This window comes from Rutidosis leptorrhynchoides, chromosome 4 (assembly GCF_046630445.1).
Source record: "Rutidosis leptorrhynchoides isolate AG116_Rl617_1_P2 chromosome 4, CSIRO_AGI_Rlap_v1, whole genome shotgun sequence".
NCBI classification, from domain to species: domain Eukaryota; kingdom Viridiplantae; phylum Streptophyta; class Magnoliopsida; order Asterales; family Asteraceae; genus Rutidosis; species Rutidosis leptorrhynchoides.
Window position 1 is genome coordinate 520,223,461 of NC_092336.1, and position 72,089 is coordinate 520,295,549.

General features: G+C 35.2%; 4 protein-coding genes across 6 annotated transcripts; 3 read left to right on the forward strand and 1 right to left on the reverse strand.

Annotated features, from left to right (window-relative positions):
• Window positions 1-1,459: 1,459 nt before the first annotated feature.
• On the forward strand, window positions 1,460-5,126 carry LOC139844892 (probable UDP-arabinopyranose mutase 5). Its single transcript, XM_071835114.1, has 2 exons — window positions 1,460-1,564; window positions 3,708-5,126. Exon 2 carries the CDS (start codon window positions 3,797-3,799, stop codon window positions 4,844-4,846), a length of 1,050 nt encoding a protein of 349 aa, XP_071691215.1. The 5' UTR covers window positions 1,460-1,564; window positions 3,708-3,796; the 3' UTR covers window positions 4,847-5,126.
• A 984-nt stretch (window positions 5,127-6,110) lies between these two features.
• LOC139844890 (pentatricopeptide repeat-containing protein At3g21470-like) lies at window positions 6,111-8,414 on the forward strand. 2 transcript variants are annotated; one of them, XM_071835112.1, is made up of 3 exons: window positions 6,111-7,583; window positions 7,706-7,819; window positions 7,927-8,414. In XM_071835112.1, exons 1-3 carry the CDS (start codon window positions 6,120-6,122, stop codon window positions 7,936-7,938), a joined length of 1,590 nt encoding a protein of 529 aa, XP_071691213.1. In that variant the 5' UTR covers window positions 6,111-6,119; the 3' UTR covers window positions 7,939-8,414. The 2 variants fall into 2 exon arrangements, with proteins under 2 accessions (XP_071691213.1, XP_071691214.1); XM_071835113.1 differs by having other exon boundaries at window positions 7,706-7,812.
• A 2,347-nt stretch (window positions 8,415-10,761) lies between these two features.
• On the forward strand, window positions 10,762-15,629 carry LOC139844894 (uncharacterized). Of its 2 annotated transcripts, none has more exons than XM_071835117.1 (8): window positions 10,762-11,061; window positions 11,462-11,563; window positions 11,673-11,915; window positions 12,225-12,286; window positions 12,608-12,687; window positions 12,772-12,966; window positions 13,755-14,032; window positions 14,404-15,629. In XM_071835117.1, the coding sequence occupies exons 1-8, from the start codon at window positions 10,882-10,884 to the stop codon at window positions 15,394-15,396; spliced, it is 2,133 nt and encodes a 710-aa protein (XP_071691218.1). In that variant the 5' UTR covers window positions 10,762-10,881; the 3' UTR covers window positions 15,397-15,629. The 2 variants fall into 2 exon arrangements, with proteins under 2 accessions (XP_071691218.1, XP_071691219.1); XM_071835118.1 differs by having other exon boundaries at window positions 12,784-12,966.
• Window positions 15,630-17,004: 1,375 nt separating this feature from the next.
• On the reverse strand, window positions 17,005-18,696 carry LOC139844895 (putative F-box protein PP2-B12). Its single transcript, XM_071835119.1, has 3 exons — window positions 18,256-18,696; window positions 17,781-17,899; window positions 17,005-17,605 (listed from the first exon to the last, which is right to left on the reverse strand). The coding sequence occupies exons 1-3, from the start codon at window positions 18,547-18,549 to the stop codon at window positions 17,101-17,103; spliced, it is 918 nt and encodes a 305-aa protein (XP_071691220.1). The 5' UTR covers window positions 18,550-18,696; the 3' UTR covers window positions 17,005-17,100.
• Window positions 18,697-72,089: the final 53,393 nt, after the last annotated feature.

Here is a 72,089-nt window from a genome sequence, read left to right on the forward strand (position 1 = left end):
TTGTTGTATTTAAATGCATAAAAACTGCGAAATAAAAAAGTTCTCGCAGTTCACGCTATTCTTGTGGTTCTCATTTGAACCTGTCCATATTTATATATACATATACATATAGTGACATATATTTATAATTAATATATTTTATAATAAATATTTAAAATTAATATATTAATATATTTATATTTATATAATTATATACATATACATATATTTATATATATATATATATATATATATATATATATATATATATATATATATATTTATTTTATATTTATATTACTACGTATTATATATCCTATCCTACCTAAAAATGTAAATAGAAAACAATCTCCTCTAATTTGCCCATCTGTTTTTGTAACAATGCATGAAACAATTTGGGGAAAAACCAGAGTAACAGGGGCGGAGCTTATTAGGGCAGTAGTGGATCCTAGCCTCTCCAAAAGTTTCAGTAAGTAATGATATTTTGTAGCCATTTTGGGTTACGGACGCTGTAACTTTTGAATAAACTAAATCGGAGTCCGTATGAAGAAGATACGACGAATGGTGAAGGAGTGCGGATTTTGTTTTCATAAACATTCTACTTCATTCTTTCATACCTTTTGGGCATTTTTACCTTGAAATCATTTTTAAAACCAAAGTTTAAGAAGTTAACTTAGATGATGTACAATTAGGATCGATATTGTAACCTAAAATGTGTATAAAATATGAATTTTGTCCATTAAAGTTAGCGTTTTTTGTTACTAAAAACATATCACACATTAGACCAAAAAATTTGACCCCTCCAACCGCAACGTTCAAGCTCTGCCGCCAGTGACTAGATACCTATTGTGATTGTTTGACTTTCAACTTACGTGTATAAAAATTTACTAGAACATGTATAATAATAATAATAATAATAATAATATAATAATAATAATAATAATAACGATGTCCGGTCCGGCCGCGCGTTGCGGCAAGGATAGTCGATTTTGCACCATTTGAACATAAGTGGGTACGATATTTAACCTAGCGTTCGATATTTACATACACAAAATAGCTACAATTGTTGTGTTGTTTACATAGACATAGCTGGTGAGTTTTCTAGATATTTTCTCCTATTCAATAAACCACATCACATATAGCTAGAATGTCAAAATAGCTTGATTTCTTTGTCTGGGGAGGTTTTTAGTATTTTAGGGTTAATAATTTATGGATACATGGGTAAGTTATCTTAAATTTAAAATTTTTGAAAAGCAAGAATGAATAAATAAATAACCAAATTCAAATACGCTAACTAATAAGGAGTATAAACGTGAAACGTTGAGTAACAAATGGAAAAGAATAAAATTTTGGGATTCCAAAAACTTATACTATAAAATTTAATTTAATTATTTTTAAATTTTTAATATTTATTTTAATTATAAATAAATTATAAATTATAAATTATAAATTATTATAATAAAAATAATATTATAGATCTCGAGAGAAAAAGCTAAATAGTACCTCTTCTTTGTTCCCTGCTTTCACTCGCAACACTTATCAACTTCTCCTGCGATCTTTCGTTTCTCATCGATCATTCTTATCTGTAAGTATATTTTCTTTCTATATTTATATCTCTAAATCTAATTATTTCATCTAATTTTTGTTTTGTATTATATAATTTTCATTTACGAAGCTGAACATTATTATGTGTATGTAAATCTGTTATCGATTAAGGTTTTTTTTGCTGATAATAATACATTCGATGAATTTCTAATATCTGTTTAATTCAATGTTTAGTTATAGTGATATAGTGATACTGATAGATAGTTTTAGGCTAGTGTTACTATTAATTTAATTACTTCATTAATAAATATAGAGAAATATCTAGTTGATAATTGTTTTGATCCATTGATATTAATGATTGATCAATGATCAACTAGCATTATGAGACTAATAACATTCTTTCGTATTCATTTAATGCTAATTTTCTTGTCCAATGCTGTGATGTAGTTGGCAATTTTTTTTCTGCAAATTAGGAGAAGGTAATTTTTTCATCGAAAGATACTTTTATATTTTGAGGTATCAGAGTAGTGTAGTCTAAAAGCAGTAAGAATTGTATTATGCTTTACGATATTAGATCATAAGGAAACTATAAATCATGTTAATTTGAACTTTGCACATCTTTAGTGTTGGATTGGAGCAACACTTTACTTGCTATTTAGATCTGTCTTTTTGGAACAAATTTACCGAAGTTTTATTCAATTATTTGAGGTGTTTTTCTCTAAACGAACTTTAAGTTACTGTTATTACTAGGGTTAAAGCTATACATACGCTATATACTTTCACTTTTGTTCCAATGTAGACTATATACCCAATAAAATACCAGTGTAGGCTATATACTTTCAAAAAGTGTGCTTTTATGAACGCACTGTAACTTGTTAACCGGATAAAACAAAAATGAGCTGACGTGGCATCTTTGTGGAGAATGTAGTTAGTGATACATTGGAACCAATCATTTTTGTATATAGCCTACATCGGAACACAAATCAAAGTATATAACCTATTTGTAGGCATATAAAATCATAAAAAATGTTAAAAAATTGATTTTACCAGTCACCAATAGCCTACATGATCTGGTACGAAAAGAGATGGACACGACGCTCTTCGTAAGGATATGAATAATTGTTTTTGGTGTTTGTGTTTAATGACAATAATGAAACCAACAAACTAATAGGGGGAATGTTTCTTTTATTACTCTCTCTAGGTTACAAAATACAGAATTGCAAACTAGACGTTGATCCCCTCTTACTACTTACAATCTATGAAAGTAAATAGGAGTCACTCTCTTTAATTTACTTATAATTGAAAATAGTAAATTAAAGGCAATTTTTCTCTCTACGTTATATGCAAGGTAACATATATAACTAGAGGCTAACTTGTGTTTTTTTTTTTTTTTTTTCTCTCTGATATTGCATGTATCGAGAATGCCTAATCAGAGGCTTCTCCTCCTTTTTCTCTTTGCTTACCTATTTATATCTAAACATAACGAAAGCCACTATCCCATAATCCTCAAGGCGCTTGCTTCTTTTTAAGATCATGGGTTTATTTGTGGATTTGACCACTAGCCATTTAACCCACTATTATAGTTGAGGAAATCATGGACATATTTTGACTTAACTGAAATACTTCCAAAACACTTCTCAACTTTCTTGTTTCTCGGAGTCGGTTAAGATCCAACCGGATCACTACATTATTAGAACACTTTTTGAAAGTATATACTGGTATTTTATTGGTTATATAGCCTACATTAGAACAAAATTGAAAGTATATAGTGTATTTATAGTTGTTACCCTTATTACTATTATATTATCATTATTAAATTATTATTAATATAATATATAATATTATTAGACATTCATTAACTGATACTAGTAGTACTTTTGTGTTAAGGTTTGTTGTAACATAAGTTTCCATTTTTTTTAACAAATAAACGTTGATTTAAGGCTTCCCTATGCTGTTTTTTTATTACGGTCTAATTCATATTGCTGTCTTGTTATTTGCATTCTCATGCTGACTTTATTGTGGTTTTTTTATGTCTGAATTGATGCATTTTGATCTGCTATGTGTATTATGTATCATGTTTGAACTTTACGCTGGAAATTTTACTGTTATGCTGTTCTTCGATTTCCCATTTTGGCCATGGTGCTTTCTAAATTATAAGTGGTGTTGAATATCTTATTTCACAGAGAACCTTAAAAGCTAGGAAAATAACCGCAAGGATCTTATTTGCTGTAACCGGACGTTGGTTCTAAAGCTGTCCACTGTTTTACTGAAAATGTCTCGAGCAATTGTAAATGACAATGAAGTGGATATTGTGATTGGTGCTTTTCGTTCCGATCTAACGTCTTTTTTGGAAGAATGGAGGCCTGTATTTTCCAGATTCCATTTGATTATTGTGAAAGATCCCGACCTTAAAGAAGTAAAAATCCCTGAAGGATTCGATGCTCGTGTCTACACTGAGTCAGATATAGTTAAAGTGGTCGGGTCATCTAATGCTGCTCTTTTTTCTGGATATTCATCTCGTTATTTTGGCTATCTTGTATCCAACAAAAAGTACGTCATATCAATTGATGATGACTGCAGCCCTGCTAAAACCAAAAACGGTGATTTAGTGGACATAGTCTCCGAACACGTTAACAACCTTAAAACACCTGCAACACCATTCTTTTTCAACACCCTTTACGACCCGTATCAAAAGGGATCCGATTTCGTTCGTGGGTATCCATTTAGTTTACGTAGTGGGGTCCCGTGTGCTGTTTCATGTGGTCTTTGGCTTAATCTAGCAGACTATGATGCACCCACACAAGCACTTAAACCTGATATGAGAAACTCCAGGTATGTTGATGCTGTTTTAACCGTACCCTTGAAGTCAATGCTTCCTGTGAGTGGAGTCAACATAGCGTTTGACCGAGAGCTTGTGGGACCCGCTATGTTACCTGCTTTGAAGTTGTTAAAGGAGGGTAAAGTGAGGTGGGAAACAATGGAGGATATATGGTGTGGACTTGTGGTGAAAACAGTGTGTGACCATTTGAAATTCGGTGTGAAAAGTGGGATTCCGTATGTTTGGAGGAACGAAAAAGGAAGTGCTATTGACAGTTTGAAGAAAGAATGGGAAGGAGTGAAACTAATGGAGAATGTGGTACCGTTTTTCGAGTCGTTAACGTTGTCTCCTTCAGCAGTGACAGCAGAGGATTGTGTGGTGGAGATTGCAGCTGCTGTTAAAGAACGGCTGGGATCATCTCATTCGGTTTTTGTTACTGCTGCTGATAGTATGGTGGGATGGGTGAAGCTCTGGAAGTCGGTTCGCTCGCAGGTTTCTTCTTGATTTCTGGACATGGATGGCTACTTCTCATGGAAAAAGCGATATGAACTGCTAATACGTAACTGCCTTAACTATATAATGAACTTTATTAATTTATACTTGATGTTTCAGCAACTATATAATTTGTTTACCTCGGTTCAGATGTTTGACTGTGGGAAGTTGTTACATGCTTTTATTACTTTAGTGTAATAGAAGATCTTTTATGTACTACACATATATCACCAACTGAACTTTTATGAGCAGTTCTCTTTATTATTTTATTATAATTGAAACATGTCGGTAAGCGTATATCTTATCAAACCAAGTGGTTATGGATTAATATGGTGAAGGGGACAAATGTGAAATGTGAAATGTGAAATGCGAATAAAATGTTTATGGAAGGCATCCACTGCACCTTTAACACCGTCTTCATTGGCCTAATTCTGGTTTTAACATGAACTATTGAACTGTATTTTTTTTTTTTTTTGAACGCCTGGTTAGTTGGTTAGACTCACGCACTCGTTGACCAGAAATCCAGGATCGAATCTCCCTCACACCCATCGTTAGGAATAATACCTAATACCCGAGTGCTTTGAACAGTGTAGGGCCCACTGCAGGACAGATGGCGCCACTATACAGCCCTGGGAAACCTCCTCTGGGAAAACTGGCCCTTCTTAGATTCGAACTCGCACCACATAGTGGGATACGGGCCCGCCCTCAAAGAGCTTGGTACCACTAGCCAAAGGCTCGGTGGTAACTATTGAACTGTATTGCATAAACCAATTAGAGATTATTATCCTTTCTTTTCTTTTAGTTTCTATTCAACTCGAAAATGTCCATAAACTATTTTATATTATAATCCTTTCCATCTCTATTCTCTCTTCTCTTCTTCACCCCTCTCCTTTCAACTAAAAAAAAAAAAAAAAAAAAAAAAAAAAACTCAGAGAACACAGCGTTAAAGTGAGAACTCTTCAGTTATACATGTGATTGTGCAACATGTATGTTAATTCGATTATTGGGCGTATAAATCTGCTCTCAATCTTCGGCCCAAACGATATAAAAATATTCAACCCAATAGTTAATTTGGAAATAAAAAATATTTCTAGCAAGTGAGTTTACCACACATCCCCTACACATTATTAGTATGATTCGACTCATTTCGGTTGGTTACTTAGTTATATCATTTAATTCTGTTACGTGTCAATTCTTCGATTCTGTTGCTCACTTGTTGTTACAAAAGTTGGTTTTCTTTAGCACCATCAAGCGAACAAATGAAAAGAACATTATGAGATGAAAAATGTGTACTGACTGGTATTCATGTATAAGGAATCACATAACTAACGGCACACCAAAAAAAGCCCTTTTTATTTACACCCGAAATCGTCAGTACCCACAAAATTTGCTCAATGCACTCCCTTTGGTTTTCAAAGCTTGTGCATCACTTTCGATGATTAATTACGGAAAGACGTTGCATTCTGAATCAATCAAATCTGGAGTGCAATCTGATGTAGTGGTGGCGACATCAATAGTGTCTATGTATGGTAAATGTTGTGATGTAATAGGCGCCCGCAAAGTGTTCGATGAAATGCCTGTGAGGAATGTAATTACGTGGAATGCGATGATTAGTGCTTATATGAGGATCGGATCAACTGAAGCATCGTTATGCTTGTTTAATAAGATGCCTGATAGGACAGCGGTTTCGTGGATTGAGATGATTGCAGGGTACGCTAAAACAGGAGATATGAAGCTGGCTAGGTGTATATTTGACCAGGTTCCTTTGAGACTGAAAAATGTGGTTACTTGGACTGTTTTGGTTGATGGGTATGCTAGTAATGGGCAGATGGTGGATGCTAAGGATGTTTTTGAGGCCATGCCTGAGCGGAATTTTTTCGTTTGGTCATCGATGATTACAGGTTATTTCAAAATAGGTGATGTGGAGGGGGCAAAAGCTGTTTTTGATAGGATTGAGGTTCGGAATTTGGTGAACTGGAATGCATTGATTTCTGGGTATTGTCAGAATGGTCTTTGTGATGAAGCCCTAGATGGATTTGTGAAAATGCAAGCGTATGGGATTGAACCAGACGAGGTCTCGTTTGCGAGTGCTTTATCTGCTTGTGCTCAGTTGGGTTCGTTAGAAAGGGGTAAAGAACTTCACTATATGATCATTCAAAGACGAATCAAACTTAATCAGTTCATTATAAATGGTTTAGTTGACATGTATGCAAAATGTGGCGATTTAACCAATGCCAGAATCATATTTGACAGCATGATGGATACCGAAAAGAATGAGTCATGTTGGAATGCTATGATCTCTGGTTTTTCGATCCACGGTCTTTGCAGGGAAGCTCTTGATTTCTTTAAAAAAATGGAGAAATCGAGTGTGATTCCAAATGACATCACGTTTCTCTCAGTCCTATCGGCTTGTTCACATGCAGGGTTTGTTGAAGATGGATTAGAAATTTTCTCGAAGATGGAGAAATATGGACTATCGGCTAATGTGAAACATTACAGTTGTTTAGTTGACCTTTTAGGAAGGGCAGGAAGACTGAAAGATGCATTTCGGTTAGTAACTGAGATGCCAATGAGACCAAATGACTTGGTTTGGGGGGCTCTTCTTGGTGCATGTCGAGTTCACTCTGACATAGATATGGCGAAACAGGTGCTTGAAAGAATCCAAATGCATGATTCTGATGATAGTTCTCGTTATGTGCTTATGTCCAACATATATGCTGCTTCTGAAAGATGGGACAAGGCTGAAAGGGTAAGGAGCGTTATGTCTTGCAAAAGGGTTTTAAAAACAGTTGGGCGTAGTTCAGTTGCGCTCGACTACACCTAATTACTCTCATTATGTGTTTATGTCCAATATGTATGCTGCTTCTGAAGACGGGAGAAGGCTGTAGGTGTAACGATTGTTATGTCTCACATAAGGGTTCTGATAAAAATAAACTGGCATGGTTCACTCACCCTTTAACAACACCTAAGTTCAGCTGGTTAGTGGTTAGTTCCAAATCATGACAATTCAGTTAATATCACATTGGTGTTAGTTTTAAAGATATATAAATAAACTCAATATAGTTTTTTGATCTTTCTTTGTGCTTGTGCAGATCAAGAAGTGATATTAGGCTATATAAACTAGGAACCTGGTGTTATTGTACAAAAAGTAGTATGAGGATTACAACATCATTGGAGATGGAATAAGAAGATGACACCAAACAGCACAGTGTATAGCAAACTCTGAATGGAATTATGTGTATATCATATCATTGGAGATGGAATAAGAAGATGAAAGCAAAACAGCAAAGTGATTTATGAAAGCTTTTTATTTGGTGCTATCAGTTGCTAACACTGTTTCCCCCCAAATCTAGTATATTAACATAAATCAATATAACGTCTTTGATATGCCCGGGCGATAATGTTTCTTGAAGGTCTCAGACTCTCAGAAGAGACCCGACTTCAAACCTCTATGGGTAAACATAATTTTGATAGTCTCGTACAGTACATCTTAATCAAAAAGAGATCTCTATACCACTATTTATATCGACCATCAACATTTGTTTAATGTACCTAGCTAGTAATGTCTTGTGCAACTGGAAAAATATGTTACGAGTATTACTCCAATAGAGTAAAAACCCATGTTTTTCTCATTTTGAAAACACAAAATTGTGCGGATAGTCTCTGTAATCCACGGTTAATCAAAGTATCGGTTTTTGATGTGGATAGGAGCAATGATAATCCAATTTAGTAACACTGTTAACTATTTTCGTAAAAGTTAGTCATGTGACAAACATGTGAGGGTATTCCCCACTCTATATTGACAACTAAATGAAGCCCTCCCATTGGTTGAGACCCATTTTCGACAACTGTTCATAACCCAAAATCGAAGTCCACTATAGCATAGTAGAAATCCCAAATAGTAGTGTTTGGCGCACACAAAAAAAAAAAAAAAAAAAAAAAAAAAAAAACCGGAATGACACGTTTTTATGTTTTTAATTACAACTCAAACTGTTGATATGTGTGTAACCGTTAAACACTTTACTATGTAGATTATGTTTGTAATGAATCGCCGGCAAAGTAATCGTTGGCAATTTTCAGCTGCGAAGCGCGCACCCTTTATCTTGTTTTGACCAACCACAAGGACTATCCACATTAAAAATTGTTATTTTGACAGGGTGTGTTTGTCACAGAACTTATGGGAGCTTATTGGAGCTTGAGCCTAAATTTTTTAATAAGCTCCAAGTCAGAAGCTTTGTTTGGTAGACATAAAAAGTGGAGTAAAGTGGAGCTTATGAAAATCATAAGTTCTTAAAAAATAAGCTACTTCTAGTAGCTTATGAAAAAAAGTAAAGCTTATGAATTAGAAAATAAGTTCCAGCTAGTTTACCAAACACTTATAAAAAATTATAAGCTTCAGCTACTAATTTTAAAAATAAGCTCTGGCTCTAGCTCATAAATTTCAGCTTCAGCTCCAGTTAGTTTCATCCATACATAATTTTATATGGTAATATGGTATAATACTGTAACCTGTTTGATTTGATAAATCACTTCACCAAAAGGTTTGACAAAATGATATTGTCATAGATTGAGGATATCTAACCACAGTTATTGTTTACATACACATAACATAGATGAATTGCTGTTACCATTTGCTTTTGACCATAAAAGAAAGACATTTCAGTCTGCAGCTTCCACTAGTCATTGTCACTCTCCCACGCGCTGCCACTCTCACGCGCTTCGCACACTCCATCTTTACACGCGTACACTGTCACGTGCCACCACCACCCACAACAACACAATGGAATTGAATTCGTTAGTGGGCCCTACTTTCATCCCATCTCCTACAACACACACACAAAAGTGAAACTGTGAGAGAGAATACACACACACACACACACTTGAAGTTTTTCAATTTTATCTTCTACCTTCACTTGCTTTCCGTACGTTACTTTCATTCACAATTTGGCAAATATTTGGTGAGTTTTTAGTTCTTAGCTTTTTAATTTGTCTTATCTCGTTTGTTCTTTTTAGCTTGTACTATGCTAATATGTATGATTATGTCACTCTATCTTGTGAATTATGTTGAATATTGTTAGCAGTAGACATTTGCATATGCTCTGTGGCTGTGCTTGCAGTTTTAAGGAAAAGAAAAGAAAATTTAAAATAATAGAAGCGGTATTATGATGAGGGTACTTACATATTCTTATTATGGACTTTGATATGGATTTAGTTAAGTTTTTTGTGAAAGAAATGAAGATAGTATGGATTTAAATTGAGATTTGATGTTGAAATTAAACAAAGTTAATATCTTTATTTGATGAATGAAATAGTATGGTTAGCTTTAGCCATGTAGGAGATTATAGATATAAACGGAAAAATTAGGCCTTTGCTCATGTTTGTTGTGTTCATAAGTTAGTCTTTTAATGTAGTGTTTAGTTCATTAGGGCATTTCTTTATTGTTGTTGTTAATTTTTTTTTGAACAATACGTACTAGTCTTTATTGTTGTTGTTTATCCTTAAAGAAATGTTATTAATTGACGGTAGGTTGTGTTTGTTAATTTTTCTACATGGTGAAAAGTCGTTACAAGAGGTTTTACCTCCCGGAAAAAGAATCCCGTGTTCCGGGTTCGGGCTGACGGGTTTCTTTGGCAGGTGTTGTGGATATGAACGGATGGGTGGTCTAAAAAAATATTGAAAGACTTCAGTAAATGTGCACATAAATATATTTAGACAAGCTTCATATCTTATGGGTGTAGCCTTCAATAAATCTAACCATTTGGATATGTATTTATGCAACTCATAATCCACAAAACATCAAAATTGCCGCTCTTTTAAATTTATCCGAATTTAATCCTAACTTAATTTTGCAGGGAATTACTGGCACTGAACTGCTATTCTATCAGATTCCTGAACGGTATTTTGGTTTTTTGTTATTTTAGAAAAATATTTTTTCCGGTCGTGTCCTGAACCCTTCACGAGATCATCATATTCATGCTTCATTAACACATTTCTAGCGTAACAGTCTTGGAAATATCCTTCTAACGTATCAAGTCCTGAAAGCTTCAATGATTGGTAGTAAAGTTTTCATAACATACAAGAGAAAGCGGCTGTCTTCAAGACCAGGTATAGGGTTTGAAAATGATCAATCTTCTAGTTGTCAAAATTTAAAGGCGTTGAAAACATCAGTCAAGGAAGAAGAAGAAGAAGAAGATGTAACACATGAATCTGAGAGACGAGATCCTGAGGTAATCTCAATATTAAGTTTTTACAGATTGTATTGTCAAGCTATCCTGATTATATATTTTAGAGGCAATGAGTTACAACTCTATTATATATCTGACCAGGAAAAACTTGTTTTTTTATTTCGTCATCATTGCTATGAAGTTACTTGATCATCGTATTTTTATCTACAATTCTGCGGGCCTTGCCGAGTTGCCGTTGGTTTATGTGACGTGTGTGTACATGCTGTTTCTAGGATACCATGTTATGCTTAATCATGTCTTTTTGAAAAACTTGAACTTTTCAAACTAATATTTTGTAGGTTCCGTTATTTGAAAAACTTGAAATTAAATTACCTATGCATTCCTTCTGACCATATTTTCGTTACGCAGCTTTTTCTGAACTAATCCTTTAACTTTTATGCAGATACTGGACGAGTGTGCTGCATATAGTAGTGACAGCAATGTAGTGCAGTGTGAATGCTGCCATTGTTTTTATGATATACGAAGTCCGCTTTCTTCCAATGAAGTAAGTTTTATAATCATAGGTTCATAGATAATAGATATTCTTAAAATCATGTATTCCTAATGATATCGTATGTAATCTTAATTAATGTGGTTTTATTTCTCCAATAAAGCATCTTGAGGGAGAAAAGTTATGTTCTAGTTGTGTCAAACGGCAAGTTAACTTATCTGCATCAAAAGCAGTTGTCAAATCAGAGTTCCCGTTGATAACATTCAGTCGCAGATCCAGGCACAAAAGAACGGCGGCCGTCAATCGATGTAATACCAACATGGAAAACGGTTGTTTATTTGACCTTTCAAAAGATATAATAGGAGATGACCCCAATTGTAGAAATCACGACACAAATCAAGAAAAGGTTTGCACATATTTAACCTAGAGTTGCAATGCATTTTTTTTCTTCTTTTTTTGAGTTTATTATTTTTACCTTGTTTATCCGTTGTAGTTATATGCATATATGATTTCATGTTGAAAGTAGAATTTTTTTCAAATGTTAAAAAATAGTACAAGTTACTTTTTTGGTGAGTTTGGGTTCATGTTTCCATTTTTAATTAAAAACAATTACTTTGTAGTTATGTTGCTGAGATTTTCGGCCCAACTTTATTTCTTCGTATGAACTGTTTAAAGAGGATACTAATTATATATTGTATTCATTTCTTTGTGACAGGATACCGGTGTGGATGTTGATCACGTTGATATTCATTCGCTTTCTGTTCCTAAAATAGAAATGTATGTATACGTTAACTTCAATTTCGGTTTTTTTCCTGTACCTATATGTAAGATGTGGCCATTTTGGCCTATTTATGACTGGGTCACTGGGTTATCTTTATCTTTTAAACAATTTTAATTAAATGGTTAAGATGTTATTAAAATATAATGATTGCATCAACTGTTAACTAAAATTTGTAGGACAGAGTGTTTCAGGTCAGCCTGACTTGACCCGACTCATATGAAAATATATTTGATTGGTTTCGACTCGTTACCAAACCAGCCGACTTTTGTCACTTTTACGCCATGTTCTCATTTTCCCTTTTTAGCTGATTTTTGCAGAGAGGGACCAAGTGGTGAAGAGTTGATTACTGAAAGATGCATTTTAAAGGACACCGTATCCTTAACTGAACCCGAATCTGGTAAGAAGTGTTAATAAAATAGTGTGTTCTTGTTTACCGAAAGATGCAGAGGGCTTTATCGAGATTTTGTCACTACTTATATAGGGATTACATCAGGTGTGCCTGCAAAATGTGGTGTTGACTTTTTCAAATGTAGTGAGCAACTAGAAGATTCAGAATGCCATGTTTCGGCAGTAGATGAATTACATATCGTATCGAGTGATGATGATTTAGAAAGTTCCAACAAGAAAATATATGAAGGGTCACTAGCTTCTTTTGATTTATCAAAGACTCTACCTGGTTAGTAGTTTTTTGTGCCTAATGTACCTGATTAGCAACGGGTAAAGTAAAATTACATTACTACCCTTTCTTAAACTTAATTTGAGAGATTCATCTCTATTTCATGGGGTGTTTTTCTTGTAACCAGAACATACTTTTGGTTTATTTATTTGTGTTTTGCTAGCTTATTACTCCAACATAATTACGTATTGGTACTTCTCAAGGCTGGAAAAGTCGTGTGACGGAGACTAGTCGGTCGGAACTTTGAAACGACTATTATGTCGAGTTGGGGATCAAGTCGGATGTTGACTACGTGAATGTTTTCAAACTTAAGTATAGGGCACGAAATCTGAGTATAGAAACATTATAAGTTTGACCTAACTTTGACCAACCTTGACTTTAACTGACTCAGACCCGACTTTGAGCGACTTTTACATGACGTTGACCGACTTTTGGTTTATTTAGGTATATTTTACTATAGTTTTGAGAGTGTTTTCACCCGGAGAAATGACTTGTTTTTATTCTCGGATAGGGGAAAGATTGTCTACATCTCACCTCCCCATACACCACTCGTGGTATTGGGTTTTGTTGTTGTTGTATTTTACTATAGGTTTTTCTAACTTCTGTAAGCGCACATTGCTTTTGTTTAGGGGTATTTGTGACCATTTAATGCACTTTTCAAAGGAATATGGAGGGTATCAAATGCACTCTTATATTGTGACATTAAAACACAAGTTAAGAAAGTTGGTTCATAACTAATCATCATTTCAACAGTTTCATTTATACTATTTAAATTTATGATTTGTCAGAATTGACGTCGGTGGACTGCAATTTAACACTGGACTCGAGCTCTAAAGTACAGCCCGAGAATAATGTAGCAGAAGCTCATAGAGCTTCAACCGAGTCTAGTAGCCGAAGCCATTCAACAGTTTTGCACGAGTTTCCTTCTCGAGGTACGGTACTGGATTTGCTCGACGACAAAATAGGGGAGACTTCATTAGCACAGCTACAGTCTGCTCCTTCAAAACTGTCCGATAACACTCGTTTCGGGGGCACCGACCTTTCATCAAAACACGATTTTCTTGAGGTGCGTAGAATCTCAACACGACCACTTGTGTTCGACCGATGTCCCTGAAAACGCATTTTTTTGTTATAATACTTCAATGATTGATATTGACTTATAATCAGATTCCTATATAAAGAGATAACGGAAAGGGCAGGTCGGGTTGATATGAAACAAATTTAGGAGGTTTGATGCTTTAAATAAAAAATTACATGTTAGGTTACTTTGAAAGTATCATAGACATTTGACCTATTATATGTTTGTTTCTTATTTATTAATCATTTTTCGCATAAAAAAAATAAAGCATAATTTTTATGCAACTCGAACAACAAGACGCTACCTCTTAAATACCTATATATTACCACTGATGAATATTGTATTTCGGTTGGTTGCAGCTTTTTCCCGAAGACAGAGCAAACGACGTGTTCCCATTAAAACCCTTCTTACAAGATTCATCTTTCATGGACCCTGTAGATAGGCCGTCAATGCTGATGTCATCAAACGGAAAACATCCCGATTTCCGTCCGTCAACAAGTTCTACACCCACTTTCAGTTTATTTCCTTGGAGCAACTTTGACACCAAAACTCGAGAATCATTTCAAGAAATGACATCATCACATTACCCAATTGACTCTGCATCCCTAATGAGACACAAGATTATGCTTGACAACATCATAAGTAAAGCACGAGCTGTAAATGGTCGAAAAACTAGTTATCCGGACCCTACAAGCACATGGTGCGAGGAGGAACTTGACTTTCTTTGGATAGGTGTAAGAAGGCACGGAGTCGGCAATTGGGATGCCGTTTTAATGGATCCTCGGTTGCACTTCACATCCTGGCGGTCCCCACGAGAGTTGGCTGAACGTTGGGACGAAGAACAGTCCAAACTTTTAAGGCCCGAACCAACTTTTCACACAAAAAGATTCATGCCAACCAGCAACTCGAATCTTGTTGTTGAACCCGAACTCTCCCTTGGATCATCCAATATTCAGAAACATGCTACTGTTAATTTCAACTCTTATGAAAGTCAAGGAAGGTCAAACTTTGACCCGTTGATGGTCAATGGTCCGATAGGGACTAACTTACCACATTGGCTTAGAGAAGTAGTTAATATCCCTCCGGTTGTTTCTTACACGGGTCGTTCTTCTGGATTAATGGAGTGGATTAACAAACCCTTTTCTGGATTCAATAGAAGTATGGGAGTGAATAATAGAATAGGACCCGAGTTACAACTGTCCGGTGCAGGTGTAACTTGTTCGCCCAACCCGTTGTTGCAACCTAGTGCAACCCAAATAAGAAGTAAACCGAATAATGATGATGTTATTGTTATCAACAGTGATGCATCTTCGGAGGAGACTGTATCGGATGATCAGAGTGTTAGGAATTAATTAGCAGGTGCATGGGTATATGAGGAATTTGTAGGTATGTTCTGAAGTTGTGTATAGCTGTAATCTTGTGTAATGTTTATTGTTATGGATATGGATTTGGGACTGCTAATTTCTCAAGTTTTTGAAACTGAACTAGTAATTGGCAATGGGAATTCAAATATTTATCATATATTTGTCTTGTTATTATTGATGTTTTAAGGTGTAGATATCCATATAAAGATCACAAACTCAATGCAATGGCTAATTCCTGAAAGCTTATTTATTTACATGATGTCATGATCATTGTATTTTGAATTTGTATGTCTTGTTGTATTGATGTATATATAGCTATTTTTTTGGTAATACACAATTATTCATTTACATAAATTTTTGCTTATAAGAAACACTATAAGCATAAGGTACAAACTACTCTGTAGTTCATCCCTTTTGAAAAGCAGTGCTTTCTGATTCAAATGAGCAGTTCATCCCTTTACAGGTTGACATTTATCACACTTTAGAATTATATCTGGTAAGGTCTTGCTCCTGATTTTGCGGAAAAGACATCAAATTAGGGTTTGTAAAAAATTTATGGTTTTTGGATTTTGTTAGGATGACTGAAGATGATGAAGTTCAAGAACGGAATTGATAAAAGGACAAAAATGTTCATCATGTGAGGCGCAAATGGGGCAATTAGTGGAATTTGATTAACGTCCGTTAGTGTTAGGAACCAAGAACGCAACATGTGCAAGCTTCAAGGGCATCCGCGTTAAAATTTTAGAGCTCATACGTGCCATTCTAGACAAATTTTGTAGAGACTAACCACATAAATTTGTCTATATAAAAATAATAATATTATATTTTTATACAATTTTAGAACACTCTTTGAAGTTTGAAGTGATGAAGCAAAGAAACACACATCAAACACTGGACAACCTCTATATTTCTAGGTATTTTTTTTTTACAAATTCATATAAATAATGTAATAAGATTTTTTACATATTTGTAAGGTTTAGCCTCAAGCCAACATGGCAACATATTGACTTAGACAGGAGTCCAGGACAATAGTCTGACGTTGGCCACATGAATGTACCTCAACATGGTACCAGGTTGTTGGGATTTGGTTTTGGGAACCATTATAAATAAATTATTCTGATCTTATAATAAGAACTTGATACAAACTACACTATACAGAACAAACAACATACTACTCAGTCCAAGTACATACCAACACAACTGGCCAGCAACAGACCTACTTGCAACTTTGCAAGGTCCAAAATTCTCCAGCACACATGTCATTACATCAACATTTTATTTACAGATCCACTTATCGATCGATGATGCCAATCTCGACATACCTACAATTGAGGCGAACTAGTCACAAATGTGTCGGTCTTTCATGAAGCATGCCAAAACTAGAATTGAGGCAAACTAGTCACGAATGTATCGATCTTCATGAAGCATGCCGAAACTATGTCGACTAGATCCTTTACATTCCCAAAAATTAAGACCAAATAGTTATTTGTGTACACTATTTACTATGTAACAGTAATCACCAGAAGCATTCAACCTGAGAGTGTCTTAGGCAATCTTTTTGAAACAATTGGTAATAGAATAGAATGAAATACTAATAAATTCAATTACAAAATCAATTTTAAATAAAGAACATGAGAAGTACTTGTTGGTAACTAAGATACAATTCAAAAAAATAAAATAAAATGAGCAGTTTTAGCTTTTACAAGGCTTAGGCCTAATCTCAATCCCTTGAATTACAAGCCCACCCTTCCAATTTCCACCTTTAACTTCTGTCATACTCATTTCAAGTTCACCTTCTTCACCTTTCTTGATGTAATATTCACCAAGCTCAATCTCCATCCATCCATCTTCTCTTTGTTTAGGCCCATTTCCATTTGAACTCGGGTTAACCGGCATTATCAGGTTCGGGTTCAGCACCCGACCTCTATGAAACATGCCCATTCGTCTTCTGGGCACAACAGGATATACCCTTCTTGTTTCACCTTCTGGCTCAAGAAAAACGGTCTGGGTCTGGCTTTCGAGCCCACTGATCCCAATTGAAACCTCGGCTGGTTGGGACTCAAACCCATAAATTTCTGATGTCGATTTGAACACGATGAATGCTGTGTAAACTGTGTCTGGTGATAACATTGAAGTCTTGATCCTGCCATGGACTTCTAGCCAACACACACTTATGAGCTCAGCCACCTCTGAAAACCTACATCTCACAACCAAAGATGTTAGCTTTATTGTTCTTTCTGACTTTTAATACCATTTTTGGATATAAACGCTTACAATTCGATCAATAAACTTAAAACGCATCAAAATAGTACTCGTAATAGAAACACAATGACAAACAACCTGATTAACAAGATATTTAAAAGATTATTTACCGTGATTCGGGTAGTGAAATCCATCTCCAATACCGTGGAGTATCGCCCCAAACGATAGATAAATCTCTTGCAGCCAACATGTAGCATTTCTTACCGGTTCGTTTATCCAGTGAAAAGCTCTGTAAATAATGGATTACGTACACAATTATTCAATAGCAGAATCAAAATCTCAACTTTCAAACTTTCGAACGTCAAATTGATCCACAACTAAAACGAAATATACCAATTTGATTCATTACAATAAAAAAGGTCAAGAATTTGAACTTTGTCAGCCACCAAAAACAGACATTAATGTAAACACAATAAAAAAGCAAGAAACTTCATACTCTACAAGCAAAATCACTTATAATCACTAAATTAACACGGCCAATTTGATGAATCAACATAAAAATTCAAAATTTACAACCAAAATTACTTTTAATCACTAAATTAACAGAACCCATTTGATAAATTAACATAAAAATTCAAACTTTACCTTATTTCCACCATCAATTATAATGGGTTGATCACATAAACGAAGATACAACTGTTTCTTGGTAGAATAACTCAACGAAGAGCCACCGTCAGCCGCCGCCAAGACAAATTTCCGGTAATCCACCGGCAAGAAACTTTCCCAAACGGCGTCCCATTCAGCTGCCGACCTAAAAACCGAACAAACTAACGACAATCTACAAGCATCTTTTGGGCTAGTTAAAGATAAAGCTTTAGCTACAAACCCTTCAGGTAATGACCCAAAAAAGTCTTCGACAAACCCACCTTCATCTTCCATTTTCAAGAATTGATTTTTTTAGTTTATGTAATAAAAATTTGCGAGCTTTTAAGCTTGTATCTATGGGTGTGTCAGTATTGAAAGATAGCTTAGGAGGTTTTTGAGCGTGTATTTATAGGTGTTAGTGAAAGATAGCTTAGGGGTTAAGGTTTTTTCTAGTTAGAGAAAGGGGTAAAATAAGTGGACTTTAAAACATTCATTATTTAATTTAATAATTTATTATTATTTTTTATATTATTATATAGAGAAGAGATACAATGTATAGGTAGAATAAAAACGAGAGTCGTAGGATGCTACGTGGATGTGATGTCGAAGGTTTCACAGCCACACAAAATAGAGTTCGAGACACAAAGTGTTTAAGATTCTATTTTATGTATGTATGTTGAATCAATGTATGTTTATTCAAATTTAAAGTCAAATAACGGCATGGTGTGTTAGTATTGTAAATTTTTATGTTTGTCTCCCTAACTAAGATATCGTAAAGCAAAGTAATTAGCTTTAATAAATATTTCTTACTTTAATTATCCTTAAAAGAAACTTACTTTAGATCTTTTTATGAAAACATGTAAAGTTTGTTTTAAGAAATGTTATCTTATGAAATGGACGAGTTGGAACATTGATGAATACTAACATTAAATAATACTGCTCTCTTTTAGATAATTTTCCTAGAGTCATCTCTCATCTCTAATGTTTACAATAAAACATCGTATATAAACCTCTTAGGCTGCTTCTAATGGTAACATACTTCCTCTCTATGGCTAACTGCCACATCAACGCCACATCATCACTCTCTTCTCATGACTAACTCAGGACTAAACACTACCAACAATGACATACTTACGCAAAAAAATTAGAACCCACTATATTAATTAATTAAAATGTACAAGTATACAAGCAAAAAATACAAGTCAAATATACATATACTCCGTCCAGCAACATGCTTCAAAAAGACAAATAGGAGGGCGACTAACCGGACGGTAGCCTTGGCGGATGGCTGGGCGAATTGCTGCCATCGGCGCCCAAGTGGGTGGCGGTTTAGACGGGCTTCAAGGAGTCACCATTGGGAGCACTCTTAGAGTCTTAGTGTAAATCATCAGTTTTGAACCAGCTCACTACAGGTTTACCGAACTTCATCAATTTGGTTTGAAATTAAACATTGAATTAGAGTTTCATTGTTTTCTTTCCCATATATGACTTACTTTAATTTATTTAAAGAGGTAAAACTACAAATAGATTATGTACTTTCACTTTTGTCCCATTGTAAGTTATATAACCCAAATAATCTTACTGTAGGTTATAAAGTTTCAAAAAGTGTATTCATGTGGTGGTTCGATAGTCCATTAGTGGTTTGTTGGTCCGGTAATGGCCCGTTTGTGATTCGGTGGTGGTCCGTTGATCCGAAGATAGTTCAGTGGTGGTTTGGTTGTGTATTGGTGCTCCGGTGGGGGGTCCATGGTGGTTTGGTTGTTCGATGGTCAGCTGATGGTTCAATTGTCCGGTGGTGTTTCAGTTGTCCACTGGTATACAAGTGGTGGTCCGATGCTTGGTCCATTGGGGGTTCGGTGGTCTAGTGGTAGTTCGGTAGTCTGGTGGTGGTCTGTTGGTTTGGTGGTGGTCTATTGCTCCGCTGGTGGTCTGGTGGTCTATTGCTCCACCGAACAGCCGAACCATCACTTGATCATCACCGGACAACCGAACCGCCACCGAATAACCCAATTACTACTTCACAACCACCATGCATCAGCACTTACCAACATCACCACTCACCACCACTACCGCCACCGACCACCAGCATCGCCCACCACCACCGAACCACCACCAGACAACCGAACCACCACAGAACAACCATCGGACCACCACCGAACCACCGGACCACCACAAGACCACCACCACCTTATCAATTAGGTTTTATTAATTAATATTAATATCAATAATAAATATAAATATTGATAAATACAATTCCTCAAATTCGAGGTACAGTAGGATTAATTAAATGAATTAGATGTTAATACGAGAAAAGCTAATAATAAGGATGATTGAATATGAGATCGACTATTAAGGGTGATGTTTGACTTCTAGAAGTCAAACTGCCCATTTGATCACTGATATGTTTTAAAAGTTATGAAACGTGTTAAAATGCTGCTTATATTGATTGATAGGTACTTGGAACGCGAGAAGAATTATAGACGAGTCTGATGCAAAGACTGGTAGGTACATGTCAACCTTGTTTATGAATATCCCATCTTTATAAACGATTAAGGTGAGTTTGATGGGATTAAACAAGTGATATGGTTATATGAATTTGGATTGCATACGTGCAAAAGGATTCATGTAATCATGGATTGGTTGTGTTAAATGATGATAATATGTTATTTACTTGAACGTTTTGTGAAGAGTTGAAATGCTAATTGTTTCAAGCACTCATGTGATTGGTTATGTGACTAACATTAATCTAGTCGAGGCTAGTTACTTATTAGTATGTATAAACGTTTCGTGATAGTTTGAATGTGGACATTGGGAACTCGTGTAATTTAAAGTTACTATGTCGAAATTTTGGGTGTTATAATATCAAAATCCTTTTTATGTCCATTTGGGTGATTTTGACCCGTATGACCAATTTGGTGTCATTCCAGGTGATAGTCAAACTAGATATGCCCGATATATTGTATTAAGTAATTTGACAGGTTTGTGTGTATTTTGGTTAAAGGGCAAGTTTTGACCTGTTGGTGCATAAATCCCGAGTTCTATTACGTTTATTGTTCTATTTGTTATGTACTTGATATTTCAGTCATATATGTACGTGGACATTTATACTTTGTGTTTATGATGCTTAGTATAATGTCGTGAATAGGTCAAGCAGTCGGTTGGCTGCTCAAGACCATCGACCGATGGTAGGGACCATCGGTCGAGGGACTGTCACCATCGGCCGAAGGTCCCCGACCACCGGCCGATGGTCACTGTATTTAGTATAAATACGGGTTTCGTGGTTTTGTGTTAGGTTACACACCATAAACCCTTAGGCCGTCGTATTACTTGCTGCTAATCGTCCCAAAACCCTTACCAACCGAATACACAGTCTTAGGCATCAATTCTATCAATTATTCATTGGTTAATTTGATCCCGTTAGTCTAATACGTATTCGACTCATTCTAATTAGTGTTTCCGCCATTAATCTAGATACAACGTATGATCTAAGGTCCGAATTACATCTTCAAAGTGGTATCAGAGCGTTGTGTTGCTGATCCTTACGTTATTTGAGTCGAATTTTTGATTTTTGTGATTAGGGTTTGTGTCAAAACGGGTTTCAATTAAAAGGTTGGAACTTTTACGTTTAAATCCAGTGTTTTCGAGTGTTTTTGTGTTCAAAGGTGTTTTTGTGAAGTTTTCATCGGTTTTGTTTGAGTCCAGAACGTTAGAATCAATCAAAATTTGAGTTTTGGCCAAAAACCCTAGTTTTTTTCTGCCCAGATACGTAAGAACTACCCTCGGCCGGTCGTCATTGACCATCGACCGAGTGTCTTGACCTTCGACCGATAGTCACTCACACTCGACCGACCGTCTTAAGTTGAACCGGAGGACAGTTTGTGATAACCTTGAACCGTTTGTCTAGACCATCGACCGTTCGTCCTTAGACCATCGACCGATTGTCTCAGTCCTCCGACCGATCGTCTCAGTCCATCGGCCGATCCTCTTTTAATCCAGAATAATTTAATTAATCCATAATTAATCACTTAATCAGTTAATGATGTCTGATACAAACGAGAAATTAACAAACGAATACAGTGCACTTGTTATTGCACCCGGAATTCAAAGACTATTATTAAGCGAAAGTGAATCAGGATCTAACAATAAAGTTCCGAGGCTTGAAAACTTAAAAGACTTTTTAGAATGGAAAGTTAGGTTTGTGATTTACCTTAATGGACAAGATTCTCGACTTTGGGAGTGTATTGAGACTCCTTTTGTTTGGCCATCAGGGGCTGACGGTGAACCTAAAGAAACTCATGATTTTGATCCCGCAGAACGCGAAGGGTATAATCTTGAGTGTCGGTGTTATGCTCAGTTAACGCAAGCCTTGTCTAAGGAAATCTTCGGTCAGTTTAAGAACCGTTATAAGACGTGCTATACTCTTTGGCAGGCTATTGTGTCCGCAACTGAGGGTACTGCTACTTATAAAGCAACTAAAGGTAAAGTGTTGAAGGATGAGTGGAAGGTGTTTGCAGCCCTTCCAACAGAAACTTTGAGCCAGACCTTAGAAAGGTACAGGTTATTGGTTGCCGAGATGACGGATTATGGGATTGAGGTAAAAGATGATAAGGCAATAAAAGTGTTGGCACTTGGTCTTCCTGAGAAGTGGGATTATGAAGTAGAGAAGATCCAAAACCTATATGTTGCTTCTGCACGTCCTTTGACATTGACTGCATTTACTTCAAAGTTAATGGAGAAGGATATTCAGGTTGAGGCCAAAAGGAAAAGGCTTGGTACTGTAGCAGCCAATGTCACATCTAGTGCTTCTTCTTCTGGTCATGCTCCATTGCAGACAGCGTACATCACAGCAAATGCAAATCAGATATCTGTACCAAAGTCACAATCTGGTTACTTTAATGCCAAAATACAGAACTCTACAATTAAGATGATTGAGGACGTTCCGACTCAGCAGACTCAGATTCCACCTCAGACTCAGACTCAGAGTCCTATGTTTCAAACTGACAATATCAGGAAAAGATCTATTGAGTCCATTCAGGAGGACATGGCTTTAGCTGCTATCGTTGTTAACTCTTACAAAGATATGATTAGTGGACAGGTTCTTAACAATCATCTCGAGAATGAAGATTATGATCAGATCGATGAAGATGAGCTAGAGAGGATGGACATTCTGTACTGTATGGGTAGCATTGTTAGGCGTGCAAGGAAGTATTTAAAGAGAACTGGTCAACGATCTTTGAGTTTAAACAGGGATTCTAAGTTTGGTTTTGACATGGCGAAGGTTAGATGTTATAACTGTGATGAACTTGGTCACTTCAAGAAGACTTGTACTAGACCACCAAAGGCTGGTTATCATGATCCTTTTCTTAGTACAACCATCTCAGTGACTCCCCAACACGTCATTGTTGAGAAGGAATCATCTGGTTCTGCTCAACCTAAAGCCTTAACTGGTTCCACAATATATCCTGATGAAGTTTGTGACTGGTCTATTCCAGTTGATGCTCAGAAAGCTAATGTTGTATTTGTGGGAAAGAGTCCGGCTGAAATTGAGGAAGAAAGAGTAGTTCGAAGAAGAGCAGGTTGTAAGGGTAAAGATAATCCAAACTGCACATGCTACGTGTGCAAGTGTGATGCAAGGTTAAAGAGAGCTGAGGAGCTTATGAAATGGTGTTTCAGAAAGAGGGTTAAGGAACAGCTGTATGATAAGTTCTGGAAAGCCAAGGATTTGTCAGACATTGAGTTTACTACTGATCCATCCGATGAAGAAGAAGGTAAAAGTTGTCATGAGGGTACTTGGTTCAGAGAAGAGTTGGGTCATTTGCTCAACCGTGATTTTGTGAGTGGTGATAAGAAAGTTGTGACGGTTCAAAGTCAAGTTAGTTCAGATAATAGTGAGGGTAAGGAAGGTTATGAAGCTGATTATTCGGACAGCACAAGTTCGGAGTACGAATCAGAGTCAGATGCAGAATCACAGGATGGAAGGAATAACTATGCTTTTATGGCTAATACTTCCAGTAACGATAAGGTATGTACTGATTCAATTTCTAAATGTGCTTATTGTTTTGGTTATGAACAGGAAATTGAAAGACTTGAATGCGTTATTTCTAAGCTAAGTGAAATACCTGTTACTTGTGAGACCTGCCCTAAACTTAGGACTGACCTTAAGAACCTAAGCTTAGAAAATCAGATCAACAAGAAGAACTATGAAGATGCCCTTTTCTACCTTAACAAACAGAAAGAATATGTTGAGGTGATTAAGTCTCTAGAAAACCAAATAGGTCACATGAAATCAACGATTAGAGATGATGAAAAGGTGATCACAATGTATTTGGGGCAAATAGAGACTCTTAAGGCTGAAAAGGATTCTTTTAAGTTAAAATATGAGTCTGAGAAAGCTAGAATAGATAACTGGCAGAGGATGTCGTATGTGACTCAGACTTTTAATCATTCTAATCGGGAGGGTCTGGGATATTCTGAGGTTGCACCACCTCTTATGGGTGAGTATGTTAATAAGCCAGTAGAGAAGTTTAAGGAACCAGTGGTGGAACCACCATATGGTAAACCTAAGGAGACCCCAGTGGTTAGTGCTAGTAAGGTTGTTGATTCTAATAACCCTACAGAGGTTGTTTATGAGACTGAGTCTGATACTGACATAGACACTGAGAAAGATAGCAAACCATTTGTACCAGTGACTAAGCCAATTACGATTCTTAAGAATCCAAAACACAGTGAGAATAGGAGTGAGAGTCTTAAGACGCCGACAAAGAGTGTAGAAAGGCCCAAACAGAGTAAGAAAAAGACCACTTTGTCTACTCCTATTAAGTTTGTTAAAGAAAATAATTCAGGAAAACAGCAGGTTAGTGTTCCTATGGTAGAACAACCACCTAAAGGTGGGAGTTCTAATTCTGAGATAGTGTCCAAGTATGTTCCGCCTAGTCGGCGTCAGACTGTTGAAAAACAGGTTTTGACACCCCCTACGATTAGACAACGTACTGAACAGCCTAGGAGACAGTTTTCACCGATTAGACGCAGGTTGTTTAACGTTAATGATTTTGATAATGTTAACTGTTTCAAATGTGGGAGGCTAGTGAAATGTCCCGTTCTTATTGATTAAAAACGTTCCATATTAATTGATTTCGTTGCGAGGTTTTGACCTCTATATGAGACGTTTTTCAAAGACTGCATTCATTTTTAAAACAAACCATAACCTTTATTTTATAAATGAAGGTTTAAAAAGCTTTACGTAGATTATCAAATAATGATAATCTAAAATATCATGTTTACACACGACCATTACATAATGGTTTACAATACAAATATGTTACATCGAAATCAGTTTCTTGAATGCAGTTTTTACACAATATCATACAAACATGGACTCCAAATCTTGTCCTTATTTTAGTATGCAACAGCGGAAGCTCTTAATATTCACCTGAGAATAAACATGCTTTAAACGTCAACAAAAATGTTGGTGAGTTATAGGTTTAACCTATATATATCAAATCGTAACAATAGACCACAAGATTTCATATTTCAATACACATCCCATACATAGAGATAAAAATCATTCATATGGTGAACACCTGGTAACCGACATTAACAAGATGCATATATATAAGAATATCCCCATCATTCCGGGACACCCTTCGGATATGATATAAATTTCGAAGTACTAAAGCATCCGGTACTTTGGATGGGGTTTGTTAGGCCCAATAGATCTATCTTTAGGATTCGCGTCAATTAGGGTGTCTGTTCCCTAATTCTTAGATTACCAGACTTAATAAAAAGGGGCATATTCAATTTCGATAATTCAACCATAGAATGTAGTTTCACGTACTTGTGTCTATTTTGTAAATCATTTATAAAACCTGCATGTATTCTCATCCCAAAAATATTAGATTTTAAAAGTGGGACTATAACTCACTTTCACAGATTTTTACTTCGTCGGGAAGTAAGACTTGGCCACTGGTTGATTCACGAACCTATAACAATATATACATATATATCAAAGTATGTTCAAAATATATTTACAACACTTTTAATATATTTTGATGTTTTAAGTTTATTAAGTCAGCTGTCCTCGTTAGTAACCTACAACTAGTTGTCCACAGTTAGATGTACAGAAATAAATCGATAAATATTATCTTGAATCAATCCACGACCCAGTGTATACATATCTCAGTATTGATCACAACTCAAACTATATATATTATTTTGGAATCAACCTCAACCCTGTATAGCTAACTCCCACATTACTGTATATAGAGTGTCTATGGTTGTTCCGAAATATATTATATAGATGGGTCGACATGATAGGTCGAAACATTGTATACGTGTCTATGGTATCTCAAGATTACATAATATACAATACAAGTTGATTAAGTTATGGTTGGAATAGATTTGTTACCAATTTTCACGTAGCTAAAATGAGAAAAATTATCCAATCTTGTTTTACCCATAACTTCTTCATTTTAAATCCGTTTTGAGTGAATCAAATTGCTATGGTTTCATATTGAACTCTATTTTATGAATCTAAACAGAAAAAGTATAGGTTTATAGTCGGAAAAATAAGTTACAAGTCGTTTTTGTAAAGGTAGTCATTTCAGTCGAAAGAACGACGTCTAGATGACCATTTTAGAAAACATACTTCAACTTTGAGTTTAACCATAATTTTTGGATATAGTTTCATGTTCATAATAAAAATCATTTTCTCAGAATAACAACATTTAAATCAAAGTTTATCATAGTTTTTAATTAACTAACCCAAAACAGCCCGCGGTGTTACTACGACGGCGTAAATCCGGTTTTACGGTGTTTTTCGTGTTTCCAGGTTTTAAATTATTAAGTTAGCATATCATATAGATATGGAACATGTGTTTAGTTGATTTTAAAAGTCAAGTTAGAAGGATTAACTTTTGTTTGCGAACAAGTTTAGAATTAACTAAACTATGTTCTAGTGATTACGAGTTTAAACCTTCGAATGAGATAGTTTTATATATATGAATCGAATGATGTTATGAACATCATTACTACCTCAAGTTTAGTAGGTAAATCTACTGGAAGTGACAAGAAATGGTCTAGCTTCAAAGGATCTTGGATGGCTTGAAAGTTCTTGAAGTAGGATCATGACACAAAAACAAGTTCAAGTAAGATTTTTACTCGAATTAAGATAGTTTATAGTTATAGAAATTTAATCAAAGTTTGAATATGAATATTACCTTGAATAAGAAAGATAACCTACTGTATATAACAAAGGTTTCTTGATCTTAGATGATTACTTGGAATGGATTAGAAAGCTTGGAAGTAAATTAGTAAACTTGAAGGGATTTTTGAAGTGTTCTTGAAGTGTTCTTCCTATGATGATTATAGCTTGATTCTTGAAGTGATTTTTGATGAAGATGATGATTAACTACTGGAAAAATACGTTCATAATAGTGTGGGTGTGTTGAGAGAGAATTAGAAAGAGAATTGGAAGTGAAATGGAGTGAATGATGAGTGGTAATTGGTGAGTGGTGAGTGGGGTTAAAAGGAGTTCTAGTTAGTTGACTAGCTCATGGTAGAAGTTAAAATTGATTAGTCATACATGACATAATCAAGAATGGAATCCCATGCTAGTTCCTATTGGTATATACCCATAGTAAGTACGTTTTGAAGCTGTGTATAATACGGGTAAGAATACGACTAGAATTCTTGATGAAAGAAAAGAATGGGAAAGTAACTGTAACCATTTTTGTTAAGTATGAGTGTTTTGATATATGTCTTGAAGTCTTCCAAAAGTATTTTAATACATCTAAATACACTACATGTATATACATTTTAACTGAGTCGTTAAGTCATCGTTAGGCGTTACATGTAAGTGTTGTTTTGAAACCTTTAAGTTAACGATCTCAATTAATGTTGTTAACCCATTGTTTATTATATCTAATGAGATGTTAAATTATTATATTATCATGATATTATGATATATTAATATATCTTAATATGATATATATGCATTTAAATGTCGTTACAACGATAATCGTTACATATATGTCTCGTTTCGAAATCCTTAAGTTAGTAGTCTTGTTTATATGTATATAACTCATTGTTAATATACTTATGGAGATGCTTACTTATCATAATCTCATGTTAACCATATGTATATCCATATATATATCGTCATGTCATTTTTACAAGTTTTAACGTTCGTGAATCGCCGGTCAACTTGGGTGGTCAATTGTCTATATGAAACATATTTCAATTAATCAAGTCTTAACAAGTTTGATTGCTTAACATGTTGGAAACATTTAATCATGTAAATATAAATCTCAATTAATATATATAAACATGGAAAAGTTCGGGTCACTACAGTACCTACCCGTTAAATAAATTTCGTCCCGAAATTTTAAGCTGTTGAAGGTGTTGACGAATCTTCTGGAAATAGATGCGGGTATTTCTTCTTCATCTGATCTTCACGCTCCCAGGTGAACTCGGGTCCTCTACGAGCATTCCATCGAACCTTAACAATTGGTATCTTGTTTTGCTTAAGTCTTTTAACCTCACGATCCATTATTTCGACGGGTTCTTCGATGAATTGGAGTTTTTCATTGATTTGGATTTCATCTAACGGAATAGTGAGATCTTCTTTAGCAAAACATTTCTTCAAATTCGAGACGTGGAAAGTGTTATGTACAGCCGCGAGTTGTTGAGGTAACTCAAGTCGGTAAGCTACTGGTCCGACACGATCAATAATCTTGAATGGTCCAATATACCTTGGATTTAATTTCCCTCGTTTACCAAATCGAACAACGCCTTTCCAAGGTGCAACTTTAAGCATGACCATCTCTCCAATTTCAAATTCTATATCTTTTCTTTTAATGTCAGCGTAGCTCTTTTGTCGACTTTGGGCGGTTTTCAACCGTTGTTGAATTTGGATGATCTTCTCGGTAGTTTCTTGTATAATCTCTGGACCCGTAATCTGTCTATCCCCCACTTCACTCCAACAAATCGGAGACCTGCACTTTCTACCATAAAGTGCTTCAAACGGCGCCATCTCAATGCTTGAATGGTAGCTGTTGTTGTAGGAAAATTCTGCTAACGGTAGATGTCGATCCCAACTGTTTCCGAAATCAATAACACATGCTCGTAGCATGTCTTCAAGCGTTTGTATCGTCCTTTCGCTCTGCCCATCAGTTTGTGGATGATAGGCAGTACTCATGTCTAGACGAGTTCCTAATGCTTGCTGTAATGTCTGCCAGAATCTTGAAATAAATCTACCATCCCTATCAGAGATAATAGAGATTGGTATTCCATGTCTGGAGACGACTTCCTTCAAATACAGTCGTGCTAACTTCTCCATCTTGTCATCTTCTCTTATTGGCAGGAAGTGTGCTGATTTGGTGAGACGATCAACTATTACCCAAATAGTATCAAAACCACTTGCAGTCCTTGGCAATTTAGTGATGAAATCCATGGTAATGTTTTCCCATTTCCATTCCGGGATTTCGGGTTGTTGAAGTAGACCTGATGGTTTCTGATGCTCAGCTTTGACCTTAGAACACGTCAAACATTCTCCTACATATTTAGCAACATCGGCTTTCATACCCGGCCACCAAAAATGTTTCTTGAGATCCTTGTACATCTTCCCCGTTCCAGGATGTATTGAGTATCTGGTTTTATGAGCTTCTCTAAGTACCATTTCTCTCATATCTCCAAATTTTGGTACCCAAATCCTTTCAGCCCTATACCGGGTTCCGTCTTCCCGAATATTAAGATGCTGCTCCGATCCTTTGGGTATTTCATCCTTTAAATTTCCTTCTTTTAAAACTCCTTGTTGCGCCTCCTTTATTTGAGTAGTAAGGTTATTATGAATCATTATATTCATAGATTTTACTCGAATGGGTTCTCTGTCCTTCCTGCTCAAGGCATCGGCTACCACATTTGCCTTCCCCGGGTGGTAACGAATCTCAAAGTCGTAATCATTCAACAATTCAATCCACCTACGCTGCCTCATATTCAGTTGTTTCTGATTAAATATGTGTTGAAGACTTTTGTGGTCGGTATATATAATACTTTTGACCCCATATAAGTAGTGCCTCCACGTCTTTAATGCAAAAACAACCGCGCCTAATTCCAAATCATGCGTCGTATAATTTTGCTCGTGAATCTTCAATTGTCTAGACACATAAGCAATCACCTTCGTTCGTTGCATTAATACACAACCGAGACCTTGCTTTGATGCGTCACAATAAATCACAAAATCATCATTCCCTTCAGGCAATGACAATATAGGTGCCGTAGTTAGCTTTTTCTTCAATAACTGAAACGCTTTCTCTTGTTCATCCTTCCATTCAAATTTCTTCCCTTTATGCGTTAATGCAGTCAAGGGTTTTGCTATTCTGGAAAAGTCTTGGATGAACCTTCTGTAGTAACCAGCTAGTCCTAAAAACTGGCGTATGTGTTTCGGAGTTTTCGGGGTTTCCCACTTTTCAACAGTTTCTATCTTTGCCGGATCCACCTTAATACCTTCTGTGATGACCCGGAAAATTTTGACTTATTTAAACCAATTCTCTATATGATTTAATATTTTCGACATGATAAGCAATGAATTTTGACAAGTTTTAAAACTTTTAAAAATGATTTTTTTATATATAACGGTTGACCACCCTGTTTGTCCAACGATTCACGAATGTCATAACATGTATTATATACATATTTTAATAAATATAAGAGTTTTCGATATATACGGAATCATGCGAATAATATTTATATACGAAATGATTAAAAATTTACTATTAAATGATGCTATTTCAAATTAAAATTTTTACGTATTAAGTCATTTTATTTTTATGATATAATTTTTGTAATTTTTTTTAAGAAACGAAGTTAAATTAATAATGTACAATTTGTAAAGCACAACGTACAATGTGTAGCTTAAATAGTTGAATTTAAATTAATTCATTTACTATTCATATGAAAACGACATGATAGAAATTATTAATTATAAGTTACATAGAATACCCCTGAAGTATTTAATAAATACGACTTTTTAAAATTTTAATATTCGATTTACGTAATATTTAATATGTCGACGAGGTAACAAACAAATGCATGTGGGCTGGAAAAAGGAGCCATGCGATCGCATGGCCTCCCCTCACAATAACCATGCGATCGCATGGGATAAAAATCCTGGCCACATCTATATATTTCGACAGTCTTGGCTCGAGGGAAACACACACATAAAATTTATATTACTCCCTCTGTTATTTTATTATCATATATTATTATTATTATTATTATTATTATTATTATTATTATTATTATTATTATTATTATTATTATTATTATTAGTATTAAAGATTAATATTATTGTTAATCTTATTATCATTATTAGTATTATTACCATTTATACATAAAATACTACGACGAGGTTATGAGCATGTCACTTTCAAAATGGTTTTCAAGCGGGATAGAGCTAAGGAAATTATGGGTTATTGCCAAGGAGGTTATGGGTAATGTTCGGGGGTATATTTGTAAATCAAACCTAGTGTTTATCATCTCCGTTACATCTACGTACTTTCCTACAATATTGAATCTCAATACTGATACGTTGAGATCTACGATTATTTGGTAATCCGAGTTTTGGTCACATTTTGGTGAACAACTTTATATGCTGCTAAGGTGAGTTTCATTGGCTCCCTTTTTAATTGCTTTTGCAATCTATATTTTTGGGCTGAGAATACATGCACTTTATTTTAAACGCAATGGATACAAGTACATACTAAATTCTACACTGAGTTTGAACCGAAAATCCCTTAGCTTTGGTAACTGTTAACTGCCAGTTATAAGAACTGGTGGGCGCGAGTAGTAGCATATGGATCCATAGGGCTTGATATCCCCGTCCGAGCTAGAGCACTAGCCTTTTAACGGACGTATGCTATTTGAGAAGCGTACACGTTGGTTTGCGTGTATTATTAAGATGATTATACAAAGGGTACAAATTATATATACGTTAAATTTAGTTACCAGGGTGCTCAATTTCGTAGAATATTTTGATAAACGTTTCTGGATTGAACAACTGAAATCTTGTGATCCACCTTTATATACAGATTATGCGTAACATTAAAACTATGAACTCACCAACCTTTGTGTTGACACTTGTTAGCATGTTTATTCTCAGGTTTCCTAGAAGTCTTCCGCTGTTTGCTTAGATGTTAAACAAGCTATGTGCATGGAGTCTTACATGACATATTTTTCAAGGAGACGTTGCATTCACCAAATCATCATCATGTATCTTATTTTGACTGCATTGTCAACGGAAATACTGTTGTAAACTATTATTTATGATGATTGTCTATATGTAGAAATCATCAGATGTCGAAAACCTTTGATTTAAATATTCATTTAAGGTGTGCCTTTTCAAAAGAATGCAATGTTTACAAAACGTATCATATAGAGGTCAAATACCTCGCAATGAAATCAATGAATGACGTGTTCGTCCATATGGATTTGGAGCGATCGTCACAGTTGGTATCAGAGCGTTGGTCCTAGTGAACCAGGTCTTGCATGAGTGTGTCTAACTGATAGTTGTTAGGATGCATCAGTATGTCTGGACTTCGACCGTGTCTGCATGTTAAAAGTTTTGCTTATCATTTCTTGTCGGAAATTACATGCTTATCATTCTTAAGTCTAGACACGTTTTACTGCATTGATTGCATGAATAGTGTATAGACAAAATTCATATCTTAGCGTATCTGTTACTATAAACTTTGACTGCCATCTTTCAAAAATTTCTCCGTAATTTACGGAATTTTGGTATTATATATACATATGTAAATTATGTATTCAAGAGTACCAAACTAAAATCTATAATCTAATTCATATCAAAAATTATCTCCCTAATTATACAAGATGGATCCCGTATCTTGTTCAAATTCCTTAAACTCTGACAGCTATTCCGATATGGATATTTACCTGAATTCCGAAGACAGTGTAACCGGAATGGATCAACCAATTAGCCATCATCTATTCTGGATGAATTGGGGATGGGTTCGTAGCCTACTTAATTATTGGAGACAAGAAGAAGGCGATCCCTTCCATCCACCACATTGCCCTCTTGGCGAAGAACCTGAAGCACTTACCGGCGAACCTGTTCGTAATACCATTTTCTCTCTCATCTCCAGAATATCTCGTCATGATCATATACTCTCTCAAATTCTGGATCTTATTCATCCGCTCGTTCGAACCGCCAATCATCCAGGTGTAGTAGAAGAAGTCAACGAGCTTCGCGCTCGGGTAGTGGCTTTGGATAATATGGTGCAAAGGTTACAAGCACCAGCAGAATCTCCGGTATCACAGTACCACCGACAACAACACCAACAGTACCATTACCACCACCAACAACATCCGCACCGCAAGCCTCAACATCACAATATGTACCTTGAACATCAACGTCATACGCATCGTAGTTACCAAGAAATACTAGCAACAATAACCGATGAAGTATTAACTTATTTTCCCTGAAGAAATTTTATGTATATTTAATATATATGAATTTTGAAATCAAAATAAATCTTTTCGTACCAAGCTATTACGTGTGAATCTTAACTGGTAGGTACTACTCGGTTAATTCATATTACTAATATGCTATGATGTACATCCTTCGTTAATGACTTAACCATCATTAACTACAATATCTGTTTCCAACTCAATGAATTCCATTTCATAATAAACTAAGTATATTATTCAATTATATGGTTGATTTTATACTTTCATCTTCGATGTATTCGAAACTTTCTAGAAAACATCATTCGTACCTTGCGAAGTTAGCAAGAGTTCCATGAGCACCAACATGATTCACTGAGAAAATATCAATAAAACTGAGTATTGATTACATTAGTGAAATACTCCGTAAAGATTATTAAATCTTTAATGTTTTAGAGATTATTCATTTCTAATTCAAGTCAAAAATCAAATGAGCTTAATATGATATTAGCTCATCAAATTTGTATTACACCTGAAGAAAATATACATACATATATTTTCATAAAGACGGTAATAAAAATTCTTTTGTACAAAATATTACTTGTGAAATCTTTAACGGGTAGGTAATTCCCGGGAAATATATAAGTTCACAATTTATATGTTATATTGTACATTCTTCAACTTTGATTCAAAAATTATTAACTATGCTCACAGCAATATACACTCGTTTCCATACAAATTCAATTACATATTCTAATATTGACGGATCAGAATCCAAGTCAAGATTTAACGGGTGACATCATTCTTAGATCTCTACATCTTTCAAAGCTATACTTTGACTTCAAAACTATGCAAGATCCTTTAGCATTGTTTTTACCGAAAATAACCTTGCAATTCCTTTTCAAAGTATCCAGTATTATCAACCATTCAACCAGTCAACGACGACCTTTCAGACTTGTAATTTTGGCATATACGTTTTTGTTATCGGGGAATCTTTCATGTTCCACCACATTAGCAGTAAATTTACCAACAACTTCATTGATCTTTGACCTTCCGAAAAATCCTTATACTCATTGAAACCGTATCATGTACTCATCCACATCTTGCAACGGCAATTGCCATACCAACTATCAGGAATTAGCAATCAGTATTTTGAAATCTTGTAGCACGTCTACGCCAACAGTTATATGTGTACATATAACGTCTACCTCCTGGACTTACATACTTCGAATGTGAAGTTTCCGAAAAACACCCCAAACTACGAAACTAGTTCTCCGAATTTTGGAAAAATGTTGATGAAGCAGCAAAAACTGTAAACGACCTTAACAGTCAAAAGTTTGATGATAAAGAATAGTATGGTGGAAAATCTGAGAAAAAGAGAAAGTTTGGAACTGGAAAACGGATTGAGCAAAGTATGAAAGAGGCTGTGGATAAATCACAAGGACGAAACCTGTCTTCAAAGAATCCAAATGATTCAGTATCTGCTGAAGCCATTAACGAATACCTTGCTTCTGAATCTAAACCCTTGCGGACAATATTCTTCATCATCCTCTGATATTAGAAATTCTAAGATATCATCGTATCTTTCATTATAAATATCCTCCATATTTCTGGAGATAATTTCATAATCATTCGTATCGGAAATCAATTTTCTCCTTCCGATATCTGTGTTACATCATAAAAGAAACTATTTTAGTTTCTAAATTCTGAAACTTTCAAGTTTAAAATATGAATATTTTGGAAGTGGTGTTGGGAGCTGAAGCATGAGTTAGTATAATATAATGACACTTGATCAACGTGATTATATTACAGTAAGTCATGCTGAGTTTCTAATGGAACGTGATAAAGGTTCACAGATCTCACCCTCATCATGAACCATGTTACATAACTCTTTCATTCTATATAATCTCTAAAAATATCAAGAAAATATTTTCTTAATGATTCGGTCTTTTTCGAGGTATTCTGGTAAGTTGACAAGTCAGATTGTGCTATTACCATTTCTTTCTTAGAACATTAGTTATGTTCATCTGAAACTTCATACCTACGAATTCTGGACCATTATTCGCTTGACTTAAGGTCGGGAAGAGAAAACGAAAGCATGAAGCTCCGAAATATAATGGAGAATATAAAGCCCGATAACAACCCTGAAATTACAAACCGTATATATCAATGCGTATAGCAATATAAAGACACGGGAGAATGAAAAACACTATAACCCCAAGGTAATGGTAGAAGAAAATAACTTCCTCTGGTGGTAGATGAAAAAGAAGAATGACAGATATAAAAGTTAGGAGTATATCAAGAATCAGAACAGGATTAAGCATTTCACAATCTTTTGGAAGTATGAAATAAGGAAGAAGATGTATGAGTGGTGAAAATAATGAAACGGAAGTGGTTAATTTATAGCGAAATATCAGACATAGCAATCGAGGCAGATTACGCATTTAATCAAAGGAAATCCTAAGTTCCGTAATTACCGAAGAATCAAATCTTATTTAGATTATGAAGATTTTCTATTCTTTAAATTCCGGAAATCAATCGTTACTACGTCAAGAGATAAGACGCATCTCTATTCTCCATTTCACTATTTTACGATAACTTCCCTCATACGCTTCGAGTAATTGGATTGTTTTATCCATATTATTCAATGGTGATAGAAATTCTATTTATCAACTCATATTCGTCATAAAAACATTTTAATTGTTAACCATGATGACCTCACTCAAATTTCGGGACGAAATTTCTTTAACGGGGAGGTACTGTGATGACCCGGAAAATTTTGACTTATTTAAACCAATTCTCTATATGATTTAATATTTTCGACATGATAAGCAATGAATTTTGACAAGTTTTAAAACTTTTAAAAATGATTTTTTTATATATAACGGTTGACCACCCTGTTTGTCCAACGATTCACGAATGTCATAACATGTATTATATACATATTTTAATAAATATAAGAGTTTTCGATATATACGGAATCATGCGAATAATATTTATATACGAAATGATTAAAAATTTACTATTAAATGATGCTATTTCAAATTAAAATTTTTACGTATTAAGTCATTTTATTTTTATGATATAATTTTTGTAATTTTTTTTAAGAAACGAAGTTAAATTAATAATGTACAATTTGTAAAGCACAACGTACAATGTGTAGCTTAAATAGTTGAATTTAAATTAATTCATTTACTATTCACATGAAAACGACATGATAGAAATTATTAATTATAAGTTACATAGAATACCCCTGAAGTATTTAATAAATACGACTTTTTAAAATTTTAATATTCGATTTACGTAATATTTAATATGTCGACGAGGTAACAAACAAATGCATGTGGGCTGGAAAAAGGAGCCATGCGATCGCATGGCCTCCCCTCACAATAACCATGCGATCGCATGGGATAAAAATCCTGGCCACATCTATATATTTCGACAGTCTTGGCTCGAGGGAAACACACACATAAAATTTATATTACTCCCTCTGTTATTTTATTATCATATATTATTATTATTATTATTATTATTATTATTATTATTATTATTATTATTATTATTATTATTATTATTATTATTATTATTATTATTAGTATTAAAGATTAATATTATTGTTAATCTTATTATCATTATTAGTATTATTACCATTTATACATAAAATACTACGACGAGGTTATGAGCATGTCACTTTCAAAATGGTTTTCAAGCGGGATAGAGCTAAGGAAATTATGGGTTATTGCCAAGGAGGTTATGGGTAATGTTCGGGGGTATATTTGTAAATCAAACCTAGTGTTTATCATCTCCGTTACATCTACGTACTTTCCTACAATATTGAATCTCAATACTGATACGTTGAGATCTACGATTATTTGGTAATCCGAGTTTTGGTCACATTTTGGTGAACAACTTTATATGCTGCTAAGGTGAGTTTCATTGGCTCCCTTTTTAATTGATTTTGCAATCTATATTTTTGGGCTGAGAATACATGCACTTTATTTTAAACGCAATGGATACAAGTACATACTAAATTCTACACTGAGTTTGAACCGAAAATCCCTTAGCTTTGGTAACTGTTAACTGCCAGTTATAAGAACTGGTGGGCGCGAGTAGTAGCATATGGATCCATAGGGCTTGATATCCCCGTCCGAGCTAGAGCACTAGCCTTTTAACGGACGTATGCTATTTGAGAAGCGTACACGTTGGTTTACGTGAATTATTAAGATGATTATACAAAGGGTACAAATTATATATACGTTAAGTTTAGTTACCAGGGTGCTCAATTTCGTAGAATATTTTGATAAACGTTTCTGGATTGAACAACTGAAATCTTGTGATCCACCTTTATATACAGATTATGCGCAACATTAAAACTATGAACTCACCAACCTTTGTGTTGACACTTGTTAGCATGTTTATTCTCAGGTTTCCTAGAAGTCTTCCGCTGTTTGCTTAGATGTTAAACAAGCTATGTGCATGGAGTCTTACATGACATATTTTTCAAGGAGACGTTGCATTCACCAAATCATCATCATGTATCTTATTTTGACGGCATTGTCAACGGAAATACTGTTGTAAACTATTATTTATGATGATTGTCTATATGTAGAAATCATCAGATGTCGAAAACCTTTGATTTAAATATTCATTTAAGGTGTGCCTTTTCAAAAGAATGCAATGTTTACAAAACGTATCATATAGAGGTCAAATACCTCGCAATGAAATCAATGAATGACGTGTTCGTCCATATGGATTTGGAGCGATCGTCACAGTTGGTATCAGAGCGTTGGTCCTAGTGAACCAGGTCTTGCATGAGTGAGTCCACTATGAAAAATTATAGCGAGTTACTACATTATTATATAATAATAATAATAAGAAGTAGTAATAATACAAATAATCATTCCATGCATTTATTATTAATAAACCAAAATAATACAATACCATACAATACTGATATTTTACATATGCTTATTTTACATAACAAGATAGAGTAGCACACATAAGTAATAAAATAGCGCATGGAAGATTTATGGTTGCGAGGTCGTTCATTCAGAACTATCAGAAACTTCTTCCCATTTGGTTCTCTCTGCCAATTGTTTGTGTGCACATGGTCCGACAGACATTCTGGCAGTGTATTTTATTTTTAGTTGGGGTTTTGAGGTACCCGTTGCCTCAGTGGGTTTAATACAATAAGGGTGGTTACGGATCGAATGGTCCTGTTCTTTTTTAATAATTAAGGACATTTTATTATTGTGGTTGTTTTTATTATCTATAGCAAGTTGGAATTTCTCCTTAGTGATCTCTTTTATTTCATTAGCGAAATCCTCCTCCTTACTGATCTCGTCTGATGACGAACTGTCTGAGTCATGTGTAGGAGAATATGACGACGAACTGCAAGAATATGTACCGGTGATCATGAACCGAAATCTGCCAGGCGTAATCGGCACAACCCGCCCGTCGGCGGTATATCTGGACCAATGTCCATATTTGTTTAAAAATGGACGATCCTCTTTTACTCCAGGGATCATGGGTCCATGCCAACGATACTGTGGCTCCGGAAAACTAAAGCTGGGTGGAGCTGGAACCTCCTCTGGGTTTACCGGGAGTTGAGATTCTCCGGCTAACACAATTTCTTCTTTAATAGGTATTTGAACGCCCTTTTCAGTTGTGGATAGAATAGATTCAGTGTCCGATTCCGAGTCGTACAAAATGATAGGATTAGAAGAAGTCATCTATCACATAATTGAAACAACAATTACGTTAGCATATAAATATATCACATATAATGTTTTTGACCAAATAATAAGCAAAAATCAGGAAAAACAGATATGGTCATAGTCCAGACTCACTAATGCATCCTAACAATTACCAGTTAAACACAATAATGTAATTTCTGGTTCCCTATGACCTCAAGCTCGGATACCAACTGTAACGACCCGTCAAAATCGCTATTGACGCGGCACGTTAATCATTGATTCCACAGTGAGGTTTTGACCTCTATATGATACGTTTTGATAAAATATTGCATTCATTAAAATAAGTGACTTTCTAAACATAGAAAGTTATAAACATGTGGGCGAGTGCTTAGGTATAAGTAAAACCCCAAAATACATAAGTCTTTAATTTACAGGTTGACATCACAGTCCAATTATTTATTACACAACGCAGTTTTATTTTGAATGCAATAAACTTTGTACAAAGCATGAGAGACTCCATGCAGGCAACAAGCACATCACAGCGGAAGCATTCTAAGGACCTGAGAATAAAACATGCTAAAAAGTCAACACGGATGTTGGTGAGTTATAGGTTTAATTGCTCGAGTCATAAACATATATAAAGATAGACCACAAGATTTCATCAAAAGTTTATCAATAGATTCTACGTAACAGAGCACCCTGGTAACTAAACTTAATGCTATAGTGATAATTACCCCATTCGTTTTAATACGCGCAAACCAACGTGTCTTAAACTCAAATAACATACGTCCGTTAAAAGGCTAGCGCTCTAGCTCGAACGGGGATGTCAAGCCCTATGGATCCATATACAATTATTCGCGCCCACCAGTCCATATCCTATGTACTGGCAGCTACTAGTTACCAAAGCTAAGGGATTTTCGGTTTAACTCAGTGTAGAATTTTGTATGTACTTGTGTCTTATTGCGTTTAAAATAAATTGCATGTATTCTCAGCCCAAAAATATTTAAAGCATTTAAAAAGGGAGACTATAACTCACAGTTCAATATTGCGATTCAATATTGTAGGCAAATTGCGTAGACGTAATGATGGTAGATGACTGTATGGTTGGCCTTGGATTCAAGAACAATACCCCGAATAATACCTAATATTTCCTTAGCTTAAAGCGGTTTGAAACCCGAATTAAAAACACCCTCGTATATACCTTATTATTATTAAACTTAAATTTAAAATTATAATTATAATATAAATATAAATATTAAGAGAAATATGAAAAACTTCGTCGAACAAACTGCGTATTTATATTACTTTTCGATTTACTGTAGCTCATGCGATCGCATGAGTTTTCAGTGTTTTTGCCATGCGATCGCATGGCCGCCTTTTCTGTTTTTGTTTGCTAGTTCGTCGACACCAAATAGTATTTTACTGTAGCAAATAGTGTTTACTGTAGCAAATAGTGTTTACTGTAGCAAATAGTGTTTACTGTAGCAAATAGTGTTTACTGTAGCAAATCACTGTAGCAAAGTCGTTTTCACTGTAGCACTGTAGCAAAATACGGTTTCACTGTAGCAAATAGTGTTTTACTGTAGCAAAGTCATTTTTACTGTAGCAATTAATGTTTTACTGTAGGAAAGTCGTTTTTACTTGTACATCTTATAATATATATATATATATATACATACATATATGTATATTTACATAATATTAAATCATAAAGAGAATTGGTTTAAATTAGTCGAAATTTTTCGGGTCATCACAGTACCTCCCCGTTAAAGAAAATTTCGTCCCGAAATTTTGAGTAGTACCTGTTTCATGAGCGATATCAGTGAACAAATGTGGATACTTTTGCTTCATTTGATCTTCACGTTCCCAAGTAAACTCGGGTCCTCGTCTTGCGTTCCAACGAACTCTAACTATCGGTATTTTGCTTTGTTTTAATTGTTTGACCTCACGGTCCATGATTTCAACAGGTTCTTCGACAAAATGGAGTTTATCATTAATTCGTATTTCGTCAAGAGGAATTACGACATCCTCTTCAGCTAAACATTTCTTCAAATTTGACACGTGAAATGTGTCGTGAACACTACTAAGTTCTTGCGGTAGCTTTAATCGATAAGCAACTGCTCCAATTCTTTCGGTGATTTCAAAGGGTCCTACGTGCCTAGGACTTAGCTTTCCTCGTTTACCGAATCGTACAACGCCTTTCCAGGGTGACACTTTCAACATGACTTTGTCGCCCACTTGAAATTCTAGCGGTTTTCTTCTTACATCAGCATAACTCTTTTGGCGACTCATGGCCGTTTTCAATCGCTGTTGTATTTGAATGATCTTTTCGGTGGTTTCGTGAATAATTTCTGGTCCAGTAAGTTGTCTTTCTCCTACTTCACTCCAACAGATAGGATATCTGCACTTTCTACCGTAAAGTGCTTCAAATGGTGCTGCGTTGATGCTCGTATGATAGCTGTTATTGTATGAAAATTCTGCCAACGGTAAGTGTCGATCCCAACTGGTTCCAAAGTCGATCACGCATGCCCGTAACATGTCTTCCAATGTTTGTATTGTTCTTTCACTTTGACCATCTGTCTGTGGGTGATAAGCGGTGCTCATATCTAATCGAGTTCCCAATGCTTTTTGTAATGACTGCCAGAAACGTGATGTGAATCGGGTGTCGCGATCAGATATGATAGAGATGGGTACACCATGCCTGGAAACTACTTCCTTCAAATATAGGCGTGCTAATTTCTCCATACTGTCTGTCTCCTTTATTGGTAGAAAGTGAGCTGATTTAGTTAGACGATCAACTATCACCCAAATAGTATCATGACTACTTGCAGTCCTTGGCAATTTCGTAATGAAATCCATAGTTATTCTTTCCCATTTCCACTGCGGAATTTCTGGTTGTTGCAGTAATCCTGACGGCTTTTGGTGCTCAGCTTTGACCTTTGCACACGTCAAACATTTGCTTACATAAGTAGCAATTTCTGTCTTCATATTAGGCCACCAATAAAACTTCTTGAGATCGTGGTACATTTTCCCGTTTCCTGGGTGAATTGAGTACCTCGTTTTGTGTGCTTCATCTAGTACTAGTTGCCTTAGATTACCATATTTTGGTACCCATATCCTATCAGCAAAATACAGGGTTCCATCGGCTTTTTCTTCAAGTTGTTTTTCTAACCCTTTGCTTATTTCGCCTTTTTCGTTTTCTTCTTTTAAAGCCTCTAACTGTGCTGCTTGAATTTGCTTTGTGAGATCAGTACGAATTGTAATATTCAAAGCTCGGACCCTAAGAGGTTTTACTCTTTCTTTTCGACTTAGGGCATCAGCTACAACATTAGCCTTTCCGGGGTGGTAACGGATTTCACAATCGTAATCGTTTAACAACTCTACCCAGCGACGTTGCCTCATATTGAGTTGTTTTTGATCAAAAATATGCTGAAGACTTTTATGGTCGGTGTACACTGTACACTTGGTGCCATATAGATAGTGTCTCCATATTTTGAGTGCAAAAACTACTGCTCCAAGTTCTAAATCGTGCGTCGTATAGTTCTTTTCATGAATTTTTAGTTGTCGTGAGGCATATGCGATGACTTTTGTGCGTTGCATTAATACACATCCTAAACCTTGGCGTGAAGCATCACAATAGATCACGAAATCATCATTTCCTTCCGGTAATGACAAAATGGGTGCAGACGTTAACTTCTTCTTTAATAACTGGAATGAGGATTCCTGTTCTGTGGACCAATCATACTTCTTTCCCTTTTGAGTCAATGCAGTTAAGGGTTTGGCGATTCTAGAGAAATCTTGAATGAATCTTCGGTAGTAACCAGCAAGACCTAAGAATTGGCGAATTTGTGTTGGAGTCTTCGGGGTTTCCCATTTACTAATGGCTTCGATCTTGGCGGGGTCAACTTTAATTCCATGTTTACTGACAACATGGCCCAAAAATTGTACTTCTTGTAACCAGAAATCACACTTCGAAAATTTTGCGTACAATTCTTCTTTCTTGAGTATCTCTAGTACCAGTCTTAAGTGTTGCTCATGTTCTTCCTTGTTCTTCGAGTAAATCAATATGTCGTCGATAAAAACAATGACAAATTTATCTAAATACGGTCTACAGATGCGATTCATTAGATCCATGAATACTGCTGGAGCATTAGTTAATCCAAAAGGCATGACTAGAAACTCGTAGTGACCGTAACGGGTTCTGAACGCGGTTTTAGGAACATCTTCTTCCTTCACTCTCAGTTGATGATATCCAGAGCGTAGATCAATCTTAGAATAAACAGTTGATCCTTGCAATTGATCAAACAAATCATCAATCCTCGGTAATGGGTACCGATTCTTGATCGTTAATTTGTTTAATTCTCGGTAATCTATGCACATTCTCATAGATCCATCCTTCTTCTTGACGAACAGAATAGGAGCACCCCAAGGTGAAAAACTAGGACGAATAAATCCACGGTCCGATAATTCTTGCAACTGGTCTTGTAATTCTTGCATTTCTGAAGGTGCAAGTCTATATGGAGATCGGGCTACAGGTGCAGCTCCTGGTATGAGATCAATCTGGAATTCTACACATCTGAGTGGAGGTAGCCCTGGTAATTCTTTTGGAAATACTCCGGGATATTCTCTTACAACCGGCATGTCATCAATGCTTCTTTCTTCAGTATCGATCTTCTTTACGTGTGCCAGAATAGCATAACAACCTTTTCTTATAAGTTTCTGGGCCTTCATACAGCTGATAAAGTTCAGTTTTGAGTTGTTCTTCTCCCCATAAATCATTAATGACGTTTCATCCTTACGAGGGATGCGGATTGCTTTCTCAGCGCAAACAACTTCCGCTCTTGTTTTGGACATCCAGTCCATGCCAACGATTACATCAAAACTTCCTAATTCTACGGGTATCAAATCAATTTTGAAGGTTTCACCAGCGAGATTCATTTCGCAACCATGGCAAATTTTATCGGCTTTTATCAGTTTACCATTAGCTAATTCAATAGTATATTTATCGTCTAGAGGTAATGATGCACATTTTAGTTTAAAACTAAAGTCTTTACACATATAACTTCTATCAGCACCCGTATCAAACATAATAGAAGCTAGTTGATTATTAACGGTAAACGTACCCGTGACAAGATTAGGATCCTCACGTGCTTTACTGGCACTAACATTAAATGCCCTCCCACGTGCGGGTTCTTTGTTCTTCTCCTTATCAGGGCATTGATTTATAAAGTGACCAGACTTCCCGCATCCAAAACATTTCTTGACATCGGTCAGTTTTGTCTTTACTTCAGAAACGGTGGCATAACAATCTTTCGCCACATGTCCTTTCTTGTTGCACTTATCACAGACCACTTGACAATAACCTGCATGATGTGTGTAACATCTTTTGCAGAACGGATGGGGTCCCTTATAGTTTGGACTTGCAGTTGCCCCATCTTGTTTACCTTTAAAAGTTTCTTGTTTCTTCAGGTGAGTACTTTTGCCCTTATAGTCTTCCCATTTCCTCTTTCCTTCAGTTGTCTTGACTTCGGTAATTGGTGCCTTAATCGAACTCTCTGTGATCTGGTCCATGAGTTGGTGTGCCATTGTCATGGCTTCCTGCATCGTATTTGGTTTGGACGATGTAACATTTCCTTTGATATTGATCGATAAACCGTCAATATACATTTCTATCTTTCGTTTCTCATTTGGCACCAATTCGGGACACAACAAGGCTAGTTCCATGAAACGCTTTTCATAGTTATTGAGATTCGCGCCGATAACCTTCAGATTACGTAACTCAGATTCCATTTTTCTGATCTCGTTTCGAGGACAGTACTCCTCGATTAGCATCTTTTTCAGTTCTTCCCAAGAGATATCATATGCCGTATCTATTCCTTCTGCTTTAGCATAATTGTTCCACCAAGTAAGTGCACCGTCTTGCAACGTACACGAAGCATACTTTGACTTGTCTCCGTTCGCACAATTACTGATTTTGAAAACGGACTCCATCTTTTCAAACCATCGGGTTAGACCGACTGGTCCCTCGGTTCCACTAAACGTCTGTGGTTTGCATCCTTGAAAAGTTTTGTATGAGCATCCATTTCGTGAGTTTGTGTTTACGACTGCTGCTTCGACTGTTGCTTTTGCTGCTTCGGTTGCAGCAATTCTTTCATTCACACGTTTCTCGACTAGTTGCTCAAACTCAGCATCCGACATTTGAGACATGTTTCTTCAATAAACACAACAGATATAATTTAATCATATAGAATATTATAGGTAAAATGAGTTGTCAATAGTTAATCGTAGCATATTAATAATATGAACCGATTATTATAAAAGCCTTTTCTTCTTATTAGCATTTTATAATTATTTCTAGGGTATTACCTACCCGTTAAGTTCATACATAATAGCTAGTACAAGGAATTAACTACTAAAATCCTAATAATATTCCACTATGAAAAATTATAGCGAGTTACTACATTATTATGTAATAATAATAATAAGAAGTAGTAATAATACAAATAATCATTCCATGCATTTATTATTAATAAACCAAAATAATACAATACCATACAATACTGATATTTTACATATGCTTATTTTACATAACAAGATAGAGTAGCACACATAAGTAATAAAATAGCGCATGGAAGATTTATGGTTGCGAGGTCGTTCATTCAGAACTATCAGAAACTTCTTCCCATTTGGTTCTCTCTGCCAATTGTTTGTGTGCACATGGTCCGACAGACATTCTGGCAGTGTATTTTATTTTTAGTTGGGGTTTTGAGGTACCCGTTGCCTCAGTAGGTTTAATACAATAAGGGTGGTTACGGATCGAATGGTCCTGTTCTTTTTTAATAATTAAGGACATTTTATTATTGTGGTTGTTTTTATTATCTATAGCAAGTTGGAATTTCTCCTTAGTGATCTCTTTTATTTCATTAGCGAAATCCTCCTCCTTACTGATCTCGTCTGATGACGAACTGTCTGAGTCATGTGTAGGAGAATATGACGACGAACTGCAAGAATATGTACCGGTGGTCATGAACCGAAATCTGCCAGGCGTAATCGGCACAACCCGCCCGTCGGCGGTATATCTGGACCAATGTCCATATTTGTTTAAAAATGGACGATCCTCTTTTACTCCAGGGATCATGGGTCCATGCCAACGATACTGTGGCTCCGGAAAACTAAAGCTGGGTGGAGCTGGAACCTCCTCTGGGTTTACCGGGAGTTGAGATTCTCCGGCTAACACAATTTCTTCTTTAATAGGTATTTGAACGCCCTTTTCAGTTGTGGATAGAATAGATTCAGTGTCCGATTCCGAGTCGTACAAAATGATAGGATTAGAAGAAGTCATCTATCACATAATTGAAACAACAATTACGTTAGCATATAAATATATCACATATAATGTTTTTGACCAAATAATAAGCAAAAATCAGGAAAAACAGATATGGTCATAGTCCAGACTCACTAATGCATCCTAACAATTACCAGTTAAACACAATAATGTAATTTCTGGTTCCCTATTGAAATGTCCCGTTCTTATTGATTAAAAACGTTCCATATTAATTGATTTCGTTGCGAGGTTTTGACCTCTATATGAGACGTTTTTCAAAGACTGCATTCATTTTTAAACAAACCATAACCTTTATTTCATCAATAAAGGTTTAAAAAGCTTTACGTAGATTATCAAATAATGATAATCTAAAATATCCTGTTTACACACGACCATTACATAATGGTTTACAATACAAATATGTTACAACAAAATAAGTTTCTTGAATGCAGTTTTTACACAATATCATACAAGCATGGACTCCAAATCTTGTCCTTATTTAAGTATGCGACAGCGGAAGCTCTTAATAATCACCTGAGAATAAACATGCTTAAAACGTCAACAAAAATGTTGGTGAGTTATAGGTTTAACCTATATATATCAAATCGTAACAATAGACCACAAGATTTCATATTTCAATACACATCCCATACATAGAGATAAAAATCATTCATATGGTGAACACCTGGTAACCGACAATAACAAGATGCATATATAAGAATATCCCCATCATTCCGGGACACCCTTCGGATATGATATAAATTTCGAAGTACTAAAGCATCCGGTACTTTGGATGGGGTTTGTTAGGCCCAATAGATCTATCTTTAGGATTCGCGTCAATTAGGGTGTCTGTTCCCTAATTCTTAGATTACCAGACTTAATAAAAAGGGGCATATTCGATTTCGATAATTCAACCATAGAATGTAGTTTCACGTACTTGTGTCTATTTTGTAAATCATTTATAAAACCTGCATGTATTCTCATCCCAAAAATATTAGATTTTAAAAGTGGGACTATAACTCACTTTCACAGATTTTTACTTCGTCGGGAAGTAAGACTTGGCCACTGGTTGATTCACGAACCTATAACAATATATACATATATATCAAAGTATGTTCAAAATATATTTACAACACTTTTAATATATTTTGATGTTTTAAGTTTATTAAGTCAGCTGTCCTCGTTAGTAACCTACAACTAGTTGTCCACAGTTAGATGTACAGAAATAAATCGATAAATATTATCTTGAATCAATCCACGACCCAGTGTATACGTATCTCAGTATTGATCACAACTCAAACTATATATATTTTGGAATCAACCTCAACCCTGTATAGCTAACTCCAACATTCACATATAGAGTGTCTATGGTTGTTCCGAAATATATATAGATGTGTCGACATGATAGGTCGAAACATTGTATACGTGTCTATGGTATCTCAAGATTACATAATATATAATACAAGTTGATTAAGTTATGGTTGGAATAGATTTGTTACCAATTTTCACGTAGCTAAAATGAGAAAAATTATCCAATCTTGTTTTACCCATAACTTCTTCATTTTAAATCCGTTTTGAGTGAATCAAATTGCTATGGTTTCATATTGAACTATATTTTATGAATCTAAACAAAAAAAAATACAGGTTTCTAGTCGGAAAAATAAGTTACAAGTCGTTTTTGTAAAGGTAGTCATTTCAGTCGAAAGAACGACGTCTAGATGACCATTTTAGAAAACATACTTCCACTTTGAGTTTAACCATAATTTTTGGATATAGTTTCATGTTCATAATAAAAATCATTTTCTCAGAATAACAACTTTTAAATCAAAGTTTATCATAGTTTTTAATTAACTAACCCAAAACAGCCCGCGGTGTTACTACGACGGCGTAAATCCGGTTTTACGGTGTTTTTCGTGTTTCCAGGTTTTAAATCATTAAGTTAGCATATCATATAGATATAGAACATGTGTTTAGTTGATTTTAAAAGTCAAGTTAGAAGGATTAACTTTTGTTTGCGAACAAGTTTAGAATTAACTAAACTATGTTCTAGTGATTACAAGTTTAAACCTTCGAATAAGATAGCTTTATATGTATGAATCGAATGACGTTATGAACATCATTACTACCTTAAGTTCCTTGGATGAACCTACTGGAAAAGAGAAAAATGGATCTAGCTTCAATGGATCCTTGGATGGCTCAAAGTTCTTGAAGCAAAATCATGACACGAAAACAAGTTCAAGTAAGATCATCACTTGAAATAAGATTGTTATAGTTATAGAAATTGAACCAAAGTTTGAATATGATTATTACCTTGTATTAGAATGATAACCTACTGTAAGAAACAAAGATTTCTTGAGGTTGGATGATCACCTTACAAGATTGGAAGTGAGCTAGCAAACTTGAAAGTATTCTTGATTTTATGAAACTAGAACTTTTGGAATTTATGAAGAACACTTAGAACTTGAAGATAGAACTTGAGAGAGTTCAATTAGATGAAGAAAATTGAAGAATGAAAGTGTTTGTAGGTGTTTTTGGTCGTTGGTGTATGGATTAGATATAAAGGATATGTAATTTTGTTTTCATGTAAATAAGTCATGAATGATTACTCATATTTTTGTAATCTTATGAGATATTTCATGCTAGTTGCCAAATGATGGTTCCCACATGTGTTAGGTGACTCACATGGGCTGCTAAGAGCTGATAATTGGAGTGTATATACCAATAGTACATACATCTAAAAGCTGTGTATTGTACGAGTACGAATACGGGTGCATACGAGTAGAATTGTTGATGAAACTGAACGAGAATGTAATTGTAAGCATTTTTGTTAAGTAGAAGTATTTTGATAAGTGTATTGAAGTCTTTCAAAAGTGTATAAATACATATTAAAACACTACATGTATATACATTTTAACTGAGTCGTTAAGTCATCGTTAGTCGTTACATGTAAGTGTTGTTTTGAAACCTTTAGGTTAGCGATCTTGTTAAATGTTGTTAACCCAATGTTTATAATATCAAAAGAGATTTTAAATTATTATATTATCATGATATTATGATGTACGAATATCTCTTAATATGATATATATACATTAAATGTCGTTACAACGATAAACGTTACATATATGTCTCTTTTCAAAATCATTAAGTTAGTAGTCTTGTTTTTACATATGTAGTTCATTGTTAATATAATTAATGATATGTTTACTTATCATAATATCATGTTAACTATATATATAACCATATATATGTCATCATATAGTTTTTTTACAAGTTTTAACGTTCGTGAATCACCGGTCAACTTGGGTGGTCAATTGTCTATATGAAACCTATTTCAATTAATCAAGTCTTAACAAGTTTGATTGCTTAACATGTTGGAAACATTTAATCATGTAAACATCAATCTCAATTAATATATATAAACATGGAAAAGTTCGGGTCACTACAGTACCTACCCGTTAAATAAATTTCGTCCCGAAATTTTAAGCTGTTGAAGGTGTTGACGAATCTTCTGGAAATAGATGCGGGTATTTCTTCTTCATCTGATCTTCACGCTCCCAGGTGAACTCGGGTCCTCTACGAGCATTCCATCGAACCTTAACAATTGGTATCTTGTTTTGCTTAAGTCTTTTAACCTCACGATCCATTATTTCGACGGGTTCTTCGATGAATTGGAGTTTTTCGTTGATTTGGATTTCATCTAACGGAATAGTGAGATCTTCTTTAGCAAAACATTTCTTCAAATTCGAGACGTGGAAAGTGTTATGTACAGCCGCGAGTTGTTGAGGTAACTCAAGTCGGTAAGCTACTGGTCCGACACGATCAATAATCTTGAATGGTCCAATATACCTTGGATTTAATTTCCCTCGTTTACCAAATCGAACAACGCCTTTCCAAGGTGAAACTTTAAGCATGACCATCTCTCCAATTTCAAATTCTATATCTTTTCTTTTAATGTCAGCGTAGCTCTTTTGTCGACTTTGGGCGGTTTTCAACCGTTGTTGAATTTGGATGATCTTCTCGGTAGTTTCTTGTATAATCTCCGGACCCGTAATCTGTCTATCCCCCACCTCACTCCAACAAATCGGAGACCTGCACTTTCTACCATAAAGTGCTTCAAACGGCGCCATCTCAATGCTTGAATGGTAGCTGTTGTTGTAGGAAAATTCTGCTAACGGTAGATGTCGATCCCAACTGTTTCCGAAATCAATAACACATGCTCGTAGCATGTCTTCAAGCGTTTGTATCGTCCTTTCGCTCTGCCCATCAGTTTGTGGATGATAGGCAGTACTCATGTCTAGACGAGTTCCTAATGCTTGCTGTAATGTCTGCCAGAATCTTGAAATAAATCTGCCATCCCTATCAGAGATAATAGAGATTGGTATTCCATGTCTGGAGACGACTTCCTTCAAATACAGTCGTGCTAACTTCTCCATCTTGTCATCTTCTCTTATTGGTAGGAAGTGTGCTGATTTGGTGAGACGATCAACTATTACCCAAATAGTATCAAAACCACTTGCAGTCCTTGGCAATTTAGTGATGAAATCCATGGTAATGTTTTCCCATTTCCATTCCGGGATTTCGGGTTGTTGAAGTAGACCTGATGGTTTCTGATGCTCAGCTTTGACCTTAGAACACGTCAAACATTCTCCTACGTATTTAGCAACATCGGCTTTCATACCCGGCCACCAAAAATGTTTCTTGAGATCCTTGTACATCTTCCCCGTTCCAGGATGTATTGAGTATCTGGTTTTATGAGCTTCTCTAAGTACCATTTCTCTCATATCTCCAAATTTTGGTACCCAAATCCTTTCAGCCCTATACCGGGTTCCGTCTTCCCGAATATTAAGATGCTTCTCCGATCCTTTGGGTATTTCATCCTTTAAATTTCCCTCTTTTAAAACTCCTTGTTGCGCCTCCTTTATTTGAGTAGTAATGTTATTATGAATCATTATATTCATAGATTTTACTCGAATGGGTTCTCTATCCTTCCTGCTCAAGGCATCGGCTACCACATTTGCCTTCCCCGGGTGGTAACGAATCTCAAAATCGTAATCATTCAATAATTCAATCCACCTACGCTGCCTCATATTCAGTTGTTTCTGATTAAATATGTGTTGAAGACTTTTGTGGTCGGTATATATAATACTTTTGACCCCATATAAGTAGTGCCTCCAAGTCTTTAATGCAAAAACAACCGCGCCTAATTCCAAATCATGCGTCGTATAATTTTGTTCGTGAATCTTCAATTGTCTAGACGCATAAGCAATCACCTTCGTTCGTTGCATTAATACACAACCGAGACCTTGCTTTGATGCGTCACAATAAATCACAAAATCATCATTCCCTTCAGGCAATGACAATATAGGTGCCGTAGTTAGCTTTTTCTTCAATAACTGAAACGCTTTCTCTTGTTCATCATTCCATTCAAATTTCTTCCCTTTATGCGTTAATGCAGTCAAGGGTTTTGCTATTCTGGAAAAGTCTTGGATGAACCTTCTGTAGTAACCAGCTAGTCCTAAAAACTGGCGTATGTGTTTCGGAGTTTTCGGGGTTTCCCACTTTTCAACAGTTTCTATCTTTGCCGGATCCACCTTAATACCTTCTTTGTTCACTATGTGACCGAGGAATTGAACTTCTTCCAACCAAAATGCACACTTTGAAAACTTAGCGTACAATTCTTCCTTCCTCAATACTTCTAACACCTTTCTCAAATGTTCACCGTGTTCTTGGTCATTCTTTGAGTAAATAAGTATGTCATCAATGAAAACAATGACAAACTTGTCAAGGTATGGTCCACACACTCGGTTCATAAGGTCCATGAACACAGCTGGTGCATTAGTTAAACCAAACGGCATGACCATAAACTCGTAATGACCGTAACGTGTTCTGAAAGCAGTCTTTGGAATATCATCTTCTTTCACCCGCATTTGATGATACCCGGAACGTAAGTCAATCTTTGAATAAACAGACGAGCCTTGTAGTTGATCAAATAAGTCGTCGATTCTCGGTAGTGGGTAGCGGTTCTTGATGGTAAGTTTGTTCAACTCTCGGTAGTCGATACACAACCTGAATGTACCATCTTTCTTCTTGACAAACAAAACAGGAGCTCCCCACGGTGATGTGCTTGGTCGAATGAAACCACGCTCTAAAAGTTCTTGTAATTGGCTTTGCAGTTCTTTCATCTCGCTGGGTGCGAGTCTGTAAGGAGCACGAGCTATTGGTGCAGCTCCTGGTACAAGATCTATTTGAAATTCAACGGATCGATGTGGGGGTATTCCCGGTAATTCTTTCGGAAATACATCGGGAAATTCTTTTGCAATGGGAACATCATTGATGCTCTTTTCTTCAGTTTGTACTTTCTCGACGTGTGCTAGAACAGTATAGCAACCTTTTCTTATTAGTTTTTGTGCCTTCAAATTACTAATAAGATGTAGCTTCGTGTTGCCCTTTTCTCCGTACACCATTAAGGGTTTTCCTTTTTCTCGTATAATGCGAATTGCATTTTTGTAACAAACGATCTCCGCTTTCACTTCTTTCAACCAGTCCATACCGATTATCACATCAAAACTCCCTAACTCTACTGGTATCAAATCAATCTTAAATGTTTCGCTAACCAGTTTAATTTCTCGATTCCGACATATATTATCTGCTGAAATTAATTTACCATTTGCTAATTCGAGTAAAAATTTACTATCCAAAGGCGTCAATGGACAACTTAATTTAGCACAAAAATCTCTACTCATATAGCTTCTATCCGCACCCGAATCAAATAAAACGTAAGCAGATTTATTGTCAATAAGAAACGTACCCGTAACAAGCTCCGGGTCTTCCTGTGCCTCTACCGCATTAATATTGAAAACTCTTCCACGGCCTTGTCCATTCGTGTTCTCCTGGTTCGGGCAATTTCTAATAATGTGGCCTGGTTTTCCACATTTATAACAAACTACATTGGCATAACTTGCTCCGTCACTACTTGCTCCGCCATTACTCGTTCCGACACCATTTGTTCCTTTCGTTCTATTAACCCCTGGTCCGTAGACCTCACACTTCGCCGCGCTATGACCATTTCTTTTACATTTGTTGCAAAATTTGGTGCAGAACCCCGAGTGATTCTTTTCACACCTTTGGCATAGTTGCTTCTGATTGTTGTTGTTGTTGCGGTTATTATTGTTGTTGGGATGATTGTTGTAGTTGCTGTTGTTGTTGTTGTTGGGCCGTTTGTTGTAGTTGCGATTGATGTTGCGATTGTTGGGATAATTGTTGCGATTATTGTTGAAATTGCTGTTGTTGTTGTTGTATTGGTGATTCTTATCACCGTTTTCCTCCCACTTTCTTTTGACTTGCTTCACATTGGCCTCTTCCGCAGTCTGTTCTTTAATTCTTTCTTCAATCTGGTTCACTAGTTTGTGAGCCATTTTACATGCCTGTTGTATGGAGGCGGGCTCGTGTGAACTTATATCTTCTTGGATTCTTTCCGGTAATCCTTTCACAAACGCGTCGATCTTCTCTTCCTCATCTTCGAATGCTCCCGGACACAATAGGCACAATTCTGTGAATCGTCTTTCGTACGTGGTAATATCAAATCCTTGGGTTCGTAACCCTCTAAGTTCTGTCTTGAGCTTATTGACCTCGGTTCTGGGACGGTACTTCTCGTTCATCAAGTGCTTGAATGCTGACCACGGTAGTGCGTACGCATCATCTTGTCCCACTTGCTCTAGATAGGTATTCCACCATGTTAACGCAGAACCTGTGAAGGTATGCGTAGCGTACTTCACTTTGTCCTCTTCAGTACACTTACTTATGGCAAACACCGATTCAACCTTCTCGGTCCACCGTTTCAATCCGATCGGTCCTTCGGTTCCATCAAATTCCAAAGGTTTGCAGGCAGTGAATTCTTTGTAGGTGCATCCTACACGATTTCCTGTACTGCTAGATCCAAGGTTATTGTTGGTATGTAGCGCAGCCTGTACTGCGGCTATGTTTGAAGCTAGAAAAGTACGGAATTCCTCTTCATTCATATTCACGGTGTGTCGAGTAGTCGGTGCCATTTCCTTCAAAATAGTTAAATGGAACAAGTTAATCATACAGAATATTAAGAGTAGTTAATAGTATTTCGTAGCATAATATGAACTCATTTATAAAAGCTTTTTCTTCATATTAGCGTTTTATAAGTTTAAATTCGGGTAGTACCTACCCGTTAAGTTCATACTTAGTAGCTAATATACAATTCAACTACTACAATTCTATATGAAAAACTGATTATAATAATATTTCGCGTTCAAACTTTTATACAATATTTTACAAACTTACAATACCGCTTATTTTACATAAAGCATGAAATATAGCACACAATAACTTTGATACAAGATAGTTGTGAAGACAATTCTAGCTAGTACACAAGTCGTTCAGCAAAGGCAATAAAGACACGTAATTCATACGTCCAGAAACAAGTCATGCATTCTGGTTTTACTAGGACTACTTCCCATCCTTGGTCTTGTGCAACATAACCGTTATGGCCGTTGATAAGACAGCGTGTTGTAACGTCATCAAAGGGACGAGGGTTACGTAATGTCCAACAGTCCCGTAACAATCTAAAAACCTCATTTCTTACCCCAATTACCGACTCCGTCACTTGTGGAAACGTTTTGTTTAATAGTTGTAGCCCGATGTTCTTGTTCTCACTTTGGTGAGAGGCGAACATTACTAATCCGTAAGCATAACATGCTTCTTTATGTTGCATGTTAGCCGCTTTTTCTAAATCACGAAGTCCAATATTCGGATATATTGTGTCAAAATAATTTCTTAACCCGTTGCGTAAAATAGCATTTGGGTTCCCCGCAATATATGCGTCAAAGTAAACACATCGTAACTTATGGGTTTCCCAATGTGATATCCCCCATCTTTCAAACGAAAGTCTCTTATAAACCAAGACATTCTTGGAACGTTCTTCGAATGTCTTACAAACTGATCTCGCCTTAAATAGTTGTGCCGAAGAATTCTGGCCGACTCTAGACAAGATTTCATCAATCATGTCTCCGGGTAGGTCTCTTAAAATATTGGGTTGTCTATCCATTTTGTGTTTTTAAACTGTAAAATAGACAAGAGTTAGATTCATAAAAAAAAATACTTATTAACACAAGCAATTTTTACATATATCATAAAGCATAAGAACATTATATTCCATATATTACACCACACGAATACAACTATCTTATTCCGACTCGCTCGTTTCTTCTTCTTCGGTTTTGGTTCGTTTTGCCAAGTTTCTAGGGATATATGATGTTCCCCTAATACGAGCCGTCGTTGTCCACATTGGTTTAGAAAAACCTGGTGGTTTAGAGGTTCCCGGGTCATTGTTACAACTTAAGGACTTCGAGGGTTGACGATACATATAAAGTTCATCGGGGTTGGAATTAGATTTCTCTATTTTTATGCCCTTTCCCTTATTATTTTCTTTTGCCTTTTTAAATTCAGTTGGGGTAATTTCTATAACATCATCGGAATTCTCGTCGGAATCCGATTCATCGGAGAATTGGTAATCCTCCCAATATTTTGCTTCCTTGGCGGAAACACCATTGACCATAATTAACTTTGGTCGGTTGGTTGAGGATTTTCTTTTACTTAACCGTTTTATTATTTCCCCCACCGGTTCTATTTCTTCATCCGGTTCCGATTCTTCTTCCGGTTCCGATTCTTCTTCCGGTTCCGACTCTTCTTCCGGTTCCTCTTCGGGAACTTGTGAATCAGTCCACAAATCATTCCAATTTACATTTGACTCTTCATTATTATTAGGTGAGTCAATGGGACTTGTTCTAGAGGTAGACATCTATCACATAATATCAAACACGTTAAGAGATTAATATATCACATAATATTCATATGTTAAAAATATATAGTTTCCAACAAAAATGTTAAGCAATCATTTTTAAAGAAAACACGGTCGAAGTCCAGACTCACTAATGCATCCTAACAAACTCGATAAGACACACTAATGCAAATTTTCTGGTTCTCTAAGACCAACGCTCTGATACCAACTGAAATGTCCCGTTCTTATTGATTAAAAACGTTCCATATTAATTGATTTCGTTGCGAGGTTTTGACCTCTATATGAGACGTTTTTCAAAGACTGCATTCATTTTTAAACAAACCATAACCTTTATTTCATCAATAAAGGTTTAAAAAGCTTTACGTAGATTATCAAATAATGATAATCTAAAATATCCTGTTTACACACGACCATTACATAATGGTTTACAATACAAATATGTTACAACAAAATAAGTTTCTTGAATGCAGTTTTTACACAATATCATACAAGCATGGACTCCAAATCTTGTCCTTATTTAAGTATGCGACAGCGGAAGCTCTTAATAATCACCTGAGAATAAACATGCTTAAAACGTCAACAAAAATGTTGGTGAGTTATAGGTTTAACCTATATATATCAAATCGTAACAATAGACCACAAGATTTCATATTTCAATACACATCCCATACATAGAGATAAAAATCATTCATATGGTGAACACCTGGTAACCGACAATAACAAGATGCATATATAAGAATATCCCCATCATTCCGGGACACCCTTCGGATATGATATAAATTTCGAAGTACTAAAGCATCCGGTACTTTGGATGGGGTTTGTTAGGCCCAATAGATCTATCTTTAGGATTCGCGTCAATTAGGGTGTCTGTTCCCTAATTCTTAGATTACCAGACTTAATAAAAAGGGGCATATTCGATTTCGATAATTCAACCATAGAATGTAGTTTCACGTACTTGTGTCTATTTTGTAAATCATTTATAAAACCTGCATGTATTCTCATCCCAAAAATATTAGATTTTAAAAGTGGGACTATAACTCACTTTCACAGATTTTTACTTCGTCGGGAAGTAAGACTTGGCCACTGGTTGATTCACGAACCTATAACAATATATACATATATATCAAAGTATGTTCAAAATATATTTACAACACTTTTAATATATTTTGATGTTTTAAGTTTATTAAGTCAGCTGTCCTCGTTAGTAACCTACAACTAGTTGTCCACAGTTAGATGTACAGAAATAAATCGATAAATATTATCTTGAATCAATCCACGACCCAGTGTATACGTATCTCAGTATTGATCACAACTCAAACTATATATATTTTGGAATCAACCTCAACCCTGTATAGCTAACTCCAACATTCACATATAGAGTGTCTATGGTTGTTCCGAAATATATATAGATGTGTCGACATGATAGGTCGAAACATTGTATACGTGTCTATGGTATCTCAAGATTACATAATATATAATACAAGTTGATTAAGTTATGGTTGGAATAGATTTGTTACCAATTTTCACGTAGCTAAAATGAGAAAAATTATCCAATCTTGTTTTACCCATAACTTCTTCATTTTAAATCCGTTTTGAGTGAATAAAATTGCTATGGTTTCATATTGAACTATATTTTATGAATCTAAACAAAAAAAATACAGGTTTCTAGTCGGAAAAATAAGTTACAAGTCGTTTTTGTAAAGGTAGTCATTTCAGTCGAAAGAACGACGTCTAGATGACCATTTTAGAAAACATACTTCCACTTTGAGTTTAACCATAATTTTTGGATATAGTTTCATGTTCATAATAAAAATCATTTTCTCAGAATAACAACTTTTAAATCAAAGTTTATCATAGTTTTTAATTAACTAACCCAAAACAGCCCGCGGTGTTACTACGACGGCGTAAATCCGGTTTTACGGTGTTTTTCGTGTTTCCAGGTTTTAAATCATTAAGTTAGCATATCATATAGATATAGAACATGTGTTTAGTTGATTTTAAAAGTCAAGTTAGAAGGATTAACTTTTGTTTGCGAACAAGTTTAGAATTAACTAAACTATGTTCTAGTGATTACAAGTTTAAACCTTCGAATAAGATAGCTTTATATGTATGAATCGAATGATGTTATGAACATCATTACTACCTTAAGTTCCTTGGATGAACCTACTGGAAAAGAGAAAAATGGATCTAGCTTCAATGGATCCTTGGATGGCTCAAAGTTCTTGAAGCAAAATCATGACACGAAAACAAGTTCAAGTAAGATCATCACTTGAAATAAGATTGTTATAGTTATAGAAATTGAACCAAAGTTTGAATATGATTATTACCTTGTATTAGAATGATAACCTACTGTAAGAAACAAAGATTTCTTGAGGTTGGATGATCACCTTACAAGATTGGAAGTGAGCTAGCAAACTTGAAAGTATTCTTGATTTTATGAAACTAGAACTTTTGGAATTTATGAAGAACACTTAGAACTTGAAGATAGAACTTGAGAGAGTTCAATTAGATGAATAAAATTGAAGAATGAAAGTGTTTGTAGGTGTTTTTGGTCGTTGGTGTATGGATTAGATATAAAGGATATGTAATTTTGTTTTCATGTAAATAAGTCATGAATGATTACTCATATTTTTGTAATCTTATGAGATATTTCATGCTAGTTGCCAAATGATGGTTCCCACATGTGTTAGGTGACTCACATGGGCTGCTAAGAGCTGATAATTGGAGTGTATATACCAATAGTACATACATCTAAAAGCTGTGTATTGTACGAGTACGAATACGGGTGCATACGAGTAGAATTGTTGATGAAACTGAACGAGAATGTAATTGTAAGCATTTTTGTTAAGTAGAAGTATTTTGATAAGTGTATTGAAGTCTTTCAAAAGTGTATAAATACATATTAAAACACTACATGTATATACATTTTAACTGAGTCGTTAAGTCATCGTTAGTCGTTACATGTAAGTGTTGTTTTGAAACCTTTAGGTTAGCGATCTTGTTAAATGTTGTTAACCCAATGTTTATAATATCAAAAGAGATTTTAAATTATTATATTATCATGATATTATGATGTACGAATATCTCTTAATATGATATATATACATTAAATGTCGTTACAACGATAAACGTTACATATATGTCTCTTTTCAAAATCATTAAGTTAGTAGTCTTGTTTTTACATATGTAGTTCATTGTTAATATAATTAATGATATGTTTACTTATCATAATATCATGTTAACTATATATATAACCATATATATGTCATCATATAGTTTTTTTACAAGTTTTAACGTTCGTGAATCACCGGTCAACTTGGGTGGTCAATTGTCTATATGAAACCTATTTCAATTAATCAAGTCTTAACAAGTTTGATTGCTTAACATGTTGGAAACATTTAATCATGTAAACATCAATCTCAATTAATATATATAAACATGGAAAAGTTCGGGTCACTACACCTATGACCTCAAGCTCGGATACCAACTGTAACGACCCGTCAAAATCGCTATTGACGCGGCACGTTAATCATTGATTCCACAGTGAGGTTTTGACCTCTATATGATACGTTTTGATAAAATATTGCATTCATTAAAATAAGTGACTTTCTAAACATAGAAAGTTATAAACATGTGGGCGAGTGCTTAGGTATAAGCAAAACCCCAAAATACATAAGTCTTTAATTTACAGGTTGACATCACAGTCCAATTATTTATTACACAACGCAGTTTTATTTTGAATGCAATAAACTTTGTACAAAGCATGAGAGACTCCATGCAGGCAACAAGCACATCACAGCGGAAGCATTCTAAGGACCTGAGAATAAAACATGCTAAAAAGTCAACACGGATGTTGGTGAGTTATAGGTTTAATTGCTCGAGTCATAAACATATATAAAGATAGACCACAAGATTTCATCAAAAGTTTATCAATAGATTCTACGTAACAGAGCACCCTGGTAACTAAACTTAATGCTATAGTGATAATTACCCCATTCGTTTTAATACGCGCAAACCAACGTGTCTTAAACTCAAATAACATACGTCCGTTAAAAGGCTAGCGCTCTAGCTCGGACGGGGATGTCAAGCCCTATGGATCCATATACAATTATTCGCGCCCACCAGTCCATATCCAATGTACTGGCAGCTACTAGTTACCAAAGCTAAGGGATTTTCGGTTTAACTCAGTGTAGAATTTTGTATGTACTTGTGTCTTATTGCGTTTAAAATAAATTGCATGTATTCTCAGCCCAAAAATATTTAAAGCATTTAAAAAGGGAGACTATAACTCACAGTTCAATATTGCGATTCAATATTGTAGGCAAATTGCGTAGACGTAATGATGGTAGATGACTGTATGGTTGGCCTTGGATTCAAGAACAATACCCCGAATAATACCTAATATTTCCTTAGCTTAAAGCGGTTTGAAACCCGAATTAAAAACACCCTCGTATATACCTTATTATTATTAAACTTAAATTTAAAATTATAATTATAATATAAATATAAATATTAAGAGAAATATGAAAAACTTCGTCGAACAAACTGCGTATTTATATTACTTTTCGATTTACTGTAGCTCATGCGATCGCATGAGTTTTCAGTGTTTTTGCCATGCGATCGCATGGCCGCCTTTTCTGTTTTTGTTTGCTAGTTCGTCGACATCAAATAGTATTTTACTGTAGCAAATAGTGTTCACTGTAGCAAATAGTGTTTTACTGTAGCAAATAGTGTTTACTGTAGCAAATCACTGTAGCAAAGTCGTTTTCACTGTAGCACTGTAGCAAAATACGGTTTCACTGTAGCAAATAGTGTTTTACTGTAGCAAAGTCATTTTTACTGTAGCAATTAATGTTTTACTGTAGGAAAGTCGTTTTTACTTGTACATCTTATAATATATATATATATACATACATATATGTATATTTACATAATATTAAATCATAAAGAGAATTGGTTTAAATTAGTCGAAATTTTTCGGGTCATCACAGACGTGTTCGTCCATATGGATTTGGAGCGATCGTCACACCTTCTTTGTTCACTATGTGACCGAGGAATTGAACTTCTTCCAACCAAAATGCACGCTTTGAAAACTTAGCGTACAATTCTTCCTTCCTCAATACTTCTAACACTTTTCTCAAATGTTCACCGTGTTCTTGGTCATTCTTTGAGTAAATAAGTATGTCATCAATGAAAACAATGACAAACTTGTCAAGGTATGGTCCACACACTCGGTTCATAAGGTCCATGAATATAGCTGGTGCATTAGTTAAACCAAACGGCATGACCATAAACTCGTAATGACCGTAACGTGTTCTGAAAGCAGTCTTTGGAATATCATCTTCTTTCACCCGCATTTGATGATACCCAGAACGTAAGTCAATCTTTGAATAAACAGACGAGCCTTGTAGTTGATCAAATAAGTCGTCGATTCTCGGTAGTGGGTAGCGGTTCTTGATGGTAAGTTTGTTCAACTCTCGGTAGTCAATACACAACCTAAATGTACCATCTTTCTTCTTGATAAACAAAACAGGAGCTCCCCACGGTGATGTGCTTGGTCGAATGAAACCACGCTCTAAAAGTTCTTGTAATTGGCTTTGCAGTTCTTTCATCTCGCTGGGTGCGAGTCTGTAAGGAGCACGAGCTATTGGTGCAGCTCCTGGTACAAGATCTATTTGAAATTCAACGGATCGATGTGGGGGTAATCCCGGTAATTCTTTCGGAAATACATCGGGAAATTCTTTTGCGACGGGAACATCATTGATGCTCTTTTCTTCAGTTTGTACTTTCTCGACGTGTGCTAGAACAGCATAGCAACCTTTTCTTATTAGTTTTCGTGCCTTCAAATTACTAATAAGATGTAGCTTCGCGTTGCCCTTTTCTCCGTACACCATTAAGGGTTTTCCTTTTTCTCGTATAATGCGAATTGCATTTTTGTAACAAACGATCTCTGCTTTCACTTCTTTCAACCAGTCCATACCGATTATCACATCAAAACTCCCTAACTCTACTGGTATCAAATCAATCTTAAATGTTTCGCTAACCAGTTTAATTTCTCGATTCAGACATATATTATCTGCTGAAATTAATTTACCATTTGCTAATTCGAGTAAAAATTTACTATCCAAAGGCATCAATGGACAACTTAATTTAGCACAAAAATCTCTACTCATATAGCTTCTATCCGCACCCGAATCAAATAAAATGTAAGCAGATTTATTGTCTATAAGAAACGTACCCGTAACAAGCTCCGGGTCTTCCTGTGCCTCTGTCGCATTAATATTGAAAACTCTTCCGCGGCCTTGTCCATTCGTGTTCTCCTGGTTCGGGCAATTTCTAATAATGTGGCCCGGTTTTCCACATTTATAACAAACTACATTGGCATAACTTGCTCCGACACTACTTGCTCCGCCATTACTCGTTCCGACACCATTTGTTCCTTTCGTTTTATTAATCCCTGGTCCGTAGACCTCACACTTTGCCGCGCTATGACCATTTCTTTTACACTTGTTGCAAAACTTGGTGCAGAACCCCGAGTGATACTTTTCACACCTTTGGCATAGCTGCTTCTGATTGTTGTTGTTGTTACGGTTATTATTGTTGTTGGGATGATTATTGTAGTTGCTGTTGCTGTTGTTGTTGTTGTTGGGCCGTTTGTTGTAGTTGCGATTGTTGTTGCGATTGTTGGGATAATTGTTGCGATTATTGTTGTAATTGCTGTTGTTGTTGTATTGGTGATTCTTATCACCGTTTTCCTCCCACTTTCTTTTGACTTGCTTCACATTGGCCTCTTCAGCGGTCTGTTCTTTAATTCTTTCTTCAATCTGGTTCACTAGTTTGTGAGCCATTCTACATGCCTGTTGTATGGAGGCGGGCTCGTGTGAACTTATATCTTCTTGGATTCTTTCCGGTAATCCTTTCACAAACGCGTCGATCTTCGCTTCCTCATCTTCGAATGCTCCCGGACACAATAGGCACAATTCTGTGAATCGTCTTTCGTACGTGGTAATATCAAATCCTTGGGTTCGTAACCCTCTAAGTTCTGTCTTGAGCTTATTGACCTCGGTTCTGGGACGGTACTTCTCGTTCATCAAGTGCTTGAATGCTGACCACGGTAGTGCGTACGCATTATCTTGTCCCACTTGCTCTAGATAGGTATTCCACCATGTTAACGCAGAACCTGTGAAGGTATGCGTAGCGTACTTCACTTTGTCCTCTTCAGTACACTTACTTATGGCAAACACCGATTCGACCTTCTCGGTCCACCGTTTCAATCCGATCGGTCCTTCGGTTCCATCAAATTCCAAAGGTTTGCAGGCAGTGAATTCTTTGTAGGTGCATCCTACACGATTTCCTGTACTGCTAGATCCGAGGTTATTGTTGGTATGTAGTGCAGCCTGTACTGCTGCTATGTTTGAAGCTAGAAAAGTACGGAATTCCTCTTCATTCATATCCACGGTGTGTCGAGTAGTCGGTGCCATTTCCTTCAAAATAGTTAAATGGAACAAGTTAAGCATACAGAATATTAAGAGTAGTTAATAGTATTTCGTAGCATAATATGAACTCATTTATAAAAGCTTTTTCTTCATATTAGCGTTTTATAAGTTTAAATTCGGGTAGTACCTACCCGTTAAGTTCATACTTAGTAGCTAATATACAATTCAACTACTACAATTCTATATGAAAAACTGATTATAATAATATTTCGCGTTCAAACTTTTACACAATATTTTACAAACTTACAATACCGCTTATTTTACATATATCATGAAATATAGCACACAATAAATTTGATACAAGATGGTTGTGAAGATAATTCTAGCTAGTACACAAGTCGTTCAGCAAAGGCAATAAAGACACGTAATTCATACGTCCAGAAACAAGTCATGCATTCTGGTTTTACTAGGATTACTTCCCATCCTTGGTCTTGTGGAACATAACCGTTATGGCCGTTGATAAGACAGCGTGTTGTAACGTCGTCAAAGGGACGAGGGTTACGTAATGTCCAACAGTCCCGTAACAATCTAAAAACCTCATTTCTTACCCCAATTACCGACTCCGTCACTTGTGGGAACGTTTTGTTTAATAGTTGTAGGCCGACATTCTTGTTCTCACTTTGGTGAGAAGCGAACATTACTAATCCGTAAGCATAACATGCTTCTTTATGTTGCATGTTAGCCGCTTTTTCTAAATCACGAAGTCCAATATTCGGATATATTGAGTCAAAATAATTTCTTAACCCATTGCGTAAAATAGCATTTGGGTTCCCCGCAATATATGCGTCAAAGTAAATGATGTCGTACGAGGTGTATATAAAATAGTTTATATTTTACTAGGAAAAACTATTAAATACGATACAATTTTACACAAGATATTTATTTATTTATAGAATGGATATACTTAAACCTTGCTACAACACTTATAGGCAGTGTACCTAATCGTACAGTAGTGTAGTTTTTAGTAAGTCCGGTTCGTTCCACAGGGAAATCTTTAAACAAAGCTCAACGCTATATTAGTTTACTTTTATAAAAATACAAATATATATATAAGTAATATTATTATTATAAAGGGGGATTTTTACCGTTTAATGACCGGTTTGTCGATTTTAAAACTTTAGTCGCAGTTAAAACCTAATGTAAAATATAAAATAAATACAAGACTTAAATTAAAGCGTAAAGTAAATAACGATAATGAAATTGCGAATAATAAAAATGCGATAAAATAAAATTGCGATAATTAAAAAGTACGATAATTAAAAGTGCGATTAAATAACAATAAATAAAAGTGCGATAATTAGAAGTGCAATTAAATATAAAATAAAGGAAATTAAATATGAAATAAAAGAATTATGCTTATTTAAACTTCCGAAATCATGATGTTCGACGTGTTGATTTTAGTTTTATGCCCATGGGTTAATTGTCCTTTGTCCTGGATTATTTAATATGTCCGTCTGGTTTTTGTCCATAACAGTCCATCAGTCATAAATATAAAGTGCGAGTGTCCTCATCAAATTATTCTTATACCCGAAGTTAAATATTCCAATTAATTGGGGATTCGAATTGTAACAAGGTTTTAATACTTTGTTTAATGAATACACCAGGTTATCGACTGCGTGTAAACCAAGGTTTTACTACTTTGTTAACAATTACACCAATTACCCTTGAATGTAATTTCACCCCTGTTTTAATTATTCTAGTGGCTATTAATCCATTCCCGTGTCCGGTTAAATGAACGATTATTCGTACATATAAATACCCCGCCCATCGTGTCCGATCGAGTGTATATGGTAATTTATAGGGACGCCCAATTGTAAATCTTTATATTAACATTAACAAACTTTCATTTAGTTAAACAAATATAAAGCCCATTAATAGCCCATAGTCTAATTTCCACAAGTGTCGTTCTTTTGTCCAAACCCCAATTATGGTACAAAGCCCAATTACCCAATTTTAGTAATTAGCCCAACATCATGATTACTTCGTTTTAAATAAGCATAATAATAACTTAGCTACGAGACATTAATATAAAAAGGTTGAACATAACTTACAATGATTAAAAATAGCGTAGCGTTACACGGACAGAATTTCGACTTACACCCTTACAACATTCGCTAACATACCCTTATTATTAGAATTATAATTAAAATTAAAATTAAAATATAAATTATATATATATATATATCGTATAGATAGAGAAGAGAGAAAATAGAATATGAAATTTTGATCAGAATTCGGTTTGCTTTATAGCCAGAGTTGAAATTTGGGGCTCCGCGACTCGCGGCAAAATCCCCTTCAAACTCCGCGAGTCGCGGAGGTTAATTTTACAGCTCAGTCCTTGGAGTTTTCTCTGCCGACGGTTTTTAATATATATATATAATATATATATATAATTAATATAATTAATTATATATTATATTTATATACATAGTTAACTTGTAATTTTTAGTCCGTTGCGTCGAGCGTTAAGAGTTGACTCTGGTCCCGGTTCCGGATTTTCGAACGTCCTCGCGTACAATTTAATATCTTGTACTTTGCGTTTTGAATCTTGTACTCTTGTGATTTCGAGACGTTTCTTATCAATAATTGGAACCTTTTTGATTGTCTTTTGTACTTTTGAGCTTTTTGGTCGTTTGCGTCTTCAATTCGTCGAATCTGTCTTTTGTCTTCACCTTTTATTATTTAAACGAATATCACTTGTAAATAGAACAATTGCAACTAAAAGCTTGTCTTTCTTGAGGAATAATGCTATGAAATATATGTTCGTTTTTAGCATTATCAAATATTCCCACACTTGAGCGTTGCTTGTCCTCAAGCAATATCGTCTTGAAACACTAGAATCACTTCTTTATTCTTCACACTTTGTACATCAGTGATTTCTATACGGCGGTATAAACAATGGTAGTAATGATATGGTTTACAGTCCCACATGACTATAAAAATTTAGATCCATTAAGGAAATTGGATCTTTATGAAAACATTTGATCTTTTGAAAATTAAATCTAGTTTTTACCCTAGATAAGTTTTCCGAGATAACCCTTTACCGGTGTTTGCAAAATATTTTTGTGGGTTTGGTGGGTTTCAGATTTGAAAATTTTAGCTCAAAACTTGCGGTTTTGTGTCACCCACTTGCTAACCTTGTATTAGGAAAGCAACACGTCCAGTTTACTTGTTCCGTATATTACCTTTCGGTAAACTACCGTCCGGTTGAAAGGAAAGCGTTGAACAAGCAACTGTTTAAGGCAATGTCCCGTGACATGCTTTTGATTATGGTCTATAACGTGTCGGACGCAATTACTATCCTTGGTAGGAGCAATAGTAAAGCTCACCCTTATAATTTTTTGGTATGGCACAAGGTCCTGTCTTTGACCACTATGCAACCACCGTTCTTACGGTTGACACCCGATTTAGTTCAGGTGACCTAATGAATTCCAGGTGAATTCCTAGGATTTTACGTTCAATGGTAATGAACGCATTGAAAATAGGGTTTTCAGAAAACAAATCGGTTTGTAATTTTTGATCAAAATATTTTCTCGTTTAAGCTCGAGTTTAGATATCATCGAATTCCATGAGTTTGTAATTCTCAATCTTTAAGGTCAATCTCTAGGATTGAGTAATATCAGTCTTAAAAGCTGATTTTTAATCTTTAAGGAGATTATCCTTTCTGGGGATCTGATTCATTAGTCTTATCCAGGTAATTTGCATGGTGCCCCCCCATTGTACGAGATAAATCCTTCTCATGGTTAGGATAAATCTGACCACTTGGCGACCCTGTTTAATGCTGAGGTCCGTGGATTTCCTGCTGATTTTAGTGATGACTTTTCTAGATTTTTCGTCAACCTACAGCTGGTCTGGACGACAACTTCATGACCTAAATCAAGAAGCGCGTGTCTTTTTCGGAAGACTTTACTTCCTTTTAATGATGGAATTGATTCATCGTGTAGATCCATCCCTTCTTTTCTTTCATCGGGTAAAACAGTTTAGTGTAGTCCAAAGCAAAAGTATTTTCAGTTATTTGTTACAGATATATGTGACATATGTTTAAGATAACTTGGTAAATTTTCCCACACTTGGCTTTTATTTTCCTTTTTATCGTCCTCTATTCCATTTTAAATGAATTTTAACATTTTAGTTTGTTTCTCAATTTATGTCCTTTCCGAGGTAACAATAATTTCGGTGTTAAAACCTAGTTTTATCGTTCATAAATATGTATAAACATGATTTTGAATTCATTTAATTGAAAATTTTGAAAAATTTTACTAGAATTGGGTAGTCAGTATATAAGACTAGGGCTGTTCTTTTTTATCAGAGAGCACTAGATTCTAATACAACTACTGCTTTACTAGTATTTTTAATGGTAACCAAGTGTTTAATATAAAAATTTTAAAATCCGAAAGAATTTAACCCCTTCCCACACTTAAGATCTTGCAATGCCCTCATTTGCAAGAAATCAGTAACAATTTTAAATTATTGAGGGTGATTTGTGTGAAAATGATTAAATTTTTACCAAAGTTTCCAAATATATTGGCGTTTGTTTGCTGAATGATAAATGGTGCACATCATTTGTTCATTCCGTCTTGTTGTTATTTCACATATATTTTGCATCTTGTCGTCAAAATTAGTTGCTTTTGCTGAACTTAATGCCAGTCTTTGAAAATGCGTTGTTTTACCCTGTTGTGTACATAAGATAAACTGCAAACATATATACATATTTTTGAAGTTTGGTATATTACCCCACATTCAAAAATTATTAAAGTTTAAGAATAAAAGTTAGATAATTATAAAAATGATTACAATATTAACAAAAATATTAAATGTATCAATAATTACAAATTACAAAATAATAAAAAAATAATAAGTAAACTAAGGATGATATTGGTACCAATAGGGGTTCCAGGCATAACCATAAGTGCTATAGAATGCTTCGGCAGGGTCATACGTAGAATATGGTGGCTGCATCTCTATAGACCAAGGAGGGAAGACGGGTTTCGGTGTAGGAATATAGTTTCTACCTATATGTTGGCAATGAGCTATGATCTGGTTCTGATGAACTTGCCAATCTTCAAATGCTCTCTGTCTAGCATTTTCGTATTCCTGAGAAGCTATAAACCTATGCATTTCTTGCATCTCATTCCCCCCTCCTACATTACCTTGTTGCTGGTTTCTCTCCACCTGTGGATGTCTACCATGGTATCGTACTGCGGCGTTATTTCGCCTCTTCAAAACTTTCGCACCATGGTATACATTTAAACCTATAGTATCGCGGGGTTCCGGCTCTTCTAGTAATAATCCCCCCCGACTTATATCCACACCGAGATATTCACCAATCAAAGTAATAAAAATACCACCTCCTATTATGCTATGTGGACGCATCCCCCGAACCATAGCTGATAAATAATAACCCACACAATATGGTATACTTACAGCGCTCTGTGGGTCTCGAATACACATATGGTAAAACAAATCTTGTTCATTTACCTTTTCTTTGTTCTTACCCCTTTGTGTAATCGAATTAGCTAAAAACCTATGTATCACTCTTAATTCGGCTCTATCTATATCCAAATAAGAGTAATTTCCCCCTTTGAAACGGTGATGGCTTGTCATTTGACTCCACACACCGTGTGTATCAAAATTTTCATCTATCTTTCTACCGTTTAGTATCAATCCTCTACAATCGGCAGACGCTAACTCCTCAGGCGTATATATATGTAAAGCCTGAGCCATGTCCAGTAAAGACATGTGGCGCATCGAACCGCCTAACAAAAATCTAATAAAAGAACGATCGGTTAAACTAGCTACCCGATCATTCAACTCTATACTACATAACAATTCTTCACACCATACTTTATATACAGGTCTACGTATGGTGAATAAACATATCCAGTCATTAAAAGAAGAATTACCATACCTCTGTACAAGTAATTCCCTAATTGGCCCGGCCAATTCTACAGCTTCTAAGGGTCCCCATTCTATGACCCTCGGTACCTCAACAACCTTGGAATGAAGAGTATGCAAACCCCGTTGATATTTTGGATAATCTATCCAAAGTCTGTCAAATCTTAGGTTCGGGTGCAACTCTTCCAAATGCATATCGGAAAAAGTCATGACTGGATGAGGTACATCCTGCTTGTAGTAGTTATCCACCTCCTGTTGTTCCAAATTCTCAGCAGGAGCATTGCGGGCTTGGGATAAAGATTCACCCCTTTCATTCTGCAAAACACATCAAACACAAATTTTGTGCATCCAAATATGCATTAGTGTCAGCAAAATCATCAATCAAAATAATTACAATGACATTATCAATTTATATCAAACTTAAGCTTATTTTCACATTTTTATCAAATCTACACTTTTTCAAATAAGCATATACGAAAATGTTCGCCAAGTTCATAAGCATTCAACTCAAATAACATGTCAAAATAATCATTACTAGCAATCAAACAAGTCTCAAATGGCATTATCTTTCAAAATCAAGTTCATGAATTTTAGACTTGAAAAAGTCCACTTTAATTCTCAAAATCATGTTTAGGCTCAAAGTTTGGATCATTTAACTACCTAGACATGTTACACTACTCAATTTAGCAACAATTCATGACAAAAATTGGCCATAACCTGTTTATATCAAAAAGCCCCAAATTTGCTCAAGAACACAAACCCTAGATTATTCAAAATTTGAAGTTTAAGGCTTCTAATCATGTTAAACAGCATCAATCTAGGTTATACAAGCATAATACATAAACAATTTAAGTCTAATTACACTAAAAAGCATCAAAATCAAATTGGGGAAAAAATAGCTCAAGAACACCAAATTTCGAATTAAATGGTGTTTAGGTGTAGAAATTTACCGTTTTTCTTGAGTAATTCTTAGATAGCATCCTTCTCAACATGATTTTAGCAAAAAATTTGGTGATTAACGGTTAAAAATTGGGATTTTTGGGGTTTTTTCTCGGGTTTTTCGGGTTGTTTTTCGCAGTATTTTTTCTGTGTTTTGGGTTTTGGAGTGCACTGATCGTTCAGCTCTTTATATTTTTTTTTCTGATTTTCGGTCCCTCCGCGAGTCGCGGAGGTTTTGCACTTCAAACTCCGCGAGTCGCGGAGTTTTTTTTTTTTTTTTTTTTTATAATCATTAACTTATTAAAACAATTAAGTAATTAATTTTAAAATTTTGTTTCCCTTGTTATTTAGGACGAGGTCGTTTCGGATCGATGTCCTAGTCCGTCCTTCGACAAAATTTTAAAATTTGTCTTTTTGTAGCGATTGTTTTAAAAGCTAAGATTTTTGGGTTTTTTTTTTTTTTTTTTAATGTTTTTGGCATACTCTAATTCAATAAGATTAAAAATAATGATATTAAAAGTTCTCGTCCCTCCTTCGGGTAAAGCAATTTCGGTTCAAAGACCTAGTCTTCAACTTACGACGAATTTTAAAAATCATATTCTTAACTTAATGAGATAAAGTAAATTTTTGTTTTTAAATTCACACAACTTAAATATAAAATTCAAAATTAATATTAAAAATTCACACCAAACTTAAAATTTGAAATGCATAAAATTAAAAATTAATATTTTAAAAATTAAAAATTCATACCAAACTTAATTTAAAAATTTATAAATTCATATCAAACTTATATTAATTTTTCAAATATTTACAATTTTAAATATATTGTTTTTACAAAGTTTACAATATTAATTTAAGATTTAAATATTAATTTTAAAAACATGGTAAAAATAAAATTAAAAATCTTTTTGTCTTTTTATCCCACTTTAATCAATCAAATATTATCAAAAATATGCGCCCCTCTTTTCGGTAAAGTAATTTCGGTTCCAAGACCTAATTTAACTCATGACGAATTTTTGAAATATTTTGGGTTGATTGATTAAAGATATTTATACCTTAAGAATAAACGTTAAATTTCGCAGTGATGTAATAAATTTTTGAATGATATCAATAATTTCGGTCGCCAAACCTAATTTTATTTAATACCAATTTAATACTTTTTAGCGAACAAATTAGCGTTTATTATCAAAAGGTTAAAA

Bases quoted from the DNA above. Each gene is read 5' to 3' on its own strand.
- LOC139844895 (XM_071835119.1), bottom strand. From the start codon at position 18,549: ATGGAAGATGAAGGTGGGTTTGTCGAAGACTTTTTTGGGTCATTACCT. The intron at 17,900-18,255 runs GTAAAGTTTGAA...CATTATTTACAG, and splicing joins TAATTGATGGTGGAAATAAG to AGCTTTTCACTGGATAAACG. The intron at 17,606-17,780 runs GTAAATAATCTT...TGTGAGATGTAG, and splicing joins ATTTCACTACCCGAATCACG to GTTTTCAGAGGTGGCTGAGC.
- LOC139844894 (XM_071835117.1), top strand. From the start codon at position 10,882: ATGATTGGTAGTAAAGTTTTCATAACATACAAGAGAAAGCGGCTGTCT. The intron at 11,062-11,461 runs GTAATCTCAATA...ACTTTTATGCAG, and splicing joins CTGAGAGACGAGATCCTGAG to ATACTGGACGAGTGTGCTGC. The intron at 12,688-12,771 runs GTAAGAAGTGTT...CTACTTATATAG, and splicing joins CTTAACTGAACCCGAATCTG to GGATTACATCAGGTGTGCCT.
- LOC139844892 (XM_071835114.1), top strand. From the start codon at position 3,797: ATGTCTCGAGCAATTGTAAATGACAATGAAGTGGATATTGTGATTGGT.
- LOC139844890 (XM_071835112.1), top strand. From the start codon at position 6,120: ATGTGTACTGACTGGTATTCATGTATAAGGAATCACATAACTAACGGC. The intron at 7,584-7,705 runs GTAAGGAGCGTT...CTGCTTCTGAAG, and splicing joins GATGGGACAAGGCTGAAAGG to ACGGGAGAAGGCTGTAGGTG.